The sequence below is a fragment of the Artibeus jamaicensis genome, unplaced genomic scaffold (assembly GCF_021234435.1).
Source record: "Artibeus jamaicensis isolate MK-2021 breed Jamaican fruit bat unplaced genomic scaffold, CSHL_Jam_final scaffold_474, whole genome shotgun sequence".
Taxonomy (NCBI): domain Eukaryota; kingdom Metazoa; phylum Chordata; class Mammalia; order Chiroptera; family Phyllostomidae; genus Artibeus; species Artibeus jamaicensis.
The window spans coordinates 38547980-38620068 of NW_026522046.1; the positions used below are offsets into that span (position 1 = coordinate 38547980).

Below are 72089 nucleotides of genomic sequence, written 5' to 3' on the forward strand. Positions count from 1 at the left end.
GGTTGGGTTTCTCAAGAAACAGCCCCTGAAGTCAAAGATTTTTTTGCGGGAAGATTACTGGGGAATGCTTGCTGGTGTCTACCATGGGGAAGAAGCAGAGGAAGCAAAACTGGGAAGAGAAAGGAAGAGAAGCCTCACCCAACCTCACAGGGAGGTGTGCGCTGGAATGGCCCTTTGGAGTTCTTACACTTCCAGCAAGGGGGGGGGGGTCTGCCCCATTATGTTACAGCATCGTAGCACTCACTGCCCAACGTCTGGCTCCCAAAATGGAAGGGAACTTGGACAACATAATGTTCTTTACTTAAGGACATTTAAGTGAGGGAGCTAAAGGCTGAGTGTTCCTGCTGGCTGTATTCCCAACAGTTCAGAAAATAAGTCCTTTAGAAGAACTGGGCAGCCTATCACACCATCCACCACATTCTTGACTGACCCTTATGCAGAAACAATGCTTCTGGCCAACAGTGTCATCCTACAGTCACTCTGAGAATTAATGAAAGTATACCTTTTTTATGAGTTCATGGTATATGTTTAAATATACCTGCATGCGCATATATATATATATACACACACACACACACACACACACACACACACACACATACATATATGCATGTATAGGCAATAAATGGCACCAATCATTATTTTATTATAAATAATATTTACTATACATTTTATTATGTTATATATTATATGTATATTTATTATATAATATATAGTACACATTAGCATGCATTATATGGGATCTATAATATGATAATATCAATAAAATTCTTGAAAAATTATCACTCCAAAGCCAGAGTTCTGAAATAACAAAAAATAAAATTTACAAAAAAAATCTTTAGGAATTTGTTTAATTCCTAAAAATGAAAGATTGCCTAGATTGGCCCAGCATAGTGTCTTGTCATACAAGTTGTCACAAACAGCTGAAAGCTGGTGAGAGTCCCATGAGCAGAGAGAATCTGTCTGGGCAAGTTCAGGGAGCCCTGTGCGGAGCGTGGTGATGGAGAGAGTGTGGAAGAATGGACAAGCCAAGTGGCCATTCAGTGTGTTTTGAAATCCCAGGTTTGCATATTCAAAAACTTTGACATCTTCAACTCTTTAAAAACAGAGAACGATGTGTTTACTCTAGTTGTGTATTGTTTAAGAACAAATCCCAAATTTGGGGTAGACGGAAACGTTTGTCTGGGAACCCCAACAGACAGCTCTGCTCCTGCCGTGTCAGCACACTTGTTTGCTCTTCCCAGGCCTTCAACTGAGCATATTAGTGTAAAGCGTCGAGTTCCTGCTCAGTTCATCTCACCGATTTCCAATGAGTACATCCCATCCCTCCAGAGCCTGGGGCCTTTACATCACACACACCAGAGCTACATACGGAAATTTTCCAAGGGAAAATTTATAAAACGTACCTTAGTCAAATATATTCATTAGAGAATTAACTACCTTAATGAAGTAACATTTTAGGTTATGTTTTGCTAACTACCTTTATGGAATAGTATCTTAGGCAATATGTGAACTGTTCGTTGGCTCTCCCTTGCTCAAAGGGTGGCTAGCTTCTTCAGTTTTCTCTTGTACTTTTCTTAGGCTGACCAAGACCATCACATCAGTTTTTAGAATTTAGGTAACTCTTACAAGTTAGAAAGACTTAATTTATATTCATTTACATGCTATATGAATTACACAGATGAATTAATTGATGTTAATTCATATACTAGATGCATTTGTTTGAGAGGCTCCAAATTCCCTGAAGCTTCAATGTTCAATTAAGAAATAACTTAAATGCTGATTTCAAAATTATATTGTTTTAATTCTTGCATAAGTTTTTGTCTCAATTTTAATCCCTGATTCTCCAAATGCTTCAGTGGTTTCTTTGGACAGTAGGAATACTTTTGGATATATACACGAGTTTTTAAAAGGAAAATAAAACAAAATATTCTTTTTTGAAATAGAATTCATATGATATACAATGTAAATAATAATCAATATAAATTTTTATATTAGATCTTATTGATATGAAAAAGATGACATATTTTCAAAACTACCTTAAACACAAAGTAGATTTTGCTCTCAGGACACCTTTTCATGGTTTCAATCCCTGGGAGAGAATGTGGTGTGTTATTATTAAACCCTGTGAACCCTTGACCCTGGCTCATGTGAAGACAGTGAGAACAGGTCCAGGTTGTTAAAGAAATCTTGACATAGACACATTCTTTCTTTTATAGTGAGAAATGAAAAGGTTTTCCTTTACTCTGGGGAGAGGCTATTAAAGCTGAATATCACAATGTTCTCTCAGGGGGAGAGTTCTTTTTCACACTCCAAGTGAAGTACATGTTTCACTCTAATTTTTTCACATAAATGCATGATATAGAGGCAATCTGTGAGGTTATGAGGAGCAATAAAAACCAAAGCAAAATAAGTTTGTTAAAAATATGAACTATTAAGTAGTCATCCTATAAAATGAAGAATAAGAAAAACTATCACACTAACTTTCAAAATTTTATTATATAAATTATTATATGGAGTTGCCATTTAGTGTTATAAATGGGAGAAATTTGTTAAGTAAGTAAATTTTCTGTTAAAAGTTATACAAGTATTTATCGTATGTGCAAATAACTTATTTCACTGCAAATAATACAAACTAAAATTCAGACTACATTTACTATTAATCTTTATTTGAGGAAGAAGATTTGTGATATTGTAAAATAATGGTGGGTAAATATTATTCAATAATGTTTTTTCTTTATTTCCTGCTGTGGTGTTATATGCTATTATTTTTCTGTAATTTGGTTGTATAGTAACATAGCTGATTTGCTATTTATAGTGACATAATGATATTAATCTCTATCAATTTTTTCCATGATATTGCAAAACATTTGTTTTCTTGCCTATATTTTGCTTTTGAGACATAGCCTTCAAAAGAAAGATGGAAGGGAAAGGAGGGAAGGAGGGAAGGAAAGAAGGAAAAAAGGAAGGAAGGAAGGAAGGAAGGAAGGAAGGAAGGAAGGAAGGAAGGAAGGAAGGAAGGAAGGAAGAGAAAAGAAGGAAGTGTTGTTGAATAGAAAGAGTTTGTCCATTTTCCCACCCAGTGCTAGCAAAGCCAAACACTAAACACAGAGAATTGCAGTGGAAAAATATTGGCTATTTTACAGATGAATGGTGCCCCCTCTCCCTCCCCCCACCTCCCCAGGAGAACAGGAAGCTAATGCTCAAAGGCCCGAATTCCCCAGTGGCATGTGGGTTACAGATCATACAGGACAAAATCACAAGATACTGTGGGTTAGGGGGTTTGAGGTCATCCTGGGAGCTGATTGTTCGGAGGTGAGGTAAGGGTAATAAATCATTTCTTCAGGCTACAGAGAGCACCTTGAACTAAGTTATGTTTCAGCTTCTGAACCCTAAGGGGAAAAGAACTCCTGGCTACTTTCCCATGAGACAAGATAAAGAGAGATCGTAAAAGACCTCAGAACTGTCTGGAAACTTAAAGAAATAATTTATTCCCTTCCCTTACCTCTGATCAACCAATTCCCACAATGACCTTAAACTCTTTAACCCAAGGTGTCTTGAAGTTTTGTCTTATATAATCTGTAGTCTATAAACCATGAGAAAGTCAAGCCTTCAGGGTATAAGTTCCCCATCTCCCTACTGGCCAATTCAGTAGTAAACTATTATTTTCTTTCTCTACCGGAAACTCCTGCTCATGCATTTCTTTGAGCCAGTGCCAACAGGCAAGTAGACACACACAAAAAGGGGGATCTCGCCTGGTAACAGTTTGCTGTAAAGGATCATAGTTTAGTCTCTCTTGTCAAATTAAAATTGAAGTAAAATTATGAAACATACCACCAGAAAAGAATCCAATGTTCTGATCTAAAAATGAATTATTAGAAAAAAGTCAATCCTCCTTAGAGTCATAAAACAAGAGTAGAATGACACTCTATATTAAACTATTTTACAAATGCCAGTCAACAAAGATTTTGTAATTTTTTTTCAAGTTTAATTTAGCTCTATTTTGCTGAATTTGCATTTCCATGCTTTTTTCTTTTTTACCTCCCTCACCAAATTATAATGGAAGACTTATTTAGTTATTGAAATATACACCAAGAAATGGGAGTACCTCTACTCTTTATTAACCTTGACATTGCAAAGTTATTGGAGATTTGTTTTCTGTAACATCTCTAAAATGCTAATATCTTTTTTTTTTCAAAGAAGAAACTCTTTTCAAGTTGAGCTATGGTACACTGAAGCCAACTGGGATAACATCTGTTGTTTCTGTAACAGCATTTTCCATTTGACATTCCAATAAATAACTTTTTCTACTTCAAGGTGGTTTACTTAACCATTTCAAGCGATTAGCCTTCATAAGAAATGAAGACATGCCAGGATTTATGTATCTTCCCAGAGTCCATGATTGCCTTAGGCTTGTATTTATTCTTATTACTCACTAGCTCGGATACCAGGTGAATACCTAGGAGAAAGAGAAAATTAATTTAAGAAGGAATAAAATAAAAAAGCGAATGAAAACACAAAACTATGCAGCATATTAGGAATCCTGTTGCATTAAAAAGTCTACTTGTTTCCTTCAGCATGTATGATTATAGCATTTTCCAGCCATTAAATGAAAGTGTCTTTTTTTATTACTGCTTCTTTTCTTAGAATTAGGACAAACTTATTTTCCTTAGGAAATATTTGGTTCTGAAAATCTATTTTGAAATATACAGTAATACATAACACAAGAATAAAATACATTATTATAAAAGTTTCAGCCTTATTTTTTCACAGACACAAATATTAAAATAATGTGAACTCCTATTTTTCATGGTCTTTGTAGTCTGAGAGATGGTCAGGTAAGTTATATAAAATGATGTAAAACAATCATTCATAATTAGAAAAACAATCTAAAATTATGTCATCAAGACACATAACAGTTCTTTCTCTATTTCTTCTTTTTACTTAAAGCCTCCATGAACAAACTCCAATAATACCCTTTATTGTCATCTAATTAGAATTCTATTCTATTACAGACCAGAATCCTTGTACTGTTAAGAAATCAAAAGCAATTCCTTCCTTTGTGGCAAAGGTAAATTTGATTACCTAACGCTAGTGAAGATTTGTTGGCAAAAGAAGTAGACACACTAGTAAATCCACAACAGAAAAGACTCTTCTCTTAAGAGTATCATTTGCACAGCTGCATTTTTATTACCATTACCTTTATACATAAGCAATACCTTTCTAGGTGCCAATGCTTGCACCTGACAATTGGTCAGCACGGCACAGTATCAGTAGAGGTTGTTTTAACCACAGAAAGGCTTGGCCTGACACATGTTGTCTATTGACACCTTCTAACAGTTTGTATATTGTCTGAGAAGGGTTTTAAAGAACAAAAATTCAAGTGAGTAAATCTGAAGATCTAATTGGTTTCTTAAGTGATCCATGAATCCTGCAGTCTCAGGGAGCAACTAGAAGGCTGCTTGGAGGGGTGCAACAACATGGGAGGGAGGCTTTTATAGGAAAAAGGGGGAGGATGGGGGGCTATCAACAAATGACAAAGAAAATACTATTTTTAGACCGGGACAACTTTTGAGGCAAGGGAACAGCAAGGGTATTTACCACGAAGATTGCCTCTTCTTACAGGGTTGGATAGAGAGGGCCTGGTAACAGATTAGCTCACTGCTTGTTGACCAAAAAAAAAAAAAATCCCAACTGGTTAATTATCTTTCTGAAAAAGGTTAAAAGAGCAAATAGGTCAAGTATTAGACCTAGGTTTAGTATTGACACCAAAGGTCTCTATGACTTTGATTAAATTTAGCTTTAAATCCTAGCTCTACAAATTGTTTCTCTTCCTTCTGTCCATGCTCTCAGAGACCTAGGCTTTTCTCCCATGACCAGCCACCCCCGAGGCAGCAGAGGACAGTAGCCTGGATCTGACCAATGGTCACAAGGTCGGCACATCCAGTAGGCTAAAGATAACATCTTGACCAAAGTTAGGATTCAGCGCCTGAGCCCTAAACTGGAATGATACCCTGGTGAGTTTTTCATGAAACCAGAAAAAGGGATGCTGGAACAGAGCTCAGAACTGCCCTTCAGACCTGAAGAAATGACTTACTATCTTTACCTCACCTCAGACCACCCAGCTCCCAATCAGAGCCCCAGACCAGTGGTGTCTTGCGGTTTTGCCCTGTGTCATCTGTGCCCTACATGCTATTGGGCAGTTTGAGCTTTTGAATATTAGCTTCCTTTCCTCCTCGGAGGTGCCATTCATCAGTAAAATAGCCTATATGTCTCCACTCCAATTCTTGGTACTTAGTGTTTCGCTCTGACAGAGCAGGCAGTTAGGCATAAACACCTAGAACAATAGGCCAGGTACAGAATGCCACTAGGGAAGAAAGTCCCAAGGGCCTAGTAATGGGAAAAACTAGAGAAAACAACTATCATAGGCTAGGACCTCACTCCCAGCGGGACCTTTCCTCCCCTAGCATGTTGCTAGTCTGCGGTTATTACCTACTAGACTTTTCATATCACCAGTCATGCAATTTAGACCCCTGTAGAGGAGAACAAAGTGGGGGGCCAGAGAATAGCCTCATATGACTCTCATGCAAGCCTTTGCATGGCTGGTCCTTAACCATTAAGCTCTCAGGACAATGAGATTCTGATCACCATCAGATAATCTTAGGAACAAAAGCTCGGGGGCTGTTGACCAGGAAACAGAGTTTTGCTCAAACTGGAGATAACATTTAAGCCTCGGTTGTGTTTTAGCTCCAAGCCCAGGAAGGCAGCAAAATCAGATGAAATCACACCATGACTGAAACCAGGCCCCGATGCAATGACTAATGACTCTGTAAGTGTAAAGGACCAAAGCACACCTGAAAGGCTCCTGGATATTCTCTTGAGGTTCTCCCCTAAAATTCCTGCCTTTAGAAAACAGATTTTAAAAAATCTTTAAGTCTTATGGCAATGAACTCAAAGCACGGGATCTGCACCTACCCTTCTCTTCTCTCAGGCAATCGTACCTTTGCTTGCTTTTTCCCAGGCCCCAGAGGCACTTCTTTTGCCTTTGCAACTTGTTTACTGAGGCTACACAGCCCACCCAGCTCACTTCTTTAATCTCTGTGACTTTCTAAATAGCATTGGCATTCCTGGCTTAATTCTTTTTAAGCCAGACTCAAGAACTGAGGTCTTACTCTGCAGTCAGAGCTCACCTATGGGAAAGACTGACCTTTGCTAAGGAAGCAATAGGCCTAGGATGTGACCACCCACCATGTCCTGCCCAGTTAAATGTCTATGACAAGAACATCCTGTGTGGTTACTTTTGGTCCCTGAGATGGTCAGGTTTATTACAAAGCTCCTTTTTGATTCATATATCTCCCTGGTTCTACCACATTTCCCAGCTGTTCTTTTTCTTAATATTCATCTAGTATTTGCCTGAATATTTCTTTTTTTCTCTCTCTCTCTCTTTTTTTTTTGCTCAATGACTCAGACACCCAACCCCTACCCCTGAAGGCTGACATCCTGCTATGAGTTTGTCCCTATTTTGTGTATAACTTAATTTTGTTCAATAGATTCCACATATGAGTGAAATCATATGGTACTTGTATTTCTCTAACTAGCTTATTTTACTTAGCATAATGTTCTCCAGGTCCATCCATGCTGTTGCAAAGTGACATATATATATATGTGTGTGTGTGTGTGTGTGTGTGTGTGTGTGTGTGTGTGTATGACTGAGTAGTATTCCATTGTGTAAATGGACCACAGCTTTTTTATATGCTCATCTACTGATGGGCACTTGGGCTGCTTCCAAATCTTTGCTATTATATGTTTTTTTCTCTTAATATTTACCTAGTATTTGCCACCACATTTCTTAATAACTGTGTAAGAAAATGTCACCTGAGTAGGTCTCAGTAGGTGTGGGTTGCTTAAATCCTTCACATTTCCAAGTAATGCCTGTTTTCATGACTGGTCATGGCCAGCTCTTGAGAACTAAATACAGGACCACAGGGAGTAAGGGAAATAGGGACACTCATATCTTATTGGCTAAATGAGTATTGGATCAATTAATATTCTGCATCTCAAATAATAGTAACCCAACACCATGAATATTATCTTCACCTTTGTGTATAGCTACACTTTTAAACATTTGCACTATTGCTACACTTTCTTAGGTCACACTTTTTGGGTGATATGGTATTTAGTAAGCAATGGCTTCTGTCCACTGTTATACCTCTATCACTGTTACAGAACAGAGGTCCAAGGGGGGGCAATATTTGGCCCACTGAGGGATGCCAAAAACTGCTACAGAAAACAGGGGCCCTTCCCAAAAGACAGTACACTAATACCCACTGGGCTCATCTGTTTGCCACCAAAGGAAAGACATCTCTCAATGCCAGAGATTTGTGAAAAGGAAAGGAAAGGTTTATTCAAAGCTATACAGACTTAAAGTAGTGACCCAATGTACCCATTAATATATCAAGGTCCTTTAGGATAATCACAGACACCCACAGCACTTTCTTCCCCCCTGCCCTAATCTGGGGTACCATATCTCAGGAAAGGAAGCACACATCCATGTTTCAGGCTGCTGGCACCATCAGCTATGTCACCGTCCAGGCAGGATCTCTAATTACTCCAAAGCCACGTGGCACCTTCTCATGGTCCACTGGCAAGAGTTCTTTCACTCTTCTTCCAGGCAAAGTCTCTCCTACTTCCCAGGCCATGTGGCCAAAGGTAGCACGCCAAAGCCACGTGGGCCTCTTCTACCAAAGCTGCAGGGGTCCACACTCTGAACAAAAGTGTGTGGCTCTCTCCTTCACCTGGCTGCCGAGGTCCCCATTCTGGCAAAGCACGTGGTTCTCTTTCACCTGGGCAAGAGGGGGTCCTAACTCTGCCCAAAACCACATGGCTCTCTCCCAATGGCTGCCACATCTGCATTTAAATCCCCTTGCCAGTCCTCCTTTGCAGCCCCATTTCCACCTCCTCCTACAATTAGTTATACCTGCCAGGACTCCCGCATCCTCCCAGCTTTACTGGGCTGCCATAGTGAGTCTGGGCAGGTGTGGCCCCATGGTGTGGAGCCAATCAACTCTAAGTTCTCATGCAGGTGCTATAACTCAGGGGACCTGTCCCCAGTTACATCCTGGGTAGAAGTCACTCCCTTCTCCCTGGCTCAAAGCATGGCCACAGCAATTTAACATATTTATGAAACCAGTTAAAGGTTATAGATATGTTAAATGACCATTCCCGAGGTTAGCTGCAAAAGTGTTGCTATGCAAAACAGCTCTCAATGGCCCTGTTCCATTTGTCCCTTCCCCCTGGGAGGGGGGTGAGGGCATCTTAATATTTCCCAGAAACCTTGCATTCTGGACCTCATTCCAAATCTTTTTTGGGGGGCCCTCCTGGCTGTGCCCTGTTACATCACCATAAAATTGATTCCTTTGCCTGAAGTGACATAATATGAAATCCCATGTCAATACACCTGTGAATCCTCAGGTGGTGGTACTATCGAGGCACCATAAGCAGGAAAAGTAAGCTGGCTTTTGCTTGAGTCTTGGTCAGAATCAACTGCTGATCTTTTTGGAAAGAGTCTAAAATAATCAACTTGCGGCCAGATAATTGGTCAGTCTCCTCAAGAGAATGTGACGTTGAGGTTCCAGGATTGGTCTTTGGTAGTAACAGGATGGATACCATATAGCCACAATGACTAGGTTATCCTTTATGAGAGAGGGCCCATGTTCTTGGGCTTGGCAGCAGCCACATCCTTCACGAGCCCATTGCACTTGCATGAGGTTGGACAGGGAGAGATTTGGCTGAAATTTGCTGAACACGTCATCCTATCCATACAGTTGCTTAGGGCTTATTCTTTAGTGTGTGTCCTCTAATAAGTATTGCTGTGAGATAACAATCCACATACTTTCTACCCAATACCCTGCACTTAGTGATTTTTTTCAAATATCAGGAAAATCAACTCAACGAAGACTAGTGTCCGCTCCATTCTTGATTCTAACTCAAGTGTTGTGACTCTATTATTCTTCTTGGAGCCCATAGCACTGTGGTCTTTCTCTTTGATCTTTCCTCTCTTCTCTTGTTAGATTCTGGGTGTCATTCTTTGCCTCTTTTTTCAGTCTTCCCCACAGAATTTGGATAAAGTACTCAGCAAATTCTCCTCATTAGAACATATGAAATGAAATGTTTCCTGATTCACCCCTGACGGATATAGGCATACCTGTATTTCAACAAATATATAAGAGAATCTAGAAAAAACTTTTGTATTAAGGTAACAGTAAAATCAAAGATTCTGAGTTATAGTTTGCCTCAATCTTTAAATAATAGGAAGACAAGTGTGGCTAAAAGGCACAGCCAAAGGATTGAGCAGTAGAAGTTGAGACCAGAGAAGAAATGGGATGTGATGACTCATTCCTCTTCACACTCCCTCTGGTTCTAAAATGCAGCAGAGAATTATGCTGAGCACAGTAGTCTAACTGGCATTGACTTAAATTATCATATGACAGGTAATGTTTCTGTTCTAGAATCTAAATCAGGGCTTTGCAAACCACAGACCACTGACACAATCTGTCTCACCCTCCTGTTTGTACATGAAGTGTTACTGGAATACAGCCAAGGCCATGCTTACAAATTGTTCATTGTGATAGAGACAGGATGGCCCACAAAGACTAAAATATTTACTATCTGGCCCTTTACAGGAAAGATTTCTGACCCATTGTCTAAACTACAGAAAATATGAGATTCTCTCTCATCTGCAAAGACATAAAAGGCAGCACACAGTTTTGTAAATTTGCCCTCGACCTCAATCTTATGTTTTAGGTCTGAGATCCTGTTCTAGGAAAGTGCTGAACATCCCAGTCCCTACTTCTCCATTTTAATTGCCAATTAACATTTATGAAGAGATTGGCTTTCTATCTGTGGCCTTGTGTTCTTGGCAAATACCTTCTCCCTTTTGGAGTACTTGACTGTCCCTTAGAGTTTTCTGAATGCTTATCTGGAATGCAAACTTCTGTTAAGATGGGAATCTGAGCTTTGAATTCTAAAATGGCAGTGTCTGTACCTGCAGTGCTTTCTGTTCTACAGGGCGTAGGGTCATTTTTGATTTTCTGGGCATTCCCACTCCCCCTTGTTTTACTCATCTGAGTATAACTTGGTTTTTGGTAGAGTCCTCACAAGTTAATTGAATTGAGAAACATGCATGCAAATGTGTTTTCTGGTTACCATCTTGGCTAACTTTTTTAATAACTTTCCATTTTTACAGAACTACCCAAGGGTACAACCAGTGGAAACCACGGCTTCTTTGTTAGTTGTAAAGGCTTTGGAAATCTCAATGATGGTTATAATTGACTCATTCATAAACAAAACACTAAAGAAGAAGGAAGTTGTGGAGTCATCCACAGCTTTAAAAGGAGCACAGTCTCTGTTGTTTTTTTTAAATCTGTGACCTGTTAGACAATTGTATCATGATCATCACCGATTAGCATCATATTCTCAAAACTGTAAATTTATTCAGTTTTAGAAAATGAAAGCTGATGGCAAATGAATCCTCTGAACCCCTGATTTGAGATCACATAGATTTGACTCTAAAGCTCACAGCCTAACATCATTACTATTTATATATATATATATATGTTAATATTAATCTGAAACAGGTTTCACAGTTAACTGAATTAGGGCCCAGATTATATCGGTGAAAAACTAGGGCAATCTCACTTGGGAACTTTACCTTACATAGTTATTAGCTTCCAATCAGAACAGTTCCCATAAATGATGCCTGGTTTTATTTTTTGAATACAAAACAAAACATTTGTTTTACAAACACAGTAATCAGATTACAAAAAAAAAAGAAAACTCTCCTCATCCAACATATACAATGTAATTGTACTGCAAAAGCTGTTTGTACAGACATTTTCACCGAAACCACCAAATAGAAAAAAAATATTATATGAACTTGCTGTATTAAGTAATTTAGTTAGAGCAAAGCATCTAGTTGTCTCCATAATCTGACATAATAGCAGAAGGAAAAAAATGCTACTCAGAAGTTTCTTTTAATGGCTTCAATAACCTAGATAGGATGAGCATAAGGAAACTTAAACTGCTAATTCAAACTTCAAAAAATTCTCTAAACATGCAGGCTGAAGATTTGTTAATAGGTGGTTTTTCCCTGTGGCAGAATGATTAATGTTTTCTCCCTAAATGAAGAATTTCAGTTATAACAAAATATGAACTCCAGGAAGTCTCTTTTCATGCGAGCTGTTTGTTTTTAGATTCTCTTATACATTTTTACTATTTGTGATGGGAAAAATCTAAGTGGTTAGAGGATGGTGAACCGCAGCAAACAAAATGTGCTTTTGTGCTTTATGATGGTTCTAAAGTTTATAAAGAAAAGTGTACAATGAATGTTAATATTTTTCCATCTACAGATATGATCATGATCATGTGATATTCCTTTAAATTAGCTAATGTTTATATAGAATTAGTTGTATGTCATGTACTTTATAATAACATATTGTTCACTTAATTAATGTTTTATTCTTAAAGTGTGTTGACTAGGGTTGCTTTCTTACCCATGATTAAATTAAAGTTAAGGAATCTCAGGGAGTTGCCCAAAGTCAAAAAGTAGTAAAAAAGGCATAAAAGAGTCTAAATAGAAAGCCCCGTGTCCTTTCTCCTAGATGAGGGTATGTATTAACTATTTTTTATTTAAATTGCCGGAATGTGGTCATAAGAGCCCAATTCTTATATAAAAATTTAGTTCCTGTTTCCACATATTTGAAAGCTAATTAGCGCATTTCCACAACTGAGAGCATAACAGTAAAAGAGAAAAGGGATACTTTCAGTTTCCTTTATAAATTCTAACCTGAATTGATTTTTCGAATATTCCAAGTTTACCAGCATGTTGTACACTCAGCACTTATGTTTTGGTCCAGTGCCTTTTACCTGTAATCTACATTTTTCATGAAAGATATTTTTGTGAAAGGAAGTAGGTTTTAATGAGCAGTCTACACAGACATTTTCATCTCGCACCTAACAATGAATATCACTGTTCTTACCATTTGCACTTCTCAGTCATAAGACATCCCTTTGTGGTTGTCATAATTGGTCTAATGAATTTCTAAAAATAAATGAAAGACTAATTTGATCCGGTGCCCATGAACAATTCACTCATTCACATCTAAATCACTGACCTGATTTGCAGCCTAATCATGCCAAAATGAAGTCATGCTTTTCTATTAAGTGTGTTGCTCAGTAAAAGCTTTTGAAAGGCCTGTTCTCTGGCCTTGGAGTGGGGATTTCCAGTAACAAAGAAACACAGTCTGATCTTATAACTTTAGACACCACAGACATTCTAAATGATAAAAACTTGAGATAGGAAGGAAGTCTGAGTCATCATCACCCAGTTAGAGTTCTTCCCCTGGAGGAAAACTTACTGCTCACCTGGGATTTGAGCAGTTGAGGGGCAGCACACTCTACAGGTTGGGTAGCAGACAGAGTCCAGCTTTCAGATAACTTCTCTAGCTGAGCAAAACCCAACACATCTTAGTATCTAACACACCTTATCACAGAATTATTCATTCAAATGATCCAGGACAAACGTTCTCTTACATTGGAATTTTCTATATTGGGAATTGTTAGAGACATTCCAAGGAACAACAGTTTTTATTGTGTTAACATACTAATCACTGGTTGGGTGTGAGTGTGTTTGCATGTGTGTATAAAGAATGTATGTGTAGTTGTAACGTATAATCAAATAATAAGCCTATAAGAGAGACTTAACCCAAATCATTTGTATTTTCATTTTTACCCAAATGGTTGATGAAAGTAAAAAGGGTCTTCAATTTCATATTTCATCTTTGGCCACTGACATTTAGGATGAGGGTTCATTGAATATTCTCCCTTAGAACAAAACTTTCTTATACTAAACAGAGTTTTTGTCAATAATTTTTCTTACACTAGTCAGAATTTTGTCAACAATTCTCAAATTAAATTCTAAAATTTGGCATTCTGTTTGACAGTCACCCACCATACCCCTGAGAAGGGATAATGCCACAATTGGGGAGGGGCATAATAACAATAATGCTTTAAAAAGTTTTAGCAAAAAAGCTAAAATACTTTTTTCTTGACAGTTGTGGAAACGGGAAAATCTCATGTTTATCTTTATTGACTGAAACATCTCTAATGACAGAAGTATAAGGAAATACCATGAACAATTAAATTGTATGCCAAAAATTAGATAACCTAGATGACAAACACTGAGCAACACAAAAATTAACTAATATGATTCAAGAAAAAAATAGAAAATCTCAATCTACCCATGATAATTAAAGAGAAAACTAATCACCAAAATCCTCCCAACAAAGAAAAGCCCAGGTTCAGATGGCATCACTGGTGAATTGTACCAAACATTTTAAAAAAGAATTAACACCTATTCTTTCCAAACTCTCTCAAAAAATAGAAAAGAAAATAGAAGGAAAGTTACTACCTGAGGCCAGGATTATCCTGAACCCAAAGCTAAATAATGACACCATAGGATAAGTTACAGACCAATATTTCTTGTGCCTATATATATATATATATATATCTCATAGAGAATTTAATTTATAATGTCATATAAAATAACAAGATATCAAGGAATAAATTTAGCCAAGGAGGTGAAAGGATTATAGAAAACTACAAAATATTACTGAAAGATTGAAAGTTTTAATAATGACGTGATTCACTCAAAGTGAATATAATGGAGGATAAAGAAATAACAATGGAATAAAATGTATAACCCATGAACAAGTCTGTATTTATCTGGACAATTCATTTGCAACAAAGGTTTCAAAAATATTCAATGGAGAAAAATAGTCTCTTCAACAAATGATACAAGAACAATTGGATTTTTACATACAAAAAAATGAAGTTGGATCCTTGCCTCACACCATAAAAAAATAATTCAAAATGGACCAATGACTTAAGTATAACATCAAAACCATAAAATATAAGAGTAAGTTTTCTTGATCTTGGGATTGACCTCAGATTATTTGATATGATTCCAAAAGCATGAGCAACAAAAGAAAAGATACATAAATTGGTCTTCATCAAAATTAAAATTTTTGTGCATCAAAAGACACTATCTAGAAAGTGAAAAACCAATTTACAGAATAGCAGAAAATATGTGTAAATCATATATCTTCTAAGGGTTTAATATTCAGAACATATAAAAGGTACATACAGAGTAACAACAAAAATACAAACCAATTTAAAAATTGGCAAACAATTAGCAAAAAACTTCAATACGCATTCCTTTAAAAAAATATACAAATGGTCCTTAAGCACACACAAAAAAGTTTAATATTGTTAGTAATTGAGAAAATGCAAACCAAAATCACAATGAGACACCACTTCACACTATTGGAATGACTATAATTAGAATACGGAAGGGGAGGATGCAGAGTTTGAACACTCAGACATGATTGGTTGGAGTGTAAAATGGTTCAGCTGACATTGAGAGTTGTTTAATAGTTAGCTCCTCAGAAAATTAAACATAGAACTACCATGTGTCCCAGCAGTTTCTCTCCTAGGTATCTAACAAAATAGTTGAAATTAGAGATTCAGTGGACACTTATATGTCAATGGTCATTATTCACCATAGCCAAAATATGGAAGCACCCCAACCCCAACCCTAATCCTAACCCACCAACAGATGAACAGATAAACAAAATGTGGAAAGAGAGAGAGATAATTCAGCCACAAAATGAAACAAAGTTCTTACACATGCTATAACATGGATGAACCTTGAAAACATTATGCTAAGTGAAATGAGTCAGACACATGGACAAACACTGTACAATTCCATTTATGAATTACCTAACATGGACAAATTCAAAAAGACAGAGGATAAATTAGAGCTGATCAGAGGCTGGGATGAGTGGAGAGTAGAAGCAATAGTTAAATAAATTTCTGTTTGAGTTGAAAATACCTGTTTTGGTGAAGAAAATTTTTAGAAATAGTGGTAATAAATACATAATGCCAATACTATTTGGCAATAAATAAGAAGGCAGTGCTAATTCACTCTTCAGCATGGATGGATTCTGAAAATATTATGCTATACTTTAAAAGAAAACATATTGGGTTGAACAGTATGAACATAAATGTCAATGAACTTGAATTATTAGTCTGGGTTTTTCAAAGAAACAGAAACAATAGAATATACAGATAGATACCTATTCCTATCTATCTATCTGTCTATTTACCTATCTTGTCTACATATGCATAGATGTTTTTTAGAAGAAATTGGTTCACATGATTATGGAGCCAGAGAGCTCCCCTACAGACCATGTGCAAGCTGGAGACCCAGGAAAGCCAAGGTGTAAATCCCAGTCCACCTCATGGAGAAAACTGACCGATTGTCACAGCTTAATCAGGCAGGCAAAGAGATAAGAGGGCAAATTTCTCCTTCTGCCTTTTGTTCTATTCAAGCCCTCAATGGATGGGATAATGCTCACCTGCATTAATGAAGGCACCTTACATTCCACCAATTCAAATGCTAATCTTGCTCAGAAACACCCTCCCAGATACTTCAAGAAACAATGTTTAACCTGGCAAGTAGACACATAAAATTAACCATCACTTCTGAAATTCAATGACTGTGCACCTTGTGAAGAATACCATCATAATATTAAAATAATTCAATTTAAAATTTCATAAAACTCTAAAGCATGAAATAAGATTGTCCGTTTACTGAGGCTGCCATAACAAAGCACCACAAAATGGAAAGCTTAGACAACAGAAATGTATTGTCTTACAATTTCCAAAACTAGAAATCTGAAATTAACATGTCAGCAGGATAGATTCCCTGTGAGGGCTATGCGGGAAGGAACTGGTCCAGGTCTCCCTCTTTGTCTTAAGAGACTGTGGCCTTTGGATTCACCTGGTCTTCTTAAATGAATATCCATCGCATTGGATTAGGGTCATCCCGATGGCCTAATTTTAACTTAGCTAATCATATCTACAATGACCCCATTTCCAAATAAGATCTTCTATTTGAAGGAACTTAGAGTTTGGACTTTAATGTGATTTGGGGGGAACACTATAGGGGACCAGTTTGTTTTAATATGGCAAATGTGACTCAGCTGTGTATGGAAAACCTACAGAAACGAAGTGGTGGGCAGGACCCAGACCTTCAGAGTTCTCCCATGGGAATCAGGCCTAGAAAATGCATACAGGCTGTTATGGCTTGCTCTTGCTAAAACTCCATCACCCTGGTCTAAAGCAACAAATGTGTATTGTCTGTCTTCAAGGTAATTTCCAAAGCCTGTGTGAATTTTCCCAAGGACAGAGCTAATCAGCTCATCGCCATTCCCCTCTGTGTGTTATTTTCATTTCCCTGACTGTACATAAAATGTAGAGAATAATATTCTATGTAATAGATAATAAATATTTCTTTGATGTAAGACTCAAGGAAAACAAGGGTCTAGGCAAGGGTCAGGCTCCCCCCTCTTGAGGGAGTGGCCGAGGCACCATAGACACTCTCCCCTTGAGAGAGTAGAGGTGCTGTTCCCTTTTTCCACACAGGATTGTTGTCGCCTGTGCATTGATTCTCGTCGTCAGCCACAACAGGCAGACTCTGCTGACCAGAGTCTACCACAGAACACAATTCAAACCATAACATATAGTTGATTCGTTTTTTGGTTTTTCCCTCCCTTTCATTCCCTCCAGTCTCAAAACAAGCTACATTTTTTTTCTCTGACTTCATATACCCATTGATTTTTCCAAATGCTCCTTTTCTGTTAAATTTCCTTAAGAGTATGTTCATATTGGATGAACATAACTTTCACATTGTACTTTACTCCATTTCATTTATTTATAGTGATTACAAAAAGACTAGAAGGGCAATCCGTTGAGAAAAATGTCATGGTCCCAGATGGGAGACGTAGCCTGGCGCGGCAACCTGCACATGGCCCTGCAGGGGCTGCCCTGAGTCTGAACAGCAGGGATAACGCTCTCTGGCTGTGCCACCCCAGGAAAGGGGACAGTGCCTCTGTGCTTCATGTCCCTCATCTTCAAAGAAGGAATAATGCTACAAGCTAGAGGATTAAACTTGTTCTGAGGAAGAAGTCAGTGGTACATAAAAGTGCTTGACAAAGTGTCTGGTTTATACAATGTATTCAATAACAATTGATAAAATTAAGAAAGTACCTATTATTTCATTCTATTGCATCCTATAAATTAATTCTGCTTCTTATATATATAAATATCAAGGGACCCTGGGAAAGACTATATCTAAAATTTTGAATCCCTAACACACAAGGCCAAAGGGAAACACTTCAAGCTTGCTATTCTTTAGCCTAAACTGGATCTTAAGACAAAGTGAGTCATGTGGTGCAATCTCAAATGGAATAAATAGTCCAACCTTGGGAAACTCACTGATGTTATCCTATTGTGTCTTTGGGGGGAGATAGAACCAGGTCAAGAACTGGAATTTTATCTGAAGCCAATGGATGATTCAACTGTTAATCATTGATCACGAGAGGATGACAATCCAGCATCAGCAGTAGTGGGGGAGGGGAGGTATAAGTTACTTCCTCTTAGAATCTGAAGCTAAGGTACCTTCTCTGAGGAGCAAGGATGTCTCGGGGCCACCCGGTGGCAGTGGTCAAGCTTCCTGAGAGCTGATGAAGGCTGAACACAAACAAGTCAGAGAGCAGGACCCCCCTGTGCCTGGGTAGTCTTTCCTTCTTTGTCACCAAGATCCACAGCACAGATATTTTCCTTGTTTCCACAAGCTACCTGAGCCGTCATCACGCTGTCTAGATTCCTATCTATGCTCTCTACTTTTCAGGGGTATTTTCGAACTTCCTACTCCTGTTCATCAATTTATCCCCCACACCTCATACAATGTTTTGAATATCACAGATGATCATAAAGTATTTGCTAAATGACTAATCAACAGATTTAGAAAAACCATTAAGTTAACTCCTATTCCCTGAAAAAAAATCACGTGATCAGTCATAAAAAATAGCCAGACGAGGAAACATGGGCTAGATCCATATATATTCCTAATCCATTTTCTCCTATAACTAAGTAATCTCTTTATAGGGATGCTTTTTTATAACAGACATAGAACTGAGTTATATACATATTTTTCCTCTTTATTGAATTGACTGGGCTGGCAGCAGTTAACAAAATTATACAGGCTATAGGTACACAACTCTGCAACACATGACCTGTGCACTCTTCACCACCTTTGTGGATACATTTGTCTTTAATGTGTTTTGATCAGATCACTCTTCTAAGTCATACAGAAAATTTGATTGACAGACATTATTTTATGTTTTAATTTCTTATTTTATAAAAAATCGGTAGGATATGTGATATATATGTGATAGATGCTAAGTTCTTACAATTTTATCTACAATTTCGGTAACAAATTAAACACAATAAGTGTATTGGCAGCAAGAGTTTTTAAAAATCTATTCTTATGACAAGGTGATAGTTGTTCTCAAAAATATTAAAAGGACACAAGAGGATACAAGGTAGAAATCAACACTCTCTCTTCCCTTTCTCTGTCAGGCAGCCTGGGGTTTAGGCAGTGTAACCAGCTCTCTCTCTGTAGGTTGCATGTGTTGTGCTTCTTGATACTTTCAGAGAAAACCTTTACATGCAAAAGAATTTTTTAATACAAAGGCTTTCACTTCGCCTACAATGGTCTGCAACTCACCTCCTATTAGTCACCTCCCATCATTTGAACCATGTATATTAATTAGCAAAACTAACAATTTCCATAATATTATAGTATTCTACTATCTCATTTTCTTACATTATGTAAAACTATAATTCTCATGAAATCAGTATGATAGAATTCTTAAATAAAACCTTGTATAATGGATGGTTAGCTTTCCAAACAAGGTATTAATGCTTTTAATTTTTAAAAATTGGGTTATTAGTAGTATTAATAGAAAAAGAATAATATATTAATAGTTTTCTCTAAACCCACTGCCCAAATAGGGATCAATACAGCATCTTGCTAATTATTGCATCGAAAACACCATTGAAAAACTTGAATTTTGTATTTTGTGTTTATTTTGAAATTTTTGTAGTAATTTGGCATTTCTCTTTGTATAAATAAGTTAGACTTTCCAAAGACCATCATTTCCATTTTACCTACTTTTACTGAAATATTTAAACACCCTAAAAAAAGTGTCTAGGAATTTCATTTGCTAAATTATTTATTATGTTTACATTTTCCTGTTTTTTCCTTATTTATTTTGCAGTCTGTGAACTCTCTTAATTAAATTCTTTTGTTTCCTATAATTATACTTCATTTCTCATTAAAACTACTTACTCCTTAATTTTTATCAAAAAGTATGGCTAAAATGAATTTTATTGAAAATCAGAAGCCTCATGCAGTAAAACAAACAAAAATAAGCACACTGTTCACCATTTATGGCCGTGATGGGAGGGTAAAGGTCAGAGGAAATGGAAAACACGCACTTCCAGGCTGAAACTTGTACAGTGATTGTGTCGGGTCTCTCGTTCCATTTATAAGTGGAAAGTATGTTTTAGTCCCACACAATAGTGCGTAGAAGCTGCAAACAAAGTACAGATGTGCCCGGGAACAAATACACACTTGTTGTGTTGAATTCACTTGTATATACTCTCTAGTGTTCTTTGTCACTCAATAGTCTTAAACTCAGTTGAATATTTTATAACAGCAGTTACAGATTTTCAGATTGACTGGCTGAGTTAATCCTAATGTGTTAACAGTAATTTCAGCGAAATGTTGTTGGATAACCAATCTAAAATATTTACAATGTGTGAAAGACTAGTTAGCTAGACTAATTTCACTTTTTTAAAATTATGGCATTTAAGTCATTCTACACAATGAATTATACTTTCTGAATGCATGTACATTTATAATATTGGCTGTTTTGTTGGAAAGAAATCTGAACATCTATTAAATTTTTTACTATATAGTTAAAAAATTATATACTCTTCAGTCACAGCACATTTTTCCTGTTACTAAAGAAAAAAGACCAGTTTAGCAAAACAAAGGCTTGCCTTTCAGATGATTGCTTTTAAGAATAGTTGCCTGTGTTTTGTAAATGCTCAAATGCTAAGATTCAAGTTATTTCTTGAGTAAAAATTAAAAACAAGAATCTGTGTGGAATTATAAGATTTTCTGACAACATTTTCACAGGCTTAGCAGTAAGTATTAGGATCCATCAATGAATGTTAACAGAAATCTTTATCTATTAAGGAATTTATTGACACAAAGAGCAGGGTTTTTAATGGGATACATAATTAAAAAGAAACAGCAAAACATGAACCTACCAAAGGAAATTGTTTTATTGGGGTCAAAAATTCCTCAAGGCCAGTTCAGCTGCCTCTAAACTTCCTTAAAGACCCCTCTGTGATTCTTCAGCACCCACTTCCAAATCAGTCAAGGAAGTATCAATACCATTTAAATAAGCGTGACTCCATTTTAACCCCCAGATAGGCATGTTTTATGTATAGATATTGGTAATAGATAAAACTGCAAATAACTGGAAAAGAGTTAAATAGCCAATAATTTTTTTAAATCTCTAAATTAAGATTATATAAGTTTTGTAATATTTTATAGCCAGTTAATATATACATTGAAAAATATTCAATGTCCCAGAAAGCATTTAAAATATCAGTGTATCAATAAGAAAGAAAAAAAACTTACAGTATGTATAAATGTTGAATGAGTCTAGAAGCCAATGGAAAAGTATAAAATATTTGCATTGGCTAACTCCCCTTAAAAAGCATGGATGATTTTATTTTTTGCTATACAATTTATGTTTAAAATGCATGACTCATGTAAAGGACACACTACCTAGATATACTGATGAGGCTAAAGGGAAAAGGAACTTTGTCAGAGAGATTTTTCTTTGGAAGAAAGCTCGGAATAGGAAGTCTTGAGCAACGACTGTGTAAAAACCCTAGGTTTGATCTGGATTTAACCTCTAGGCCACATACTTCAGCGTCCCCTCGGTTATCTGCCTAGCATCACTAAAAGGAGACAGGAGAAGGATGACTGCAGCTTCCTGTTCCACCGCTGGTTCTAAGAGACAAAGCTGCAGGGAAACACTGACCAAAGAGAACAAAATGGCCAAGGTTTCCAGAAAAGGGTGGGACCATGAGCTCTGTGTGGAAGCGAAGTGCTCGCCCAGGTTTCCCCACGATCCTCTTCATAGAAACATGTCAGGGGATGGAAATTCTGTTAACATGTAGTTATTTCGTGAGGACAGAAGTTCACTTTAAAATATTGAAATCTGTAAATGTTCAGAGTAAGCTCTTTGAAGAATTACCCTCACATGACCAGAGAGGGAATACAGCAAGGCGGCTCAGTGTTCTTGGACATGACTTTCAGAAGCCACAACTGTTAACATGGCAGTTGAAGAAACAAAACAAAAAGTCTTGTCAAAGACAGTGGCAAATGGGACTTCTGGCAAACGCATGTCTTAAGTTAACGTATTTCATGGCAGTATTTATCCCTTGCCACGTTTCTCATTTCAGTCATCAGCAGTTGGTGACATGACAACAGTCCTTGAAATGGATCACAGCTATATGGTAACCCCATGGCAAATTTATTTTCTTCTCTAGGTGGTATAGAACAGACCAAGAAGAATTATTCTTTACCTTTTTTAGTTGACAAATTTTATGTACTTAAGTATTTTTTCTGAATATATAAATTATCATTTGGGAGACTAGAAGTCTAGATTTTGCCTGTATTTCCAAATTTATTACTGAATTCAACCAGTATATTGATTAGTTCTAACTCAAAATAAAATATAATTGTCTGGGCTAGTTAAAAATAATATAATACACATGTATTGTATATCTCTACAAATAGTATAACATCTGACATATTTTCATTTATAGGTCTAATTGAAACACATATGTCATTTTATATAACATTTTATCTGTATATATATAAAAGTTATATATGTGTATATATATGTAGTAGAAGGCAAAGGGGGATAAATAATGATGGAAGGAGTCAACGTGGGGTGGTAATTACACAATACAATATATAGATGATGTATTGTAGAATTGCATTATTGAAACATATTTAATTTTATTGACCAATATCACCCCAATAAATTCAATTAAAAAACTATATAACAAGTTTTAAAAAGTTACATATATGAACATAATGTGAAGTTAAAATCCTCCATATGAATCTGACCATTGAGAAATGTAGTCAATTCATCTATCAGCAATAAACCTGGGGAATAGAAACATACTGAATCCACCAAAACTTGGCATTCTATGCAAACACAGTCTTACAAAAAATTATGACCGTGTTCCAGATAGTTTTAGGTTCACAGAGAAGTTGGGGAGATAGTCCAGGGAGCTCCCGGATGCCCCACACCCAGTTAACACTATTGAGCACATCTCACATGATCCCAACTAATGAACAAATCTCCATAGGATGTCAGTAATAGGAGTTCCTGCTTTGTTATGATTTCTTTATTTTTAAGTCTTTCTGTCCCAGGAGCCCAACCAGAGTACTTTGTTATCTTTGGTCCTCACTAGGGTGGGCTCTTCTGGACTGTGACAGTTTCTGAGACTTCCTCGGCTTTGGTGGCCTCAACAGTTTGGAGGAGCCCCGATCAGGCGCTTTTGAGAATGTTCCTCAATGGGGCTTTTTCCTGATGTCTCCCTCCCACTGGAGTCATGGGTTTCTGAATGGAAAACCAAAAAGTAACTCACGATTCTCATCACATCATCACAACACAGAACAGTAAATCTGACTTATCATTGTTGATGTTCATCTTGATCACTTAAGATAGTGTCTTCGGGTTTCTCCACCTGCAAGTCGTCCTTCCCCCGCTTTCTGTCTGTGCTCTTTGGAAGAAGTCTCTGTGGGCAGACCACACTTCAAAAATGGTCTCTACTACCTTGAGAGTGGAGTATAATATAGATACTCTTTGCGTGAATTTGCTCTTTATGTAAATTTTTAAAATTCTTCTACGTGGAAGACTTGACTCTTTATCCTTTTTTATTTATTACCATATAGACTTACCGATGTTTACTTTAACTTTTGAGTTATAATCAATATTACTTCACTTTGTTCAGATGGTTCCAGTTTTGGCCATTGGGCGCTCTTTCAGGAGGCTTCTATGTATCTTTGACATACCTCCATCACTGTGTTTGTGGGTTTTTTATTTGTTTGCTTTTAGCACTTTGGTAACTGCACACTCAAAATGACCACTTAAATATTCTCACAACGTCATAGTTCCATGAGCTTCCTTTCCAAAAAAAAAATACATATGTTGCCTGTATTTCTCCAGATTTTGAAGTGGCGGTTTGCCCTGTGAACTCAGTTGTCTGATGTCCAAGATAAATTATTACATTTCAGATTTTCCAAATTTTTATTTCAGTGAAAATGGGAGTAATATCTTCCAGCTCTTTAGATATCGTATCTGGCATCAGCAATCTTATGCACATTTATTTTTGATAACCTATTAATTTTTCTATATTTATTCTGTCCATGCTTAAAATTTTATTTAATTTTCCATCAAGCTGCTAATTAAAGAATCATTAACCATAGAATGGATATAAAACTAATTATTTTCAAGTGTCCCTGAGATACTCATCTTTTTAATTGTTTCCCCTTTAACTCAAACTAATGAGGCATTTAAATCCATCTCTATTTCTGTAGCGGTTTTCATCAGCTGGGCCATTGTCACTTGCTGCCTCGCCAACATCAAACTTCCCTCCCAGGCTAACACTGGGATGATTTAATTCTTCCCCCTCCCCCACCTCAAAGCTCAGTGCTTTAATTTTTTTCAGCATATGTAATGAAAAGATCCACTTCAACTCTTATTCCCTAGTTTGGTACACTGACCTACAATAAAGAAGCCATCTCCTAGCACATTTCCTGACCACAGATTCAAACCCAACACAGCGGAGCTCTTTCTAGTCCCTCTCTGAGCTCTCCTATTTCCTTCCTCTAAGCATTTTTAGCAGGATGACACAATGACTTCTGTCCTAGAAGGGAAGCAAAGAGTGTGATGAAATCAAAGACTGGTATGAAAATGAGTCAGTCCTGGGAGATGATCTGGCCCTACATTTGCAAACTTAAAGTCCCCAGCCGTGCAAGGGTGAGATGAGAGGACCTGACCAATTCGAGAGCTATTCAGGAGCCCAGCTGGACTGGGGCTGAGGTCACCCTGACTCCTGGCATGTATTGAAATGGTAAGATAAGCACACAGGAACTTGAGCAAGTCATTATATCTGTTTTGATTAGATTTTGTATGTTTATGTAGCTGTTTTAAAATTTAACAAAACGCATTAGGACCCATGGGTATTTTATATACCTTTCAATGGGGATTCTTTAAAAACATAAGCCAGGTTACATCACTCTGTTAAAAATCCTGCCGTGGCCCTGGGATTCTCTCACGCAAAAGCCAGTTTTGAAGTACCCTAAAAAGTCCTATATCATCTGTGTGCCTAACACCCTTTTATTCCGCTAACTTCCTCTCACATTCCTCTCCCCTTTGTAATTCTAATCTGGCCACATTCTTCTCCTTGCTTTTCTCCAACACACCAGCTATACTTGTACCGAGCGAGACCCTTCCCACTGACTGTTCATTCCCTCACAGGCAGACCCTCTTCTCTGAGATACATGCGGGACCTGCATCTGCAGAGTTAGTGCCTGCATTTTAACTGGTATAATAAAGATTCATATAATATCTTCGGTTTTGCCTTTGGGCTCACAAAATTTAAACTACTCATCACCTGGTCCTTTAGGAAAAGTTTGCTGATACCTCTGTCCCTGATGTATGCCACTGAACTATAATTAATGATGTTTTTCTGCTTCCACTGTCCCCAAGGCCAATCCTGAGGACCGATGAGATACTCCCATCTCTTCCTTCTCATGCCTTATCTAGCTCCCTCTGAACTTGTTCTTTTTCCAAACTAACTATAGCCACCTGAACTATTGTATGATTCCCTTATTGATTATTTGATTACTTCTTTTTTCTAATGTCTTTCTTTCCAACTGTAATGTGAAGGCCTCAAAGACAAATGTTTCTTTGTTGGTTCTGTTCAATGATGTATCTCAAGCAATGATACAAGTACCTGGAATGCAGTAGAAAACTAATGTGTGAGCAATAAATGAGTGTTGACCTTGTGCTGGTTATATAATGGAGACTAAATACAAATAGAAAAGAGCTCTGAGAGAGAATGTGGCTCTCCTCTCACCTCCCACCTAGGCTGTCTCATAAAACCTGTCACATAACACACATACAAACATACATACATACATACATACAAATATACAAACATGAGCATACACACGTCCAACTCTGAAGGTATCAATAGGTATAATTCCACTAAGTTTTATGGAAAGGAAGAATAGGGGATTACCTTGATACAGGGTGCAGCCAAGAGGGGGGCCCCCGAAAAAGATTTGGAATGGGGTCCAGAACTCAAAGTGTCTAGGAAATATTGGAAAGACATATAAGAAGTCCTCATCCCTTCCCCCAGAGGTGTGAGTTGGGGGAAGGGACACATGGAGCAGGAACATGCATGGCTGTTTTGTGCAACCACAGCCTTGCAGCAAATCCATTGCATGGTCATTTAACATATCTATAGACTTTGGCAGGTCACTTGGATATGTTAAATGGCTATGGCCATGCTTGGAGCCAGTGGGACAGAAGTCACTTCCCCCCAAGATGTAACTGGGGGGCAGGTCCCCTGAGTTACAGTGCCTACATGGGAGCTTGGAGAAGATTGGCTCCATGACATGGGGCCATACCTGCCCAGATTCACAATGGCAGCCCAGTAAACTTGGAATAATACAGGAATGCTGGCAGGTATAACTGATTGTGGGAGGAGTCGGAAATGGAGGTACAGAGGAAGATTGGCATGGAGATTTAAACCCAGACATGGCAGCCATTGAGAGAGAGCCACACAGCTTTGCCAGAGTGGGGACCCCTGCAGCCAGGTCAAGGAGAGAACCACATACTTTGGCAGAGTGCAGACCCCTGCAGCTTTGGTAGAAGAGGCCCACATGGCTTTGGGGTGCTCCCTTTGGCCACATGGCCTGGGAAGTAGGAGAGACTTTGCCTGGAAAAATGGGTACAAAGAACTCTTTGCCAGTGGACCATGAGAAAGTTCCACATGACTTTGGATTAATTAGAGATCCTGCCTGGACGGTGACACAGCTGATGGTGCCAGCAGCCTAGAAGCATGGACGTGTGCTCTTTTTTTTGAGTTATGGTACCCTGAATTAGGGCAAGGGGAGAAGGCAGGGCTGTGTGCATAGGTGAACATCCTAAAGGACTTTGATATTTTAATTAAGACCTTAGATTACTACTTTAAGTTTGTATAGCATTAAATAAACATTTCCCTTCCTTTTCACAAATCTCTGGCAGTGAGAGATGTCTTTCCAGGTGGCGGCGGACAATGGAGCCCAGTAGGTGGTCCGGACAGTATTAGTATCACATTCCTCCCGAGTCCGGCCCCAGTGTGTCTGTTCTGTAACAACCTTACACTAAAGCACTTTCTACAAATCCCCTTAAAAATTTTCTCTTTCCCAAGTATTTATTTCTTATGACAGCTGTCATATCTATGTGTTCTCCCAGGTTTTTCAATCCTCTTCTCAAACTTTTCCCTCACCCTGATTGTTGGGGGTCCCTTTGCAACAGCATGTGGTGAAATCCTGCAACCTGCTCCCGATTGTATATCTACAGTTCATTCAAATCCAGCAAAACTGTTGTGCTGAGAATTCTTTCTCCTTAGCATGACCACTGGGGTCTGCAGGGTAGAGAAGGTTATTATCTGGTTGATTTATGTGAATATGTCTTTTCCACAAAGTTTTCAGAAATTAAAGGGTATTATTTTGGCTTCTTGGAAACAAGGAGAGAACAAATTATTACACGAAATAAGCAGTTTTCAGTCCATATAAAGGGAATCTGACCAACATTTTTATTTTCCACCAAAAGACAAGTGGTTTAAACCAGGATTATACAAAAAAAGCAAGTCAAATTAAATCTAACAGAATGAGAAAGTGCATCAAGAGCTCTAAGAAAAAAGTAATAAAGGGAGATTTAAACCAAAAATTGAATAACTAAAAGAAACCAAAAAGTAAAAATCCAGAAAGAATCAGATAAAATGAATTGGAAAGAAAAATCACAGAGATGGTTATCAACCAACAGAGAAAGAAATCGTTAATTGCAAAAATAGAAATTCATTAAACAATAGTCTCTAGACACAATGTCAAAGAGGCAACCTAATTGTCTTTCCACCCATTGTATAAAAATCATGTAAAATGTTATGACTTGAATCTAACAGTGTTTGGTCACTACTCCTGGCAGACACTCAAACCTGAAGATTTTCTGTGCTTCCTTTCAGTGTGAGTCCAGGTGTGCAGGTCATCGGAAGGGTACCTCCTGCCCACAGCTAACCTTGCTAATTTCCTGCATTCCTGGCGACTGGACCACAGAAGCACATGGAGCCAAAAGAGAGTAACTCTAAAGCTATTCGGGAAGAATTATTGACATGCAAGGAGGCCATCCGTCACATATTTCAAAGTTCATTGCATCAAAATTTATATTTATAATGGACTTTTGAAAGGATTTGCACTATATATACATGCATAAATGTATTCTGCACTTTTTCCTATCATATTGCACCCATGCATATAAAACAAATTCTATATTATTCAGAGCAGTCATATTAAAACTGTGGATAATGAGAAAACTGAGTGAGACGGACTCCAAGCATCAGTCCTAATTCACCTCCTTTTATCCTTTTCATACATGAAGTTCATAATGAGGTTTCATTGAGAAAAAAAAGTTTTCATTATTTCAATTACTTTCATTGTTTCTAGTATTTTGTCTTAGCATCTGCAAAGAAATTTTTTAATATAATAGTCAATGGATTTATATTTGTGATAATTTTTTATGACTACTTCTTTGGCTTCAGTTAATTAGAAGGCAATCTTCATATTCCTTAGTAACTATGACTATAGATCATACACTATTCTTTTTTCTGTTCTCATTTCCTTTTGTCTTAAAATGTTTGCAAATGATATAAATAAATATTAATAAATTATATTTGGATACCAAGAAATATAAAACTAAAAGTAATGTACTGTTGTTTTCAGGGAGCTTGTATTCCAATTGTGATAACTCATACAACTAATTGCATGAGATCATGTTTAGCTATAAATCAAAACATAATCTCTACAGGAAAAGAACATATTGATTTTCTTAAGAAAACAAATAACTAAGAAAGAGAGGAGAGGTGCTATTTTTGAGGGAGATTTCACGAAGAAGTTGGTAAAAGATATGGAAGCTGGAGGATTTGGAAGTTATGAAGGCAAAAATTATGGTTTGCTAAAAAAATGTGCAGTGGTCCTGCCAGGGCTGAGTGTTCTCCTCAACAGTGTAATGTGATTTCGCCCTTTCTCACTGCCGGGTTCACACTGCACTAAAGTGTACTAACATTTGCTGGTGCCTTTGCAAGCTCACGATTATTGTCCAGGAATATAAGAATCCCTCTGCCTTTCTTCTTTATCCAATTCTTGGTAATAAATTTAGAAAGCCAGTGAGTTTAGAAAAGTTAGATATAAACTTGGTAGATACAGGATTGGAGCAGAAGGAAGGTGAGATAATGCACGTTCTTATTTACCGTGTAAAGAAATTTGGTTTTCATTCTAAGAACATTTAACTGTCATTCTATACATATTTATTGCCTGTTGACCACAGGCCTTGTTTGAGGCATTTGCAGATATATATCAGCAAATATAATAAGTAAGTGATGCTATATGTTTAAAGATAAAAATGCCTTGTACATGTGGATAAGGATAAAGAGGAATAGGTGAAGTGGGAGCAGCAGTGAGCAATGGCATGCTCTACTTCACCTTGTTGGGATGCATTTCCTATGACAAAGTGGAATATGAACTGAATCAGGAGGCTTTTGCAATAGCTCAGAAGCATTGGCTTGGTCTGTTAGTGGTGGTGGAGGTAATAATAAGGGAACACGTTTGAGAGACACACAGCAGGTAAAATTGGGAGGACTCCATGATGCATTGGGAGGACTCCATGATGCATTGGATATGAAAGATGACATAATAAGACAGGAGTAACAAGAGTGTTTTCTTCCTTGTAGAATAAATAAATGGCAGTTTCAAGTTTGAGAGAAGCATCACTGAGGAAGGCTAGATTGGTAATTATTTTCCAGCTGGCAGTAATCAAGAAAACCTTAAATGAATTGCTTAATAATTTACTAGGATTTATGGCATGCATGAGCTGAATTATTGTACGTGTATCCTTTTTCTGTCATTTTTATCTGTGTTCATTGGCTATTTCCAAATAATTTTATAGTTTAAAGTGGTTTCAGTTAAGCTAGAGTTAGTAATAAATTAACATGACAAAAGAACAGAGTTGGAAGACTGATGTCACTGGCACAAAGGTTGCTATAAAGTTACCATGATTAAGACAATGTGGCACTGGCTAAAAAATAGACAAATAGATCAATGGAGTAGAAGGAAGAGCCCAGAAACATACCCCCATAAATATAGCCACCTGATCTTTGACAAAGAAGCAAAGGAAACGCAATAAGGCAAAGGTAGTCTTTTCTTTTTTCTTTTTTTTTATTATGTGATATTTATTTATTTATTTTTTTTAAATATGAATTTTATTTAGTTACTTTTCAAGTACATTTTTTTTAATCTATTTCTCCCATCCCACCCCACCCCCCCGCCCGGTCTCCCCCCTCCCTCGCATTCCCTCCCCCCAGTCCTCATCTCTGTATCTTTCATACTTGTTCCTCAAAATCCCTCCCCCTTTTTCCCCTTAAGTTCCCTTCCCTCTCCCCTCTGGTCGCTGCCCACTTGTTCTCTATTTCAGCGTCTTTGTTTTTATTCTGTTTGCTTGTTTGTTTTATTCTTTAGCTTCCTGTCAAAGGTGAGATCATATGGTATTTGTCCTTCAATGCCTGGCCTATTTCACTCAGCATAATGCTTTCCAGTTCCATCCATGTTGTTGCAAAAGGTAGTAGCTCCTTCTTTCTCTCTGCTGCATAGAATTCCATTGTGTATATGTACCACAATTTTTTGATCCATTCGTTTACTGATGGGCACCTAGGTTGCTTCCAACTCTTGGCTATTGTAAATTGTGCTGCTATGAACATTGTGGTGCATAGGTTCTTTGAAATTGATGTTTTAGGATTCTTGGGGTATAATCCTAGCAGTGGAATTGCTGGGTCAAAAGGCAGGTCAATTTTTATTTTTCTGAGAAAATTCCATACTGTTTTCCACAAAGGTAGTCTTTTCAATAAATGATGCTGGAACAATTGGACATCCATATGCAAAGAAAATTAAAATCTGGACACAGATTTCACACCTTTCACAAAAATTAACTCAAAATGGATCGTAGAACCAACTGCAAAATGCAAACTATCAAACTCATAGAAGATAATATCGGCAAAAACCTACATGATCTTGGGTACAGTGATGTCCTTTTATATATACTAAAGACATGATTCAAGAAAAAATGTTGATAAGCTGGACTTCATTATAATGGAAAACTTCTGCTCTGCAAAAGATAAAAAACAAGAACTATTTAAAATGTTTGCACAAGACACATCTGATAAAGGACTGCTATTAAAAATGTACAAACAACTCTTGTGACTCAGCAAAAAAAAATCTTATTTTAAAAAAGGACCAAAGACCTTAACAAACAGCTCATAAAATAAGACATACAGATGGCAAATAAGCTATGAAAAGAAGCTCTACACCATCTCTCCAAGGAAACATAAATTTAAACAACAAGATACCACTATGTACCTACCAGAATAGCCAAAATCTGGAACACTGGCAATACTAAATGCTGGAGGAGATGTGGAGCAACCCTAACTCTCATCCATTACTGATCAGAAGGCAGAAGGATGCAGCCACTTTAGAAGACCATTTGGCAGTTTCTTAAAGAACTGAACATATTCTTCCCACACATGATTCGAGCAGTCATTCTGCTTGGTACTTACCCATAGGAAAGGTATGTGTCCACACAAATACTTATCATGGATGTCTACAGCAACTTTTTTTATAATTGCCAAACCTCAGGAGCATCCAAGATGTCCTTCAGTAAGTGAATGGATGAACTGTTGCACATGCAGATATCGAGATATTACTCAGCACTAAAAAGAAAGAATAAATTAAGCTATGAAAAGACAGAAAGGAAAATGAACATTGCTAAGTTAAAGAAAGCAACCTGAAAAGGCTATACACTGTGCGATTCTAACTATACAGCATTCCGGAAAGACAAAACTATAGAGACAATAAAAAGATTAGTGATTGCAAAGTCAGGGGTGGTGTCAGGGGTGGGGTGGGTAGATAAATAGGCAGAGCACAGAGAAGTTTTAGGACAGTGAAAATGTACTTTATTACATTATAAATTATATTATATTACAATTATACTGTATTATACTATATTAATATACCATGTCTGTCTAGAAAAAGCCCAGCCATTCTTAATATAAAGGGAACAGTTTGTGCAACATTGGTGTAACCTGCCTACCAAGGAGAGTGGACTGGAATGCGCATGCGTGAACAATGATGACTTCCTTTACATCGATGCTGTCAGGATCTCAGTCATAACTTGTCTCCCATATAAAAGAAAGTTTTTGCACTGGGCATAGCAAGACAGGTTTATTCAGCTGCAGCAGGACAGAGACTTCAACGTAAACCGGGCTCTACTCCACTGAAACAAAAGGCAGAAGGCTTTTTAGATACTGGGCTGTGCCAAAGGAAAGGTACTGAGGGGTGTTCAAGGGAGCAACTGATCAACATGATTAGGTCATTTGTGTTTGCTGATGGACACTTACCCAAAGAAAAGAAACTGCTCACAGCTTTATGACAGAATGTAGTTTTACAAATTGCGGTAAGGTGCGCACCAAAGTTAGTCGTCTCCCACTCCCCACAGGGGCTAGGAGGTAGAGAACCCATTTCTCTAGATGGCTGCATTTCAAAGAGGTAGCATCCAGGTCTTAGGGCAACATTGCAGGGTACTAGGATGTTTACATCTCAAGGGGACAGAGAAAGGTTTATGACTCCAAGTTGCAAAAGTAAGTGCTGTAAGAAAGAGAGGTCAGTGGTATATAGTTAAAGTTTTGACTGGAACACACAGTAAATTCTTTGGCAGTGTTCTGCTTTCTCAAGCAAGTCATTTGAATAGGATAGGGCTCACGCTAAGAACTCACATCTTGAACTGAAGAAGACAGGCATTTGGTGGAGTCTCAGTATGGGTAGCTGGACAGTCATCTGTTCTAAGAGTTCTGCAGTTCTCATCCAAATGCCTATCACTTCAAACTGTTTTCACCCATTCACTGTGTAGGTCACTCTCTTATCCAGCTCAACTTGGTGTTGAGAGGAATCTTGAGTGCCAGACATTTTTCGGGTATGTTCTATCTACTCTCACAGACTGCAGTGCCTGCTGTACTCTCCTGCTATAGGTTATATTTCATAGGAATCATATACGTTTATAGGGGCATAGAGCTGAGCATGAACTCAAGTACAGACTATATGTAGCTTTAAATCTACATATAGATTTCAACCGCTATAAGTCTATAGTGGTAACTTTAAACCACTAATTCCTTCCCATATAAAAACGTTTTCTTATTTCAGGAATCTTGGTTTTTTCTTCTTTTTTCTCCCTGTTATCTGTCTTCCACTGGATCCAATAGGGGACTCAAGAGTTTAAGGTAAAAAGTTACAAGCCTAGCAAGTAATGTGTATGTTAAAGCTTTTGTTTCAGAAACTACAGATAAGGTGAGTTCTGGTTCCTGGGAAAACAGCCAGCCAACTTCCTGGGGCACTGCTAAAGATTACCGCCTGGGGACAACTGGAGGCACCTGGGCCTTTGCATTCACCCACCCCTGAGATCAGCTAACTGCCCAGGACAGGAATGTTGCAGCTTCTTTCACCTAATCCTCTCTGAATCTCAAAACCCTCACCGCACCTTGTTAATTCCCTGGTATAAAAACATTGGCCAGGAAAGAAAAAATGAGATGGTCTGCTGGATTTGAACCCCCCATCTTCTCAGATCACTGGCTCTCTGAATAAAGCATCCAAAAAGATTCAGTCGCTGTCATTACTTATTGGGTTTGGCAGTGACAGGCAGCCCAAATGCCAGTGTCTTTTCTGGTTTCAGGTCCACGCCCAAATTTCCATCTGACAGATCAATGTATGTCTGAAAGGAACCTCAGTTTTGGATAGGATTTACACCTATCCTGTGCGTGAATGAATCTATTGATATTTTAGGAAGGATATGTTACCTGATTATACTCTTATTTAAAGCCACCTGAACTTTAACCCAACCAACATTCCCCCCAGTATTCACTTCTGAGTTGTGGAGTTCACATTCAGGTGCAATAGACATCTTTTTAAATATGATTTTTGTGAATGAATTCTCAGACATTTCTACTTGACCTTTTACTTCCTCTGAGAGCCACAAAACCTTGTAAAATTGGTAGCGGGACCCACTGCAGAGAGATACACTGTTGACACCTCAGGGATCTCTCAAGTGTCCCTTCAGTCTCAATGCTGAATTCTCTCATGTATTCAATGAGGTTGTTTTGTTCATTATTTTAATTTATCAAGTGATACATGACACCATGAGTAAGCCCAATTATTATACATGTTTACACACTTGAATTTTGACATTACCTCTTATTTATATGAAACTTGTTTAAATAGTTAATATTAAAATGTTTTATTTGGGACTTTTATTAACAACTAAAAGGTTAATTGGAGACTGGACTCATATTTTGGAACAAAATATGTACCATTTTATTGATTATTTAAACTAAGCGTAAGTATATATGAACATACTTGAAATATCATAGTGCGTTTCTAGTATTAAACTGCATACCTTTCTTGTATATGAAATGGTACTTCCTATTGTCTGCTGCTGAAAGCAAAGTCCTAGTCTTACTGAATGAAAATGATTTAGTGTGAATTGTTAAGAATAAGCTGCTCAGTGTAACTTTTTCACTCCTATCACTTATAAAAATACATTTGGTGTTTTTCAGTGTATCCTTACAATACATTCTTTAAATGATATCATTTGCTTCTAAATCCAACATGAAAAAAACCTAAAAGTTGACTCTCAGCGTTTTCTTTGCTTTCTTCATTTTTTTGGTTGATTCTGACCTACATAAATTCCCTGAAATGACTCAGGTTCCTTCCAAATAGTTTAGCATTCCAAGCCTTTCATATATAGGCTGCACAATACTTGTTCTTTGCTCATTTCAACTGCCAATATGCTTTGTTATAAAAATGAACCATGGTTTTTTGCCAGTAATAATATATTTGCTATAAAGGTTACATTATAAATTTCATCACGTTCCACAAAGAAAGCGATATATTTTTGTCACCGTTAGGACTGTTTCTCTAAAGAAATAGATGTAAAAAAAAAACTGTAGAGAGAGGAAGAGTTTTTAAATACTAATGGTACGGTGAGGATAGTTACAAGTGATATCCAGCAAAAGACCTGGGACGATTTTTCCATTTCATTCACCTACTTAGTGTGTACCCCCGGGTCAATCATAATGAAAAAAAATCTCCCCAGAACACAACCACAGCTTCATTTTCTTGTCCTTTCTGCAATGCAGGAGGCTCCAAGTTGACACAGATGGTAATAATAAGGAGGCGAGCCCCACGCGCTGCCAACTGCGTCACCCCAAGCTCTGTCAACACACCTCATCTGAAACGATAACTGTAATTCCTGCCCACGCTGGACTCTGCTGCTCCGCCACACATCTTTTAAAAGTATTAAGGAGACCATTCAGAGAGCATTATTGGAAAATAAAAGAGGGCAAATATTCTGGTCAACCAAATAATGAGTTTTAATACTTCCCAGCAGTTACCTAAAATCCCAGCTGAATTCAGACTTTAGGAGGCAAAGGGGAGGAAGGGCTTGCTGGCAGCGAGGGAGGGGCTGAGGGAAAGAAGCAGTATATTCCTCGGTGCATCCTCTGCCAGTTTATCTGAATACTTCAGCATGCATACACTCACCTGAGCATTTGTAAAGGGCCCAAATGTAAGACGCGGAAATCTTTTAGCAAACACATCCATTGTAAAACTCTGAATAGACAACCAGATATTTTCTGGTTGTCTAATACTCCAGGGAATTTCTAATTAGCCAAGTAAAAATCTATTTTATCTTACCTATCACATGGTAAAAATAGTAAGTACTAGTAACACTTTAAGATGAAATAGGTCGACACATATTTCCTACATGTTTGGCAATAAAATACTTAAATATAAATGTTGTCCTATGTACTTTGTGCATAAAATACTTTGTTGCTATTTGCTGTAAAACTGTTCATGTTTGTGCACTAGAACTGAGTCATGTTTATAACAACTCCAATGTTAAAACCTGCAGTGGAAAAACCTATAGCCTGTAACAAAATACATTGTATAAACGAGCAATGTATATTTATTTTAAATAAAAATATCAAAAAAAATAAGAACAAAATGTCATTATTACTTATTTGATCAGTCCTGACATAAACAGAATTTGACTCAAATAGTTCAAGAAACTTTCTCAAGGGGAGGGCATAGGCAATGGATGGGAAACCATTAACCACCCCTTCATCTGTGGGGCAGAAGCAAGACTGGAGGTGTAACCTTACTGTAGGAAATTGCCTAGCCGGAGCCGCAGTCATGAGTACCAAACACTAACAGAAAACGCCACCAAACGTGTTAGGGAATGGAGAACAAATACCACAAACCCTCCTCTTGCCCTGTCATTCACCAGCCAGCGCTTCTCATTGGCTGAAACCACGAATCTGAGGCCAGACAGTGAGGAAAGCCGAGCTAAAACAGTCCAAGGGGAAGGGGTCAGCCTCTCCCTGCAGACAGACCTGCATGAGAATCAGAGAGCACTGGGGTCAGAGAGCTTCTATACATTTCATGTGTATATAATGCATATTAATATTAAAGGACTCAAAATGAGATAGTTGCAAAAACAATAGATACAATTGCTCTAAATCTTCTCACAATGAAATAATTATCATAACTATGAGTGAACCTCATTCCACATATTTTTCTAAACATAAACATAGATAAATACAACAATGGAAAACAGATATAAATCTGTTGTTTTAAAAAAGCAGGACTGTACCATGAAAGCATTATAGTTAAATTATTAAAGCGTGTTTTAATTTTAATAATAAAAAACTTAAAAATAAAACAAATATATTATTAGAATTCAAGTAAATGTTTTCTTACCACAGAGTTGCTGCATGTTAAAAAAACTGGAAATTAAGATAATATTTTACTCATAAGATATAAGCAATAGCTTTGACCACAGGTCTTTATTTTTAAAAAATATGTTAACTTCCTTCCATAAATGAAAGACGATGGCATGCCACGTATTTCCATGACTCCTCTGCCTACATTACACCATTTGTAAAATATATTAATACATTATTCATGTTTATATTTTATGTTCTTCAAGGATGTTCAGTTTTACTTTTAAAAGAAATAGATTTTTTTCAGTGGTGATTTATAAGGCTTTGTATACTTGAATATTTTATTCCAGTTGATCTCATATGCCATAAATTCTTTAGTTATATTATGTTTTCACTGGTCTCTGTTCTCCATTTATACTTGAAAAACATCTTAGCTGGCTATAAAATTATTGGATTACACTCCTCTTCCTTTTGCTTTTAGACATTGTTCCACTGTCTCTAAGCACAACGTATTTCTGCAGAGAAAGTATGAGACTTTTCTGATCTTTCTTCTTTATTTGTATTTTGTTTCTTCTTTCTAGGTGCCTGGTGAAAGATTTCTTTACCTTGACGTTTAACAGCCTGAGTAAGTTTTATCCTAATATCGAGTAGGTTGAATCAAAATTTTTCTGGTATACTCATTGCAGGTTAATTTTTCTCCATTTTTCTTCTTTTTTCATAAACAGTTGAAAGGCGTTCCAAAGAAATCACTCTGCCTACACATTAGGCCTCATGGTTCTCAAAATTCAATTGAATGTTGCGAAATAGTACATGATGAACCTGTAAGCGTTGAGAAAGTTAAAAGGCTGAAATCAGCAAAGGACTTAGCAGAAAACAAATAAAAAGAAACAAAATAAACCCAATGTTATAACTAAATAAAAACACTTTAGAGTTGTTTTTCAGGCCAAAAGGTGACCAGTCACTGTAGTTGCTTGGGTTGGGTCACGAACCTGGCAAGACAATAGAAGCACATGTGGCGTAAGCAGAAGTGGTTCAGTAAAACGCAGGTTCAGAATGAGTATAAGCCATATAGAATCAGACTGCTGTCCTTTACATAGGTTTCTATGTCTGGAAAAATGTAGAATATATCTTGTTTTGGAGCTTTGGCAAATCGCAGTGTCTTAAATTTTGAGCTTTAAGATGCAGAATGCAAACTGAATGACAGTGCAATTGTTGCAAAAATGAGTACTGAGTTTAATGATCATATCCCAATGTCAATTATTAATGAACTTGTTTGAGTCTGGAGGAGGATTTCTTACAAGAGATAGATGCTAGGACTGAACTTCTTGGTGATCCATCCACCTTGCTCAGGCATGTCCCATGTGACTGGGATGGTGCTCAACTACCGAAAGGTTGTATAAAAAGTATTTGCTCAACATGTAAGAGTGTCCAAAGTGCAGAAAACCATCTTCCAAAGGACTCGGCCTTACAATCATCAGGATTTCATTTTGCTGTACGTGTTTGTCAAGTACAAGGACAGCCCCAAATCACAAGGGAGTGAACGTCAGTTGGACGACTAAGCTGGGATGCAGACATGTACCGGCAGAGTAGAGCGATGCAGTGGTCCTGACCATAGGAAACCACATGGACTCATCTGAATCTCTAAAACCAATTTCAAAGGGACTGGAGAGGGATAATATAAATATTAGTGTAAAGACTGTAGATGAAAGAGACTCAAGTTATGCTTGACAGACATTTCAATATAATATGAACAGTGTGGCCTTTTAGGGAAAAAATTATTAGAATCTAATGGAAATGGATGGTTCACTCATCTCTCCCCATAGAATGTTATAAATGCTAGTTCTAGAAGCAAAGAAGGTACAGGCACTCTGAATCAGCTTCAGAAGACATGCCAGGGTGGTTAAAGGACATTTAAGGCCAAGTAATAAAGTATAATTCAGAGAACTATGGATCTCATATTTGATAAAACTCTCGAGTGAAAGCAAATATCTCCAAATATATAAAAAGATGTTATCTGGGAAAATATTACATGTGTCCTTTATAGCCTCAGGGGATCCTGAGCATCTAAGACAAAACTGAAGTTATTAACAGAAAAATTTTAAATATTCTATTTATTTACCTTTAGAGGGGAAGTGAAGGAGAGAGGGAGAGAAATATCAATGTATGGTTGCCTCACGTGCGTCCCCTGCCTGGGAACTGGCCTGCAACCCAGGCATGTTCCCTGACTGGGAATTGAACCACGGCTGTTTGGTTTGCAGGCCCACACTCAATCCACTGAGCTGTATCAGCCAGGGCTATTAACAGAAATTTAAAGATCAGAGGGTCTCAGGACAGGAAAAAAGATGGGAAGTGCCTTGGATGACAGTCAATTTCTCACCAATGGAAGTGTTCAGGAAAGGTGGAAAAATTCTTTGAAGAGAATTTTAATAAAGTTATTAAAAATGGATAAATAATAGAATCAATTATTTTCAAGCTATTTGTAAACACTGATAATATTAGTACTTCTTTTTTCTTTTTTTAAAAAGAATGTTAAGAAATAACCTAGACTACTTAGGTTTAAATCTTCTTTCCACCATTTACTAGTTGTGTGATATTGAACGAATTATTTAAATTGGTGGTGGTTCAGTTTCTTTCTGTCTAAAATGGGAATAAATAAAATATTGAGAGAGTCACATGAATGAATATGTGAAAATTTCCGTGAAAGGCATAGGGCAAAAATGAACACTCCACAAAAAATAACAAATGCATTTTATTTCTTAATTATCATCAATGGATAGCTTGGTGATGTTTCTGATGAACAAATCATGTAGCTAAGATTAGTGGGGGTTTTTTTAATCTATTTTAGCATCAGAAAGATTTCCTTAAAACTAAGTTTTATATATGGAGGGGGGCATGGAAAAATAATTTCCCTTCTACCTTTCTAAGTTTTTCTGGCTGGATGAATAATCAAATTAATATGAGGCAGATTAACAGAAGAACATGACCAAATCTATTGCATACAGGTTTCCATAAGTATATCAGACCCAGGACATATCTGGACATTGAGGCTTACATGCTATTTTGAGTTAAGAAGGATGGGGAAGTCAAGGGCTGTGGTTTGGGACTTCAAAGTTCAGACAGGCAATTCACATGGAGCTAGAAAAGCAGGTCCTTGGTAAACAAATGTTTGCTGTGCCATTTTCATGGGACACAGAGAGGACTTTGATCTAATGGGCTCTGCTAGGCTCCTCCCTGTCAAACACACTGAGTTCATATTAAAGTACAGTCACCTTTGATGATACCTGCCTTCCTGAAGCAGGTCTTCTGTCCAAATTCTTAGATGCAGGTAGAGAGCAAGTCAAATCTTCTTTCTGAGTTTTTCATTTCTTAAAAATTAACCAGGTTAAAATAATCAATATCTCAAAAAGCATATTTTAGAATGGCAAAGCTGACTTAACTGCTTGTAGGAGGCTGATATTAATTAACTAAGGTATGCATTCCTTTGTTACAAACATTTCTTGCCACCACTGTGAACCCACGACTGTTAGATACTATATTAAAATGCATCTGCTGTGGTCAAGTCAGGTGATCTGGCTTGCTCTTCCTTTTTTCTTTCACACGTCCATCGGCAACTAGGTTACTATGGGAACATAGTTTGACCATTAGTGCCAAAATGTGTAATTTTTTTCAATATTTTAGAAAAATATCAATAATTTTGTGATGATTTTCTCTCATTACTTTCTCTGAAAATTCAATTATTAGCTATTGGATCTTATGGATTAATTGGTCCTCTTACATTCTAATTTTTTCCCTTTTGATATTCAAATTGTTTTGAGTTGATGCAGTATATTGTGTGGGATTTCCTCAGCTTTATCCTGCAATCTTTCTACTGAGCATTTCATTTCTACCACGCAATTTCTGAGAGCTCTTTTCTTTTCTCCTGTTTTTAGCATCCTCTCCCTGTGTCATAGATATATTATGTCTCTCTGTCTCTTTGACGCTATTAATGAAAGGGACTAAAGTTTTGCCATTCCCCAAAACTCTGCTATTTCTATAGGTTTTAAGTTGGTTATTAAAAAGAAAAAGACTCAGCAGGAATCTCTAAGCTCTACCGCTTCCTGCCCAAGATTCATATGGATAGGTCTGCTCCAGGAAGGGAATCTATTCATCTTCATATGTTACCTAAGCAGAGGCCTGTTAACTAGACACCACACCTTGTGTCTTACTGTTTCTGGGTTGGTTGCCCAGCAGAAATTTCCCTGCCATGTGTGCTCTGGTCTTTCTTAACTACCTATACACTGTCTATTTCCTTTGAAACCCTGCCCCCTTTTGCTTTTGTCCATAATGTAAATAAATCTCAACTCTCCAACGGATTTAGTCTCCTATAACACTTGTGGTTGTGTACATTTGTAATAAATTTTGCACATTTTCTCCTGCTACCCTGTTTCTGTTTATTTAATTATTAACCTAGTTATAAGAACTTAAAAGGTGTGAGAAAAAAGTGTTGTCGTGTTGTATTTTTGCCTCCACATTAAAAATGGCTGAAGTGCCATGTCTTTGGACAAGCCTTGTACACCCCTCTCGGGCAGATTTGTGGCTTTGACTGTTGTGTTTCCCAAGACAGGTGATTATACTTATTATGTTCATGTTCTACAACAGTTCATCCATTATGTGATGTTACCATCCACAGTTTTTCAAGCTGAAAATCTTAGCAGCATTTATATTCCATTTATAATAGAGTTCTTCATTAAAATCTAAAAAGTTGAACATCATAAATTTTCTTTAATTTTTTGGAATAAGCATAAAATTAATATACGATATATGCTTACTTTCATCTTCTTTACCCTTGTATCCTTAGAATTCAGCAAAGTACATGTCGTACTGTACATGCTCACAATGTATCTCACAAATAAAGTGATGAGCTTTGAAAGGGATTTTGTTTCCTGCAAAAATTTTGTTGGCCCTAAATTTTGAAGAATGTGTTCTGTAAGTGGGTAGTAATTCACCTACTATTCTGGTAACAATTTTAAAATTCCCTCATTTTTAATAAAAATTGTGCATTTATTGTCACATGTTTAAACTTCGGTCGCCTTCAAAGTCCTCTCCATCTGATGCAATACACCTATCGAGATGTTTTTCCACTGGTCAAAACAGTTTGTTGTTGTTGTTATTGTTGTTCAATGATGGTTGTTCCCATTTTCCTCCCATTATTCTCCCCTGCCCCACCCCCCTCCCACCTCCCACATTCAATCCTCCATACATGTTGTCTTTGCCCACGGGTCCTCCATACACTTTCCTCGACTTGACCCTTCCCCTTCTTTCCCATTATCCTCATCTCCCCGCCCCTCTGGCCACTGCCATTTTTAAACTCCAGATTATACAAATTACTTCTTTCCTAAATCCTACATTTTATCCATTGTTTTTGACAAATAACATTTAAACAGACTGTATAATTTATTGCTGGTGAAATTAATGTTAGCTTTTGTGTAACATTCATATATCCATGATGTTTTATTATAATGATAGCCTCAAATTTAAAGTATTTTCTCCTAGTAATCCAATGTCCTCATCACACCCATCTACTTTTTCTTAGAAACTCAGCATCATTTGACAGTTTACAGTTGGGAAAATAATGGTCCTTCAAAAATATTCACCCCTTGAACACTGGAACCTGTAAATATATTACCTCACATGAAAAACAGAACTTTGCTGATGTATTTAAATCCTTGATATGGGAAGATAATTCTGGATTACCTGGGAGGGCACAATATCATTACACTGCAAGGAAGAAAAAAACTAGCTTTTCTTCTACCCTTCCAAATTCTCACCAGGAGCCTTATAAGCAAAGATGGATTAAGATAAAAAGAAATATAAGTTGTGTACAAAAAAGGGGGACACACTGAACCTGACAAGCTCAGGGGCGGCCACCTGAAAGGCCTTTATGAGCTCAGAAACCAAGAGTAACCACATGGGATGATGTGAACATACAAATTCCTAATTAAAAGTAGGTCATGGCAAACTGTCATGTCCTAGGCCTGTGCCTTCCCTGACCAAGGTCAGTCTTCACACTGAGTGAGCCCTGCCCATTGTTCTTATGCATCTGGGATAACATACCTTTGAAATGTCAGAGTCATTTTCTTTTCCCAACCCCTCGAGGCACAGCCGCTGACACCAGAGGGCAAGATCGCAACACCCCTCATTCTTGTCTAGTTGCCGGATTACCATCTGTAGGGTAAATGAAGTCAGTCAGGCTCCCTCACCAGGCCTGGTAAGCAGCATTCCCATGGCCTTGAGAATGAACCCGAAGGTGCAGAATCACACTTTGTTATATAATATCTTGGCTCTCTGCCGGCTTTGTGTGCATTCAGTATATAAAAGGGTTGGGACTCCCTGCCGGTGACGCAGCTTGTCACATACATGGATCACCCCACCCGTGAATAAAGGCATACCAGGCATTCCCACGGCTCCTCAGATTTGCTTCTGTGCCGGAATCTCAAGTGAACCCGTCCGGCCTTGAACGTCGGAACACACCATCTCTCTGTGCTGTGTTAACTATTAACTATTCTGTATTCACCTGCGTAAAAGAAGTATGTGTCTCTTTATTTTGCTTTTTATCCAGTTTCAGAGATTTCCCTGCTTTGCTTTCTCCCACCCCATAACCTACCACCAATAGATTTCACGTAAACCTTTTTCCATCTTTCCTTTGATTCTAATATATAAAATAAATTGCAAAGCTACCCTCCTTTGGATCATTTTCTTGATCAGTTGAGCTTTTGATTCCTGATGATTATTATCAGTTTGGCTCAAATAAACTCTCATAAAACTTTTCTTACAAAGCTTACTAACATGTGTACCCCATGTACGCATGGGAGCTACCCAGAGAAACTGAGTAACACCCAGAGGTGACTTAGAATTCAGGCTTAAATAGCATCTGTAGTGAAAGACAAAAGAAAGAAGAGTGTGAAGAAGGCCAGCCATGAAGAGACAGATGATCAAGAAAAATACCATAAATTAAAGTAAGGCTTGTTCTGCAGATTAAACCTTCTTCACTGATAAATTTTCTTGTGATGCTGTTATCCTTCACTTCCTGATACAGAGAGGGGGACACCCTTAACAAATGGAGATTTCCTTTAAATGTACACTTCCCTTACAAAAAAGGTGACTTCTAGTCAGTTTTCAGAGTTTTTCCTGCTTCTGCTGTTTCTCAAAGTAATCAGCTGAAACAGCCTTTGTACTAAAAAGGCATAGTTGGGGGTGGAACTTCTTCCAAGCAGGGAAACTTTCCTGGCCGGGCCAGAGAGGGATGAGACAGAAGGAGAAAGATCTGAAGAGGAAGAGTGGCAAGACCTGATGTTGCTGCTTTGAGAATGGAAGACGGTGAACAGAAGTCGGGGAATAGCAGCGGCCTCTGGAAGCTGGACAAGCCAGAGATGGCCCTCATCTGAGAGCAAGCGAGGAAATGGGAAATACACATTGTCTTGCAATGTGTATTAAGGAGCAGAATTCCGCCAATAATTGGAATGAGGAAACAGATGAAGAAAATAGCTCTTCTCCTGGAGTCTTCAGAGAGGAACACGGCCTGCCAGGGCTTTGACTAGTCCGATGAAAACTGTGTCGGGCTTGTCATAACTAATTTGTATCATTCACGTCATTAACTTTATTGTAATCTGTTAGGGCGGCAATCGAAAACTAGTACAATACCATAACAACTCCTCTTCCTGAGGTTATTTCAAACTTACTAAGCTCCCTAATATTTTCATGAATGAGAAATGTTATACAGTATTACGAGAAGAATTTGTAAATGTATTTTTAAAAAAATACTACAGGTTTTTGGTATTCCACTTCATTTGATCTGTTTGTCCCATATCAAGTATTAAACAACTCAGTGGGGAAGGGCCACACCAAACAATTACCTATCCACCATTTAACTCAGAGATTCAGAAAAAGGAGGAAAAATAGTAGGGATTTGTATGCATATAAGTTATCTTTATGCTTTCCTAAAACACTAGAAAAAAATAAAAAGAAGGATCAACATTAAATAAACTAAAAGGGATATAAATTTAATGTTATATTCTCATTCTTAAATAATAAGTTAAAGATTAAAAAGTTAAATTTAATGTTATATTCTCATTTCTTAAATAATAAGTTAAAGATTTAAAAAGTTATACTAAAGCCAAGACACTTTTCTTTAAAACCACTCTTTTCAATTTTGGATTTAATCCAAAATTTCTTTTAATCTCCTCTTTCTGTTTCACTTTTCTCCTTCATTTATCCTGAATACAGCAGGTACAAAACTGATAGCTCTAAATATTTATTAAGAGCACATGTATTTCTTCTCTTCAACCTCAGTTTCCAACTTCTCTGACACAGAAACTGTGATCCAAACACTACCAAACAAAGATTAGAAAGACCACCAAGAGATTAAACATCTTCTGAAATACCAAATTCTTGAAAATCTCTATTCAAATCTTTTGGGCCCATTACTTTCAAAAGTCCAAGCCCAGAGCTCTGACCCTTGAACTCAGGTTAGTATTTGTGAACGTACGGAACAAATACCGTACCTTCCGGCTTTTCCCATGAGAGTGGGAAATTGAAAAGTTCCACTCATTCATGTCTATTAAACAACTGCTGAGAGTGTGTTGACATCATACTCACCTTTAAATTTAACACAAAAGTATAAACATCAATCATATTTTTAAAGTCATATATTTTATCTAATGAATATTGACTTTGGAAATTGTACACTTCATGAGGAATATGATTTATGTCGTGATATGTGGGGTTTCACTTAGAATCAGGGAGAAAAGTATTGATATTGCAGTATACATACGTGCTTTGGGTCATTTTTATTTTAGTCCTAACTTTCACAATGACCCCAACGCTAAGTGTTCCCTTGTATGCTCTCTTCAGTCCTCAATCTTCTATTTTGTAACCAGCATCTGGGGTTAGAGGACAAGCAGCTGACAGTTTTAGGACTTGAGATGAGTACATTTTATCACCACTCTGACATAAAATAGCAAGAAAAATAAACATCATAAAAATAATTAATTTTGGAAAAAACAGCCTGCTGTGTCAGATACAGTAAGAAAGCAGGCATCTTATAAACCTGAAAGAAGGTTGTTTTATTAGTGTCTCTGATTCAGTGGCTGAGTGCCTAGTGGTAAAGGGATGGATGTCTCTCTGAGACACGTGCAACTAAACTGTTGTACACGGTGCGTGTGTGTGCATGTGTGTTTCACTATGAAACCACTTGTTTGGACCTTTAAGAATATCCTGACTGGACTTTGTTATTATTAAAACCTCATTTTCAAAATGTACTTTCAGAAACACGGAGCCTTGCAAATCCCCCTGGCCAGAAGCTCCCTTGTCATTGGGGTGTCATGGTCACTGAGCCAGCCTTTCAAAGGGCCACAGTCATTTCACTTCCAGGAAAGAACATCGGGTGAACAGAATTACTTGTTTGTAGTCTGTTTGTTTTCTCAGATCTCAATTTCCTTTGATCGTGGGTGAGCCCAAACTTATTTGGAATAAAATAAAACTAGTTATGTTTCTCTACTTTTAATCAGTAATGTCCTTAACTGTTTTAATTAGAAGCAAAAGAACAGTTCTGTGTCAACTCCAAGCAGAGGACAAGCAGTTGGAGCCGGGAGTGCAAAGCAAGGCAGCATGAAATAGCGTTTGGCCCCGTTTCCTTGGGGAAGAGGAGCGAGATTCTGCTGCACTGCAGTTTAAGTTACAACACACCCTTCCCTCTGTTTCTTTGGTAACTGCCCTAGGTACTGCACTAATTCTCCCAACGCTGCTGCTGTTCCCCAGGGTGCCGTAAGTCCCGGCATTTTTCAACAGGAGAATGTTGATTATAATCCTTTACTCAACTCGCTGAGTTAAGCATATGACATTGTCAAAGACTACATGAAAGTTATGTGGTAAAAAAATGGTACATTTTGTTTTCAGTTGGAATCAAGATATACACAACTTGTAAGCCATCACATTACTGTAAATGAGAGGTAATGACAATTCTTTTTATTAAACAGCATGTCACTGAAACAATTTACTCAAAATACAAGATTTCATAAGCTGCATCGGATGGTTTCAAAATAGTGAATGCAGATTTCCAGATTCAGTGTACTTATTGAACAAATGTGTGTGGCTTTATCATAAATATGTAAAGGTACATTTTCATTCATATCACTTCCAAAATTTTGTTCAGTGTGTTTTTTCCTCACACACTTATGAATTATACATAAGTGATGATTCAGGTCTCTCTGTTCACCTACAATGATCCTATTTTGCTGAACAGACACCCTGGATGAAAAGTATCATTAGAATTCAGATTCTAAAATTAGCCAGCGGTAGAGGAGACATAAGATAGAAAGTCCACACCCCTGTCTGTTACGCACTGAAAAATGAAGCAGGGGAAGATTCTCCACCATGTTTCCATTGAGTTCTGATCATGTTCTTCACTACGCTTGAAGCATTCGTTTCCGCGAGTACCCCTTGTTCTAGGGAGTATCTGGACACACTACAGCATGAAGACAGTGTGGAACGACCAGTCTAGGGGTCAGAACGCCTGGCCACGGTCATTACACTCTCCTTAACCTTTTGTATAAACAACTCTGGAGTTTAATTTTTTTCTTATCTATATTATAACAGTGTAAGAATAATCCCTAAAATTTAGAAAATTTACAATATTCTATCATTCTGATTCTCAATGTAACCAACAGGTGGTGGGATTTCTTCCTTTTTGTTGCAATATTTTAATATTTTAGAATGAAGATTTTGTCATCCCAGTCTCTGCATCTCACCGACTCTGGTGCCAGTGTGTTTGCTGTGAGAAGACCTTATATAAATGAATCAAATGTACAGCTCAATAAAGGCGAGGAGCCCAGTTTCAAAACTGCCATCAACAATTCATCAGTAATAAACAAGTATTTGTATGCTTGTGTATAGTTAGGCGGTGGTCAGTTTCGATGTTTCCCCTATTTATTTTTCCTCTGGCCACTGCAGTCTTTTTTCCCTAGTGCTGTTACCCTTTATGAAATGTTGAACTGCCTAAACTCTTGTTTTTTACTAGTCTCAGCATTTTCTCACTTTTCTTATTTTTAGCTTTGGATTTTCATAAAGTTGCTATAAAGTTTCCACCAGCAACCAAAACTCAGCCAGCTGGCATGAGACCAAAAGTGGTATAATTAGCACAAAAAAATGCCTTTACATTTTTACATGACCTTGCATTACCAAGAAAGAAAAAAAAGGATGTTCTTTTCCTTTCTTTTTTGAACAAAGGGATTGTTTAGTTAAGTAAGTAGACAAGGATAAAAACAAGAGAAGAGAGGAAAACAGGAAAGTTTTTTTTTTTGCAAAACCAAATTTAGAAGAATATGTCTTAGTACCACAGTTAACCATCCTTTTATCCCTTAAAGAGCACCAAAAAGGCATCTTGATAAAGGCATTGATAGATGTGCAAGAAGATAACAGCACACTTGAATTCTTACTGCCCCTATTGGGTGAATGTTGAAGCCCACCATTCAACTGTGTGAATCCATATACAGTATTAATAAGATTTCTCAACCTTATATTTGTGACATTTTCTAGAGAAAAAGATGAAGGTTCTTTTCTGCTCTTTATCTGTTACCTGAAAGACCCCTCTTGTGGCAGAGGGTGGTGGGAGGGGTTTGGGAAATCCTCTGTAGAAGTGAGACACATGCACTCCTGACCACACAGAACAGGAAGCTGCCCCGTGTTGGAAAAGGAAAAGAACAAATTGTGAGCAAGAACCAGTTGATGTTCACCTATTATCCTGGGACATATTTGAACTCTAATGAGGTAGAGAAAGCTGTATTTTCCAGAATTGTTCTCAAAAGAGATAGCCTTGGAGTTGGCAAAATTGGCATGATTAGGCAAAAACAGAAGTCACGCAAAGGGCCTTCTCAGAAAGCTAAGTCTGGATTTCTTTGTCTTTGCCCAGAGGGGTGTAACAGCTCAGATCAGGAACCAGCAGAGGACTCTGAAAACAGCCCACAGAGCACTTTCACGTTGTTCACACCTCATCAACACAGCACTCAGCCTCTCCCCCAGATAAAAATGGAGCCAATAGTTTGACAAGTTCAGTTAGACACACACCAAATTATTGGTCAAATCAGGACACCATAGACCTTCATCGGATTCTGTCCCCAGAGCGTAAGCTATTCTGGTTCAAATTGGCTGTCAACCCCTGGCCAAGTCAGGTAATCAAACCTGAGACTTTTATCAAGCTCGTTTTCAAATTTCATTAAATTCCTCTTAACCCGATCTCTGTTTTTAAATGTAAGGTGGCCCATGTTTAGAACAGAAAGTAAACATCAAAACCATGGCAGTGAATGGTCTCACTGTTTTGTGTCCTAGTGCTTTATATAGGGAAGCATCAAATGCTGTTGGCTTCCGAAGAGGCATGCTGAAGGTAGTGGGATGGGAGTGCTTGTGCTGAGGGTGGGTGTGTGTGTGTGTGTGTGTGACACTGATTTTACTGTCTAGTTCAGCAAGAAAATAACCAATATACAAATTTTGCTAATTCCACACAGAGATAGTGTAAAAACATAAGTGAACCAATATTTCAGTTCCCATGTTGGTGGCTGAGTATGGGGATCAAATTCAGGGTTTCTAAGTCACGATCAAACCAGCCCATCTCTGAGTGGTTTCCTTTCCACGCGTTCTATTGGTTAGTGAGAAAGAAGTGATCAAGTCCACAACTGTAATAGTGGATCTGTGTGTGCGACCCTCCCATTGTGTTAAATGGGGCTTTCTGTGTTTTAAATCTCCATTTTAAAGTAGAATTAAGATTTTTATATCTTTTCAGTGAGTCGACTCATTATTATGTAATATCTCTGTTCCTGGTTTAATTTCTCTGCTTTGAATTTTACTTTATCTGTTCTTCATTTAGTCACTTCAGTTTTCTTTTGATTAGTGTTTCTATGATGTCTCTTTTCCCATCCTTGTTCCTTTAACTTATTTATATCATTTATATGACGTGCCTTCTTACACATATTATTTGCATATAATATATATAATATACAGAATATATTTGGGTTTGTTTTTTACCCATTCTGACAATCTCTGGATTTTAATTGGTTTAGATAATTTATACTTAATATAATTACAATCAAACCTCAGTTCTTAAAAGTTTCCCATCCCAAAGAATTCAGTTCTCCACTAAGTTCTTCATGGAAAAAATGTCTCAGTTGTCAGAAAAAAAAACCAAAAAACTTCAGTTCTCAATACCACATCCTTTTATGCTGATATCTGTCTGATCAGTCACATGTCTTTCAGGCATGATTCAGTTTTCAAACAAATCACTGCTGGAACAATCTTCCAGAACAAATGAAGTTCGGAAACTGAGGTTCAACTATACTGATATTTGGAATACTCTTACCGCTTTATTATTTGTTTGCTTTCTCTTCACTTTGCTTTTCATTCTTGTTTCCCTCTTTCTGTTTATTTCTGGGTTCACTGAACATTTCTCAGTTGAAGAGTGTTGGGGTTTTGCTGTTGCTATTTTTTCTACATTATCGCAGTCTTCACATACTGTTAGCAGTATTGTTGCCTTGGGCTCAGAGTGTCGGCTAGAGTGGCAGAGAGTTTGTGTGTGTATGTTTTTGTCTTTCTCTCAGTGTTTGTAATACACTCTCAGCTTTCATCACCTCTGCCTCCCTGCACTGCAGCCGGGGTCTCATTCCATGCTATCTTCCTCCCTCAGTGGTCACCTGCTTTTGCCTGTTGCTCGATTCTGGTCTAGGGGTAGTGGGTGGCAACAGTTTACTGTTGTTTAGGTTCAGCCTCAGCTTAGTCAGAGCTGGTGTGCAGGGAAGAATGTAGGTCAGTATTTCTCAGCATTCGTTCTCCTATGTCAGCCAAACAATGTCCCTGATCTATGTCAATCTTTGTTGAGTGTTCTTCGATCCTACTCCACCGGAAGTAAATATCTAATTGGGCATAGATATAGGATTCTAGGCCAATGGTAGTTTTCTTCCCCCTAACCTGGAGTAGAGCGATTTTTCTTCTGCCCTTTCCCCAGTGACAATGGGTTTTTTCCTCTACCCTTAAGTTAAATGACTTTTTCTTGCTCCTCCTGGAGCTACAGCTGTGTGTTTCATAGGAGAGAAATGTCGAGGAAAGTAGGTAGCATCACATTCCCTTCCAGCAGCAAATGACCATTTTCTGCAAGCATGCACCAACAAGAGGAGCTCCGTTTGGTCGTTTGCCCTGCCTCCAGATTTTCTCTTCAGTTTATCTTATTTACTTATATAGCAGCTGCTAAGCAGACTCTTCTTCCCTCAATTACTTGACCCCAGTAGGCTATTATTTGTGTCTTATGTCTTTTTGGAGGGACATGTTTATCTCTGGAATTCAAATAATTTGGTTGAAGAGCAACCTCAGCTTTCTGGAAGAAAGAAAGCCAGGTTTCTAGACTCAGGAAAAGTTATGACTTTTTACTCTATCTCAGTATTAGAATGAGAGTAATGTTCCTTCCACCTTTCTACATCCTAGCCAGTAACAGAAATCTTCTGCCTTTGGTCTGGTTCCAGCTACATGATCTAAAGATTAATGAATTAATGTGTAGCTACAATGCCTAGAAAAATGAACTGGCACTTACTAGCTTTCTGCTGGTAATACCTCAATTTAAAGAAGTTAAATAATGTTAAAAAAACTGATATTGGGGACGATCAGATTTTTAATCTGAAAATTCAGTAACACCAGATAATTAGCTGCCTACTCAAAGTATAGGAACATAATTGTTTAACATCAGCCACTAGATAAAGAAAAGACAAAGATGAAAATGAACTGCCTCCCAGTGAAAACATTGGTAGAATACGTATTTGATCATAATGAGACAAAGATAAAGATAATGCACTTTTCTCCCCACACACACTTTTTAATCATTTTATTGTGACATTGATTACATTTACTGTTTTTCTTAATATTCTATTGAATTCCTTCACATTTGCAGTACTTTCTGCCTGCAATTTTTCAATAAGCTTGCTATTAGGGATAATGGGTAACAATAAAACTAGAATGACTACAATCTTAAAATACAAATAAAAAAGGACATTGAAAGAGGAATTTTATTTCAGGGATGGTCAGTCAGCAAACTTTCTCATTTGGTGTCAATATGAGCTTAGTTCAGTGTTTCAAACATTATAAATACTTTATAAATAGTATTATCAAATTGTAAATCATTGCTTGGAGGGCTATTTTTTGTCGACGAGACTGTGTTTAGACAAGAAAAAAATTCTACCCCAAGAGGTTTTATAAACCATTTTAACATTGTAGACAAAATAAAATGGTTTTATCCATTAATGCTTAAGAGAAAGCAGACAATTAAATTAACTAGAACATTCTATTCCCAGAGAAATTCAGTTAATAGTGTTTTATAATTAACAAGAATACCTTTAAAACATTTATAAGGATTTATTCTAAGAAGGTCACTGACTCTTCCTCAGTGTAACCTAAGTTAGTCTTCCAAGGTCCCTGTGAAATAGAGAAATGTTTTATTTTTAGTATTCCACCAATAAAGGATATGAACAGGTAAGTGTCATCCCAGAGAATCTTGATATAAAACTAAACATAATTCCTATTTGTTCATAGACATTTATATTTAGATTAATTTTAAAATGTATGTAATAAATTATTTAAGTCATTTGATAACTTTGTAGGAAGTCCCAAGAATGAACAATGCATTTATACCATCATTGCTGGAGATTAACTAACCTGTGAGGAACAATCAGTAAATGAATTATATGAAAACGCTAGTATATAATTATGCACACTTATATTTAATAATACATTTTATTTTAGAAAAGCACATTAAACATCTAGTCTTTGCACTACTTCTTTCAAGGGCATTCTTAATTTTAATCTCAGATATTATGCGATTTTATAAACAAACATTCATTCTTTGTTTATGAGACTATCCTGCTCTTACTTAATCCTGTCTAAATTCTTTACAAAATACTGAGCCGATTTCTTTGCCTGTTTTTGTTTTGTTTTTAAACAGAACAGAGCACAAGACCCTTTGGACAGCTACAGTGCTTATCCTGAAGTATTACTGACTGAGATGAGAAGTAATCCTTCCTAAGGTTTCACCAAAGCCTTTTTCTTACCGGGAACTGCACAAGGTTATGTAACCCTGATGACTGCTTTCGTTCTTTACCTACCTTTCTGCAAAGGACAGAGGGGTTAGTGTTTATGGATATAAGAGCATTTCTTTCTGTGCTTCCTACAGCCTACTCATTAAGTCCGTTGGTGTATATTTTGGGCATTCTAATACATCACTCACAGGCTCATTTCACAATCATTGGGCCTGAAGCAATAGGCTCTCCTTCCTTGTTCAACTCTGCAGGATAATGGTGGAGAAAGAAAAGGAATTTTAAATCCTTTCATTTAGAATGGAAGGACAGATAAAGTGCTTCTCAGATAAGATCAAATTCAAGGAGTTCATCATCACCAAGCCCTTATTATATGAAATGTTAAAGTGACTTACCTAAGAAAAAGAAGTTAAAAAAACATGAACAGTGAAAGAACAGCAAACTCACAGTTATTAACAACCACACCTAAAATGAAAGCAAACTAAAAGGACAGCTAGATCAGGAGTGGAAACATAGAAATGAAGATTTCAAGGAGGGTTAGCAACAGGGGAGTGGGAGGAGGAGAAGGGGGAAGAAGGTACAGAAAATAAGTAGCATAGACAGTAGATAGAAAATAGAAGGGGGGCAAGAATAGCATAGGAAATATAGAATCTAAAGAACTTGAGACACATGGTCATAAACTAAAGGGGGGGTAATGGTGGGGATGGGGGGTAGGGTGGAGGGGAATGAAGGGGGGAACAGAACAACCGTAATGGCTTAATCGATAAAAAAAAATAAAAAAATAAAAGAATAAGTGAGGAGAGCAAAAAAAAAATCCTCAATGAAAAAAGCACCAGGTTTCTAACATCTACTCCATGATAGATTACACAGAGGCCCTTGGAGCTAGAAAGATTTCTGGTACAGAAAAAGAGTGAGACAAACTTCTTACTCCTTGCCGATATACTTCCAGTGATGATGCCTCACTGATATTTCATTTCTACACAGATTTAAATAATTTAGTCAACATCAGACTTCCTGTCATTGCTCAGATTAAGTCTAAGGGACCTACATAGATCAATTTTAGTTCTCTTTTCTCATGAGACTTTTTTAAGGACGATGCTCATGACCTACAGTGATGATGTTGTCTCTGCCGCATCCCCTCTTGAGCTCTCTGCTTCCTCCTGCAGCCTATCTCCAGGAGCAGTCTGGTGAGACTATCTCCAGGGCAAGGGGCTGGGGGACCAGAGGTATACACTGTGTCCCCAGTACAGTTATGATTCCAGAAACTGGCACATGAACAAAGTGGGGCTCTCCTTGCTCTTTTTAGTTAAGTGAGTCAAGCTCTCCCTGTTTTGCTTAAAATACTCTGAGTGGTATTTCTGTTTCTCTATCAACCATAAATGACTTGTTGGTACACTCCATCCAGATCATACTTTCCCTTCTCTTTTCCCTTTGTTAGAAGTCTGTTCTCATTCTCAGTGTCAAGCCTGTCTGAACTATTTGGGTATTCTTTCTTTCGTTTCTTACAATGAATTTTTTTTTCTTGAAATGAATTTCTCAGAAATGAGCAAAGACCTGCTCAACACGGTATATACAATCTCTCTCCTTGTTCTGAATGCTGTCTTTCTAGTGATAAAGCCTGAGTGGGCCTTGCATTGCAGGCACTAATTTGCTTGCTTTGAGTTTGTGATTAAGTTAACACCCAAGGAGTCCTTCCTGACTCTCCGAGAGAGGGATGAATGAGCCTGAAGTTAGGGTACTAAACTCCTTGGACATTCATTGTCCTGTGAGTCTGCTTCTAGGCAGAAATCATTCCGCCTCTTAAGGAAACGGATTCCCTGCAGGTCTCCTCCCCCTTTCAGGTTCTGGGAACCTGTCCCTGCCTTTGAGTTCAGGTTCTTTAACGGCTTCACTGTGCGGGTGCAGCTTCCTCTTAGGTTTCTCTCTAGTAAGTCTATACCTTTGTGTACTATTGCTGTCAAACCAATTTCTTAAAATGATCTAGTTTTGAGTGTGTCATTTCTTTCCTATCTCAAGCATGGTAAATAAGTTAAAAACAAGAATGAGTCCTTTACCTGACCAATAGACATCTATTTACAGGGTGATACTCATCCTTCCCTCTAAGGATGATAATAATAATAATGTATTCAATCTTAAGCCGAATACTTCAGTAAGGGGTCTTACAGATTCCTTTTGATTTAGTAAAGAGAATGTGGACTTTTATAATCAAGCAGAGTATGATTAAATTTCTGCTTTACTACAGTAAATTTGTTTCTGGGACCTATGAACCTCAGTATTTTCATTTCTACCACAGGGATAGTGATGTATCATTCCAAAGGTGGTTGTCGCAGGTAGATAATTTACACATTTAAAGAGCTATATGGAGAACCTGAAGCTCAGTAGATCTTCCATAATTTATACCTCATTGATTTTTCTATATTTTATAACAAATTCTAGCGTCGGGTGCAAGGCGCATTCCGGACACAGCATGAGAAGATCTGCATTTGTTTGTTCGTTTTGAGACTGCCTGGCCTTATCTCAAGTTTAAGTATGTCCCAGAGTTCAGCAGATTAAGTGCGGCACCTTTAGAAAATGTCCTGGAGTGGAGTTGTGGAAGCCTGGATTCTATTCTCATATCTAATATTAGTGAAGTGACTATCTTCATGTACTTAAAAAGATAAATATCTAGAATAGACAACTTTGATGGTCTTTTCCAGAGCTAACATTCTTATATAGACTATATGATTCATCTATGTGATATATATATATAACTATTTGTATATATTTATAACTAGTTACATTTATAACTGTTTACATATCATCTACATGATATATATAACTATTCATATTTATAGCTAGTTATATTTGTAACTAAGTACATAAATATATGGTATGTTGGGGTCAAATTCATTAAATAGCTTTTAGTTTGAATATCTGAAGTTGAAAAGGTAGAAAACATTTATACTCTAGTAATTACTAAAAATGGAATGCTTATACAAATTATTTTTTCTGTAATTTTATTTTTATAAAAGTTTGCTGTTTAAGCCAATTTACCTCCACTTTGTCACCATCATAACTGATTTTGTTACCACTGTCAGAACTCCCAGGTACTAGGTCTTTATGCTTTAGCAGAAGCTATGAGCACACACTAAATATTTACATTTTAATCAAATTAGAAACTAAAGGAAGTGCTACAAACTGATTGGCTGGTTTCAATAAAATGCTATTAATAACATACAGTTTAATAAAATATTTTACTTTTATCACTATAACTAAATGGCATTATATAGTAAGACAGTATTATCACATAGCACTGTGTTAAGATACTCAAATAATTTTATCACAAAATAATATTTAATAAATACTATAGTACTTGTTAATAACATAGTACAAAACTAAATTATATATTATAAATAAAAGGTAACTTTTGATATGAACAAAATATTTCCATAGTTGTATTTCATCAGCAGGGTAAAGTGTTAATAGATATATTCTCTGTTTTTAATTTCTAATGCTACCAAAGCAAGTGCAATTGAAGATAAAAATTAAGAAATAATTTTGCATGCATATATATAGAAATGACTGTGAGCATTTGCTCACAATGAATGTAATCTCACTACCTCTTTGCTTCATTGAGTTGAATCAAACTCTTAATATTTGTATTTTCATGGGAAGGAAGAAATGATCTAAGCCAAACAAGGCTGACAGGTATGACTCAAAGACTCAGGTTCAATTACAGCTTTTAAAATCCACTTCTCCATTTGAGAAGGAAGTGCTGAGGACTGTTTGGATAGAAGATTCTTGTCTTCTTTCAGGAAGACTGTGTGTGTGCCTGTGTGTGCAAATGGTGAGGAAAAAGTTTAGATACGCTCCTCCATCGTGAAAATGCAAATGGTAAGAAACAGTTCCATTTGTTAGACACCTTTGAGCTGGAAAGGATGAGTTTGACATTTTAAAGTCACTCATAATTCTGGTGTTCAGAGATAAGCATCTTTATTTGTTTTTTATATTTTCCTTCTGAAGGTATTTCTGTTCACATTGGTAGCATTTTTTAAAGTTGAAAATTACAGAGTAAAATGGTGTAAATCCTTTTAAGTTTCTAGACATATATTGCTAAATTCTATATTGCTAAAGCTATTTGATAAGATTATATCAATTTATATTTCAAATAGCAGTTCACAGAATGCTGCCCTCGTGCCGAGCTCCCTCACAACCTCGAGTCACTCTCTAACTGCACACCTCTTCACTAGTAAAAAGGCAAAATCTTTGTGGGGTGGGCAGATAACTTAAAGGCAAGTACCCTGTTTTGTTTAGAAACATCTTTTGTTTTACAGTGTTTGCCCAGTTAACTTTAATCCAGACCCCTCCCATTTGAAATTAGATTCTCATACAACTTGAGAATCAACATCAAGAGCTAACGTTGATTGCATTAAAAGGGCCCCTAGTACAAAGGGGGGAGGTAACATATCTGACACAGATTTTTTAAACAACTTGAAGAGGAGCAGAGCATATTTAGAGGCAGATGAAGGAGAGGGTTAGAGCCGTTTGTACATTTCAAGTGGATCAATGCTAGCCAGAGGCCCATTTGTCTTGGGATTACTGTGACAAAGAAGAGAATCTTGCCTCTAGGACATTTTTGCAAGTGTATTTGAAATTTCATGCAAAAGTAGTCACCCACAGATGGTTTCTCTGTAACTTGCTCGATTTGAACAAATCGTTCCAGAGCGGTTCTTAGCAGTGGACAGATGCCCACTTCACAAATCCCTGGTTGTCCTCCTTCAGGGAGTGGACAAGGATGGAATGCAGATGAGAGAATCTAAACTCTTCTTCAACCCTTAGAGGAGGCCTCTTTCTAGGGTGACATTCAAGTACATCTGTCTCGCTGCAAGGCAAGCTCTCTACTTTATGTGAGATCAACCCAAAAAGATTTTAAAAATCCTGCCTGGCTATGTTTAAGATCACATGTTACTGACACACACAAAAATTATGCTTTTGACCTTGAACCATACTTTAAAGAATTCTCTCTTTTGAATCTTTTAATTCATTAGGACCAAATTCAGGCCATCAGGTTCAAGATTACACAGACCCACGGTGAACTCCTTTCTGGTGTTAATTATCTCTATTGTCATTTATTGCTTCCTATTTCTTTGTTGTTGCTGTTGTTGTAAGCATGTCTTGAACTCTAAGAAAATTATAATTATATTGAGGTTAGGGCTGGATATTTTATTTCAGTGTGTTTTCTTTGGTGCCTTGGACAAAGTAGATTCCATAATTATGTGCTGAGATTTTGCTAACATCTCAAACTATGGAACATACCAATTGTTTAGCTTGTTGAAACAGTAATTTAACATAATCATGTTGAATATTTATGGCCTGGTCAGGGAGTGATATTTCCTCTTATTAATTCCCATATGTAGACTACTTAAGCTAGAAATAGTTTTCATTGGACAACAAAGAAAAGGAAAACCACACTGACTCTTACAACTAGTCATCATGGGCTTTAAGTTTAGTGATTCCAGACAGGGAGAACTAAGTTTAACACATAAACCAGAAGTAAACATTATACCTTTAAGAAAACATATTTTGAACCCTTTAAAATAAGAATACTTATTAGTGAACCAATTAAGTGAATTGTGGAGAAAACTGCTCAAGCTTTTTGTAATGGGAGAAAATTTTTAGTCTTTGGCATATTTATCAATGTCTCTATAATAATACCAGAATAAATCATGTTTTGTGTCCTCATAACTGTAAACCTGCTTTTGCCCCACCCTGTACATTTCAATGTGGATAGTTTGGGTTTGTGCCTTATGTCCTGGAAAATTATGAATAGTCTTTTATTCCTTCTCATATACATAATGTCACCAATGGATAATCAATTTTATGATCAACACACAATTGATGTCTTAGTCAAGGTCATTGCTTTCAAAGCATGGAAAAACACAAACCAACCCAGTAAAAAGGAGCACTCCACGATTAGATAGTTATATAATTTCTTAGTTTTAAACACATGTCTCAGAGTGGACTGTTTGAAACATGTTGTACCGAGCAGAGGTCCAAGGGGGGAGCAATATTTGGCCCACCGAGGGATGCCAAAAACTGCTACAGAAAAACAGGGGCCCCTCCCAAAGACAGTATACGAATACCTACTGGGTTCATCTGTCCGCCACCAGAGTAAAGACATCTCTCAATGCCAGAGATTTGTGAAAAGGAAAGGAAAGGTTTATTCAAAGCTAGACAGACTTAAAGCAGGGACCTGATGTCCCCATTAAAATATCAAAGTCCTTTAGGATAACCACAGATGCCCACAGCACATCCTTCCCCCTGACCTAATTCAGGGTACCATAGCTCAGGAAAAGAAGCACATATCCGTGTTTCAGGTTCCTGGCACCGTCAGCTGTGTCGCCGTCCAGGCAGGATCTCTAATTGCTCCAAAGTCATGTGGCACCTTCTCATGGTCTACTGGCAAAGAGTTCTTTCACTCTTCTTCCAGGCAAAGTCTCTCCTGCTTCCCAAGCCACGTGGCCAAAGGGAACATCCCAAAGCCTCTTCTACCAAAGCTGCAGGGGTCCGCACTCTGCCATAAAGCTCATGGCTTTCTTCTTCACCTGGCTGCAGGGGTCCCCATCCTGGCAAAACCGCATGGCTCTCTCTACCACCTGGGCAAGAGGGGGTCCTCACTTTGCCCCAAACAACATGGCTCTCCATCCAATAGCTGCCATGTCTGCATTTAAATCCCCGCACCAGTCCTCCTTTGCAGCCCCGTTTCCAACTCCTCCCACAATTGGTTACACCTGCCAGGACTCCCGCATCCTTCCAGCTTTACTGGGCTGCCATCGTGAGTCTGGGCAGGTGTGGCCCCATGGTGTGGAGGCAATCAACTCCAAGCTCTCACTCAGGTGCTATAACTCAGGGGACCTGCCCCTAGTTACATCCAGGGTAGAAGCCACTCCCTTCTCCCTGACTCAAAGCATGGCCCCAGCTATTTAACATATCTGTGAAACCAATTAAAGGTTATAGATACATTAAATGATCATGCCAGAGGTTAGTTGCAAAACTGTTGCTATGCAAAACAGCTCTCATTGGCCCTGCTCCATTTGTCCCTTCCCCCAGCAGACACTTGGGGGGTGAGGACATCTTAATATTTCCTGGAAACCTCCAGTTCTGGACCCCATTCCAAATCCTTTTTAGGGTCCCCCTCCTGACTGCGCCCTGTTACAATACTGCCAGCCTTATGATAGTAAAAGTAAAAAAATATATATTTCTAGTCAGGCTCTAAACTAGTTCAATGAGTGCAGACTTTCAAAATAGAATTTGAATTTTTTGCATTTTGTTGATGTAAAGTAAATTACAATGTGGTATATTGTAAAAAGTTTTTAAAAGAATGTTTGACTTCTTTCCTTGAATTAAAAAAAATTCTTCAGAGGGAACATTTTGATCTGATTAATGCTATTCAAATGGAGAAGAAATAAATGACTTCATCGCAGAATGATGGGGTATGTGCAGAATGATTCGAAGTCCCAAGAGGTGATGAACTTGTGTGTTTATTTTTTCTAAAACAGTATTATTAACAAGCAAGTGGCTTTGGGGGTCACAAGTATGGTTTCCAAAAGGTAAGTCAAACTCCTTCACATATTTGCAGAAGCATGCCCATTTAAGAAATCCAGTCTTGTAATGCAAGCTCCTGTCAGTCAACCTCCAGTATCCAGATACTGAAGATGTTAGAAGACTAATTAGTCCCTCAACCTACAAATTCCACTTGAAAAAGGAATTAGTTTTTGGAATAACAAAACCATCACAAAGAGCATGATATTCTGGAGCAACTTATTCCTTTAAAATGCAGTATGGTTTTTTCTGCTTTATTGAAGACACAATGTTTGATGGTTAAACCCTACATTGTTTTAAAATACTTACCGTAAAAATTTTAAAATAATACAAGTATACATGGAAAAAGGGTCATATATTTTGAGTCCTAGGAGGTAAGGAAAGCATATCCCAAGAAGTGAGCAGGAATAAACTGCAGTTGCTTTTGTTGTCTTTTGCCAGCTTCTTGTTGGTCAGTAAATCTGTGGCCTACACAGCCCCAAAATGGATGAGGCCTACACAGACAAGAGATGAAGGTGAGGAATGAGAGGATGGAGATGCATGTATACTGTGAACTGTGACAGATCCAACAAGCAACATCTGTGTGATAAAATGTCAATCACTCCTAAGGTTCTGGATGGTGAGTTCTAGATTTCACCACTATCTTGACTTAGTTTTCACATTTTCATCATTGACTGTGCTCATTGGCTGAAAGTGTATTAATCACTTTGTATTTATTTATGCATTCTAAATACTCAGTACTTTTGGCTAATTGAACATCAAAATCAAAAATTGTTCTTGGAAATGACTTAGTAAATGGAGGAAGAGACTGATTTTGAGAGACGCGGAGATACAGAGAGAGAGAGTAGAAACAAATCAGCCAAAAGCTGTTGGCAGTTCATGCCTAGAATCTCATTGAACTAATATCAAGGATAACAATTGGAAAAAAAACCCAAAACTTTGAGACATTAGAAAATAAAACACTGGGCCTGGCTAATGTAGCTCAGTGGATTGAGCATGGGCCTGTGAACCACAGGGTCATTCGTTTGATTCCCAGTGAGGACACGAGCCTGGGTTGCAGGCCATGTACCCAGTAGGGGGTGTGCAAGAGGCAACCACACACTGGTGTTTCTCCTCCTCTCTTTCTCCTTCCCTTCTCCTCTCTCTAAAAATAAATTAAATAAAATCTTAAAAAAAGAAAAAGAAAATGAAGTACCGATAGGTACTACATTAAGAAATAATTTTAATTTGGTCTCACTTTATAATAAGATTGAAATGATGTAAAGTCAGGATTTCTTGAAAATGAATACCAAAGTACATATTAACAAAATTGAATGGTATCTGGGATTTGTTCTAAAATATTCTAGGAAAAAAGTGTAATGTATGAAACACAACTTCAAAATGTTGATAATTGTTGAAGATTAATTATAAGGTTTTTATGATTTGGACTTAAAACCCAACATTGTTATTCAAGTCACATACCAAGCTGAATTTAAAATGTATATAATTGATCAAAGACCCAGAGTTAGAGAAGACACTCCTGAGGAACAATGGTGAGAGAACTCATCTTACTATATTTCAGAACTTATTATAAAATAGCATTAACTCACTCATTTAACAAGTATTTGTTAAATATTGTTATCTTCTAGGTTCTCTTATAGGCACTGAATATGTAACAGTGAGAGTGTAGTATTAGTATAGAAATAGGCAAGAAGATGAACTGAAGGGAATGAATGGCGAGGCCAAGGGCAGACCTGTATTTATCTGTACTTGGTAAATGACAGATTGGAAAAAAGATGGACTTATGAACATATATGTAATGCAGTAAAGAGCAGAGGGCCTCAAATAGAAAGTAACCCCCCCCCAAACCTGGTTTGCAGGAAGAGAGAAGTGGGTGTTGAGATACTTTGCGTAATGATGGCGAGTTAGACCTGTGCTGCCCCCCACCCCCAGGCAAATGTGGTTCCGGCTTTGGGAGCATTCGGGGCCTGGCAACATAACCAGGGGAGCTTATATGAAAACACAATATAGGCAAATGTACTGTATCTGAAACAGAGACAAAATGTTAAGCAATGTACCAATAGTGCTAAGCATGAAAGAAAATGCTTATAAACTTGAGTAGATAAAATTAAGAACTTTTGTTCATCAAAGCATACAATAAAGTGACCTGTATATATACCCTCAAAGATATACACACACACAGATCCAATCAAGAAAGGATAAGTATTCAAATTCTATACCTAACTTTTATAAATCAGTAAGAAATAAGCTAAATAATCCCTAAAACAGGCAAAAATATGCTAAAGAGGAAGCAAACAATGTGAATAATTGTAGGAAAAGTTGATCAGGGTACATCTTATGCCTCTGGTGGGAGTGTAATTTGGCATAATCCCTGAAAAAAACACATTTTTGTATTGTCTCACAAATACGAGAATGTCCATTTTCTATGACCCAGCAGTTCCACTGTTAAGTATATTTCCTAGCAGAGCTCATATTCACAATGTACTTGCAGTGTTTGATAATACATTGCTACATGACAAAGTACCTACAGACTTTCTGATTTACAACGACTCTCATTTTGTCATGAGAGTTTAATACTTTGGGTCAGAAATCAGTCAGGTCCCATTTTAGTGATTCTTCTACTCCAAGTACAGTCAGTGGAATCACACTCAGTGGTGGTCACCGGGGACTGGTCTGCTGTGGAGTTTTCATGAAGCTTTACTCACCCTCTGGTGTCTGGATGGGGGCAGTAGAAGGCGGGCCTCTGCCGGTCTCCACCTTGTGTTGGAGCATCTGCGTGCGGTCTCTTCACCAGGACAGGCAGACCACCCTCTGACTACATACAGACCCTTTTGCAACTCATATCTAAGATACCAGAGCAGGAATTAAATCCTCTTTAGAGCTAGATCTGAAAGCAGAAAGGCATCTTTTTCTCCACATTTCATTGGTTAAAGCATCGCAGGCTAAGCCAGATTCAAGGAGAGAGAAGAGTCCTTTGATAAGAAAAATGTGAAAAATTGAGCAGCCATCTTTTAAGTCATGAATGTTCATAGCAGCGTCACTCACAATAATAATATCACAACTCAAAAGTCCATCCATAGAAGAAAAAGTGTATTACAGATCTTATAATGGAACATTATGTAACTAAAAATTCAATGAGGGGCAGTTTATTGCTCTCAAATAAATGACTCTTAGAAATTTGAAATAGAGAACTACCAAGCTAAACATTACAAAGTGTGTTGCTTGGGTTAGGGTTGCTGTGGCCGGAGGGTAAAAAGATGATTTCTATTCCTGGAGCTGGAAATGACCCTCGGGCCAGTCTTATCTTTGGAATTGATTTATTATCTTGTTGTTCCAAAAAATTTTCTTTAACTTTTTATAAGCAGTTATAAATATGTCTTCTTACGAAGACATATATCTTTATATATAAATATGCATTTATTTATCTTTAATCTAGACTTCCAGGTGTTTTATAGTAGGTCGGCTCTACTATAAAAGCGACTTGATAGTTCCTATTGGCAGACACGGGTTCTACTGTGTTGTCCTTTCCTTGAACTTATAGTAGTTGTGTATTAATTTTCTGGATCAGTGGATATCAGTTGAGAGGATGACTTTCCACTCAGAGAAGTTTGAAAGTGTGTCAAGAAGTTTTACATGGTTACAATGACACCTGTTCTAAACCTACGAGCATCAGTGACAAATGTCCAGCAATTAACAAGGAATTGCTCACCCGAGAAGTTAGCACTGAAAAACACTCTCCTAGATTGATGATACTCCTCTTGGCTTTTATTTACTTTTCCTCCCTATCTCCTCTTTTGTAGGAAATTTTCTTTACTCTTTTTGTCTAATTTGTCTCCTGTTCAACTTTTTGTTAATTATAATTTTAATGTTAAGAGTTTTTACTTTCATCATTTTTGTGACATTCTGTTCTCATTATGTGACAGTATTTATTTCTCCCATGTTTCCAATCTAATAGTTTACACTGTTTTAAGGTTTTTTCTGTTTACTGAATTATCTTGGGTAATCTGGGTTCATTGTTTTTTGTCTGTTACTCAGTCTGTCATTCTCATGCCCTTCATGTCCCTGGTGATCTTTTGATGAAGTATATTTTTATTTGCTTTAATGTGGATAGCTATTACTGCATAATTAACTTTTCTACCAAGTACCTCCTTACGTGGGAATTTGACTGGGCATGCAGTTTCACCTACTGGACAGGATGTGGCCTGCAAACTAGTAAATTTTGCTTTTGAATGACAAATACAAGAAGCAAACCTAAGACTGTGCAGTGTCTGAAGACTGAAAGAAGAAGATGTGCATTCACCATGTAAGTTTCTTCCTATGAGCTGGTTTACTTTCTTTGAAGAAGATCGCTCTGGTTTTGTTTCGTGGTTATTCTCGCTCTCCCTTGAATTTGTAACTACCTGCATCACTGTGGGAGGTCGTCTGACATATACTTTTTCACCATACAAGTTCACAGTTCTTTAATTAATCGCCATCATTTTATGTACTTTTTAAAAATTTTCTAGCACCTTTGAAATGTTATGTCAAAAAAAGTGGCTTTAGCTATCTCTGCTCAGCTTCTACAAGCTACATGCCTCTCATTACAGACTACTATGATGTTATTTAAGTCTTAAAAATAAATGATGCTCTCTTTTTCTTGCCCTCTGTATTTGTTACCCAGGACTCTGTGATGAATGTGTGAGCAGAGTTAATCGTGTGTACAATAGGTGTTTAAAAATGTGCTTTCAGAATTACAATCATGAAAATATTAGAGTTAGAATAATGGGATCAAAAATTGAAGAGTCACAAACCACAATGCCTAAATTCCTTAGAAGAAAGGAATTCAATAAATGTTAGTGCTCTGTATAAATTACTTATTTAAAATTTATGTTATGAAAAAATATTGAAAGTTCCAATAAAAAGAGAAAATTGAACACAATCTGTTATCATTTTGGTTTCTTAAAATATGTATTAAAACTGAAGAAGAAGTATCCAGAAGATAAAATATTTTGATTTCAGCAGAATATTTCCTTGGGACTTTGACAGAACTGCAATATCTCTTAGAATAAAAAAAAACTCTTGCATAACAACATTTTGATGAGTTTCAGTGTGACTGTAAATTAATGAAAAGCATAAGGATTAAATTTTCTTTGACACATATGTAAAAATTCTGAGAGAAAATATGTTGGAACATATGCTCTGAACTCAGCAAAACAGAAACTATGGACAAAATCTCCCAATGAAACTAACAAAATTCACAAGAAAAAGGTTTCCCAATAAGAAAAGGCAAAAATAATATTATCACAATACAACTTACTTATTTAGGAATAGAAAATCTTACACATTGAATCTCATTAAACTAGCCTTATATAGTAGTATAAATAAATAGTGATGCATAATGGTACACACTTTGCCTCTAAAAATTTTGGGGTTCTCATCTAAAATCAGGTAATAAATTAGCAATGTTAGTAGATATTTTTACACACACACACACAGGGAGGGTCAGCATTTTTTTCAAAAGTCTTCTGACTGCAGTTTGAACTATTCCTTGGCAAGGTACTACCTGTGTGTATATATGTTTATAATATGTTTATATTTCTGATAAGACAGTCACACATACTGTGCCATGTATTTTTCAGATCCAGATGCTGTAGGGACAATATCAGTACTACGGTTGTTTAGAATTTGAAAAGGCATGAAAGACTTAATATCAAACATGAACTTGGTTGCGATTAAATAAACAAACTTAATTTAAGTCCAAAACTATATTTCAATTCCCTCATTTCCTAATATGAGATGGAAAAAGCAGATGGATGTTTTCACATAAAGACAATTTCATCCAGAATGGTCTTAACTACATGGTCAATTATCATAAACAAAATCCAATTTAAAAACCAAATGAAACTTATCCTGGCTGGTGTAGCTCAGTGGATTGAGCACGAGCCTGTGAAACAGAGGATCACGGTTTGATTCCCAGTCAGGGCACATGCCTGGGTTGCAGGCCAGTTCCCACCAGGGGATGCACAAGAGGCAACCATACATTGATATTTCTCTCCCTCTCTCTTTCCCTTCCCCTCTAAAGATAAATAAATTTTAAAAATTAAAAAAATGAAACTAAATAGCCTACTAGAAGCAGCAAAAATAGATCTCAGAATATTAAGCCACAATATCTTCAGAAAATTTATAAGGAAATAGACATCCAAATTCTCCCAGAAGTTGATATCTATGTCATACTATAGGATTTCTTTTGAATATGAAGGTCATGATATTTAACTGCCAAGGAATATTTACTTGGGTGCCAGGTACACCCAGTAAAAGTGCTGTTGTTCTGTTGACCTTGTTCTACAAAGGCAGCACCAAAGGCAGAAATTAGAGACTGAATGCTAATTATTACCAAACACAATGTAAAATCCAGTTCAATTCAAGACAGCGAAATGGGTTAAGGATCTTCTTCAAAATCAATAGTCTAGTCTTGAATTATTACCAACATTTCAAAACAAGGGCTATTAATCTGCCTGCAAAGACCATTCACGGACCCTTGGTTGAACACATGCTATAGAGCAGTGATGACCAAATGCTGCCCACCAGATACAAAATTCTGAGGACCAGAGCAGCCATACACTGCTGGGCTCAGGAAGCTTTAAGTTGCAAAGCCAAATATGGAAACTACTGCCTTGAAAGACACAGGAATGAAGAACTCCTCCCCCATTACTGAGCTTTAAGATCCTTCTACAATGACTGGAGACAGCTGCCACAGGAATGGTGCTAAGTAGCATCATATTGTAATGACCAGGGAGCACATCTGCCCAGCATTGTCCTGTCCTGCCCTAGTTTTACTTTATGCCACCCACAGTCACTACGCTTGTGACAGCCAATCCGTGAGTATAGGAATCCTTCACAGAAAGAAGGGAAAGACCAAATAAATACAGAGAATTCATTTCCTGTTCAATAGACTTATTACTTTACATGCACCATGCAATTGAAACCTCCCACCACTCCCACTAGAAAGTGCATTGCCTTCGTTAGTCCCACTGGTACTGATGAAGATATCAATAGAAAAAAGAACAAGACATTTGAACTTGGTCACCCAGCATGAAAGTGGCAAAGTGCGGACACATATTCAGCTCTGGTTCTTTGGAAAGAAGGTACCAGACAGAATGCTTTGGTGTCTCTTATTCTTTACTTCCCACACGGTGAGTACACAGGTCAACTATAGTAGAACCTCATTTCATAGATAGACTGGGCGTAGACAGATGAGTCTCTTTCAGTAACTCTAGATATCTGACATTGTGGTCAGATTTGAGGGATTATTATTATATTACAGACTCATTTCCATCTGATGTTGTTCAACCTTTAAATGTATCGCCCTTGTTTTATGTATATTCTGATTCCATTGTCATGAATTTATCATATAGGTTGAAGCATGAAAATGCTAGGCCTAATTTTAGTATCCTATATGTGTTATTATCTTATGGCTATTTCAAGAAGGAGAAGTGCATCATTCATGGAAGAAAATCTAGAAAACAAGTAAGTTTTTAAAGAAAACTAAAGACCAAGAAGTGGCTACATCTGTGAAACTAGTGGTTGCCTTCCTTTCCTTCATTTCTAAATGCGATTTTTATTAGATGTTTCGCAAAAATTACTCAGAAGTAGAAGCCAAGCTCTACATGTGAGTGTTTGGCCAGGTGGAGCGCCCGATGACTCCATCTGCCATCAGACATTTGTGACCGGGTTTCGCAGGAACTGCAGCCAGTACATTTTTTTGTGAAAGAAGAGTGTTTCTGTCATATTGTCTCTCTGCTTTTGTCACTCATTCACCCCAAAATGTCTATTTTGTACCTACATCGTGCTGGAAATTTAAAATTGAACAAGTAGCCCCTGAATTATTTAGAATAAGATTAGAGATCAACTTTTCAGCCAATAAAGTAGATATTCAGCAAGATCCTTGAAAAAAAAACAGGTCTCATTTATCACAGGTTCTGTCTCATCTGTGACAGTATCTGGCTCTTCCACCACTTGTTGAATGAACAGGCAATTGCAGGGAATCTTCTTGGAATGGTGGTTTTTTCCCTGTTCATTTCCATTTCTCTACATTCCACTGTCTTCACCAATTCCTAAGTAAATAGTATGTTACTTTCCCCTTTTGAATGAGTTTAATGAGGTATCATTGAAAAATATCATTGAAGGTAGAAGGAATGCTCTTTCTCTCACAGTGTGGAAACACACACACACACACACACACACACACACACACACAAAGATTCTGAGAAGCGTTGGACCTCCTCAGAGGATCACAAGCAGCAGGCATTGTGAAATACCTGGACGTTTTGCTTCCCCCGGGGGATGTTAGCCAATCATAAGATGCAGATGTGTTCTTAACTGTTGCTTTGGTTTTCGACATGAGCACAGAATCCATGTAAACATAAATGGCTGTTTACAGTGAAGACACCTGGGTGTGTGGGGAGTCAGATGGCTATGGGATGCCTTAGAAAATGCCTAAATGGAACTGTAACTCAGCATTAAACTCAATCTAAGATATCTTGAACTCTAAATTAACATTTCAATTAACATGCAAGTAATAGTTGTATGCCTACGCTTTCTCAAACCCATGGAACCAGTCCCGTGACCTGGAAGTATCTGTGCAGGCAGTTCTGCTTCTCTGAAGACAGAGACAAAAGGAGGATGGAGCTCACATCTGTTGAGCACTTAGTGCATTTCAGGTGCTATGCAAGCTGCTGTATTGAGGTCAGTAGCTTCCCTCTCAACATGAGGCTTCAAATGCTAAGGTGAGAATAATAATGGAATAGATTTTAACAAAATATTTTATTCTTTATTATTACCTGCTACATGCATTTTCTGCCTACCAATCTATGATAAATGTAGCAAAAAAAATAAAACAGTAGCAAAGCATTTATTTTCTCTAGCTTGCTACTACAAAGCCCATCATTAGAACCTTAAATCCATTGAGAATCCCTCTGGTTGAGAAGGCTTTCCTGGGATGACCAAACCGCGTTCTTCCAATGTCCTGCTGAACGTGTCAGGACAAACATTTGATTCTCCTGCGTGTTCGTTGACTTTTTGGTTGGATCAAAAAGAGTACTATCTTGTCTTCTCTCAGATTCATATTAGAAAATCAGAGGAAACCAATACAATGATGCACACATACTAGTTCAAGTACGTGGTACACTCAAACCAAGCTTGCATGCCTTCTGTGGTTGTATTTTATTAGAATGTAATTGTTGACCATGGGAAATTTCTTTAACTACTCTGAGTTCAAATCTTTTCTTCAATATTGGACTTCCATGACATATATTTTACAGGCTTATTGAAATTATTAAATTATATAATACACATTAACCAACACACAGTAGATACCAATATAAATATGTTATTCTTCCCAACTTGGACAATATATGCCCAAATGGTGGGATCTGAGAAAAAGATTTAAGGATGCTCACAGCATCTCAAAGTTTTATTTGTTTACTTTTCTGTCACATCAAGCTTTTATTCTGTACTCGCTGAGACTGGTCTACATTGCTGAGAGTACATGGTTCAGAGCTCTGGTCCTTCCCTCTTTATGAATGCAAGTGCATCCATAGGTAACCCTATAACATTTAAAAAATATATCATTAAAATATTTGGAATTTAGATTTTCCCACAAAGATATAATATTGAATGTTTGCTTAATAAGTTTTTAAATTATGTAATATAATAAAATAATATTAATAGTTCAATTTTTTTTACAAATTGACTCCCTAGGACACAGATTATTATACCTCCATCACTTCCCAGGGATCGAACATAAGGGGAAGACACCACTGTTTAGGGCATGCCTGCTTCTTAAGGTCAGGGTAAAGTTTCTTTAATTTTGTTTTCCTGAGGAAATGAAATATTTTGTTTTAACCGGATACTGATAAACATGACCAGGTCTCCATTCATCACGGAAGGCACACTGGCCTTACCTCGCAGGCCAATGCTGAGCAGTAGGGTGGATGCCTTCCATCACAGTGCCACGTACCAAATGGTGTGACCACGACAAACCCAGGAGACAGGAAGAGGCCCAGAAGTTACATACTTGCTGTCTTGCTTTGTTTTCTTTCTTTTGATATATTCTCAGCACACAGGAATTCTAAGTGAAGTTTTACTTCACTGAAGGTTTCCATTTTTAAGAGATAAGAACATTTGAAAAATGAAACTGCAGGGAAATGTCCTACACACACCATTAGTTTTCTGGTTTGAGGGTCAGTTTCCTTCTCTTGGGGTCTTGATATCGGTTGGTGTTTACTTTTAAAATGATTAGCAAATGAGTAGATTTTAAATTGGTGGTTTCAACATTTAAGGTGATAAATGAGGAATCTGAATGCCAGTAGGCAAGTCGGTGACAATGACAGTCTACTGGTCGACTGAATTTCAGATGTCACTCTGCTGCTTTTCACACAAACCAGTTGACATCTCAAATGCCCAGTCTTCTCATTTGTTAAATGAGGTTAGCTAACACACAACTTTAAGACTTGGAGGAAAACTTACATGATTTTTGTCACCCACCATTTTTCCTTCACAGAGTATTGTGAGAGCAACAACAAAAACTGTCTAATGCTATGTTATTACATAAAATATTTTCTTGGTAATTAATTTGTTATTATTATTATCAATGCACAGAAAGTTTACAGATCCATATGCTAAGAGCATTCTTTTGCTTAAAATAAAAATAGCATGTGGCCTTTTTCTTTTTAAAATTTTATTTTTAATTACAGTTTACATTCCATATTATTTGGTGTTAGTAATCTGTTTTACATGTAAAGGAAAACAAAACAAAACAACAGAAAGTGCATATCATATAGATTTCTTTGTAGTAAGGTTTGTGAAAAACCTGCTGGTACAAAAAAAAGTAGTTTTATTGTGCCAAATTCTCATGCATAAAAACTGCTTCTAATTTAAAATGATTTTTGCCTTAATTTTGGACATATATTCTCTTATAAGAAGATTTAAGACTTCAACATTTCACTCTGTATTAAAATATCTGTAGTTTTAGAGATCCAAACTTTGTCTCTTCTCTTTTTTCCTTATTTGTAAATGTCTAATGTATGGGGTGATTTATGTCTTTAAGTCCATTATCAGAAACTTACACCTGAGATGGTCTTTAGCCAGTGTTGTTACGAAGGTACCTGGATAAGCTATTTGATGGTTAACTTTATGTATCAACTCTTGCTGGGCACAGAGTGC

At 37.3% G+C, this 72089-nt stretch overlaps 2 long non-coding RNA genes across 4 annotated transcripts; both read right to left on the minus strand.

Moving 5' to 3' along the window:
- Window positions 1-23579: 23579 nt before the first annotated feature.
- Window positions 23580-32704, minus strand: LOC128626233 (uncharacterized). 2 transcript variants are annotated; one of them, XR_008390149.1, is made up of 4 exons: window positions 32532-32704; window positions 31999-32151; window positions 31451-31550; window positions 23580-23684 (listed from the first exon to the last, which is right to left on the minus strand). It is a non-coding gene; the product is annotated as an uncharacterized LOC128626233 (long non-coding RNA). The 2 variants fall into 2 exon arrangements; XR_008390148.1 differs by lacking the exon at window positions 23580-23684 and having other exon boundaries at window positions 31287-31550.
- A 4548-nt stretch (window positions 32705-37252) lies between these two features.
- LOC128626232 (uncharacterized) lies at window positions 37253-43720 on the minus strand. Of its 2 annotated transcripts, none has more exons than XR_008390147.1 (4): window positions 43638-43720; window positions 43303-43413; window positions 40491-40574; window positions 37253-38028 (listed from the first exon to the last, which is right to left on the minus strand). It is a non-coding gene; the product is annotated as an uncharacterized LOC128626232 (long non-coding RNA). The 2 variants fall into 2 exon arrangements; XR_008390146.1 differs by having other exon boundaries at window positions 40479-40574.
- Between the last annotated feature and the right edge of the window lie 28369 nt (window positions 43721-72089).